The 51,027-nt window shown below is 41.0% G+C and overlaps 1 protein-coding gene across 1 annotated transcript; it reads left to right on the forward strand.

Annotated features, from left to right (window-relative positions):
- Positions 1-5,634: 5,634 nt before the first annotated feature.
- On the forward strand, positions 5,635-49,872 carry LOC132816740 (transmembrane protein 182-like). Its single transcript, XM_060826649.1, has 5 exons — positions 5,635-6,089; positions 21,347-21,467; positions 35,123-35,221; positions 40,552-40,689; positions 48,969-49,872. Exons 1-5 carry the CDS (start codon positions 5,940-5,942, stop codon positions 49,193-49,195), a joined length of 735 nt encoding a protein of 244 aa, XP_060682632.1. The 5' UTR covers positions 5,635-5,939; the 3' UTR covers positions 49,196-49,872.
- The last annotated feature ends 1,155 nt before the right edge of the window (positions 49,873-51,027 follow it).

Consider the following 51,027-nt stretch of genomic DNA (forward strand, 5'->3'; position numbering starts at 1 on the left):
ATCTAATAGTGTACATTTTATTTATGCCCAATTTTTTTTTAACTTACTAATACTAATACCATCATTTTTTGTCAAGTATAACTGGAATTTAAGAACTCAAACTAGTAATGTTAAATTCCTATCTCAATGCTAGAAGGAATAAAACATAATTTTTTTGGATGAAGATACTAAGTTGATATAATTGTAAAAGCTGGATTTTTAAAAATAAAGTACACATGTTAAGCTGTTGCTATTGTCAGTTCACCTTCATCATTGAGACATCTCATAATTCACTGTAAGGACTGTCAGTTTCACAATGGAGCTGGACATATTGATATTCATATGAACGAGAGAGTCCACAAGTTCACATGGGCTGGTTACTGAAGGAGATGAAAACATGTTCCTGCTAATTGCAATATCACTGTTAGTTTATTAAGATATTCAGTGACTGTCTTGTGTAAAATGTGACATACTTGTGAGAAATGAATCCAAATATCTTGGAATTCAGATGTCTTCAATCATGAATTTTATTCCACATTTTTGACTTTGAAATAAAATACTTCATTATTTGTGTGTCATAATAGGGTGTGGGGTTCAATTGAAAGTGAACAAGTATTTATTTATTGCCTTTGTAAACTGACAGCATACATAAATATGCCTGAGTAATATGGAAGAAATGAAATGGCTGTTACTCAAAGGAATTGCTGGTAAAGTGACAAGCAAAATAGTTATACAGCATGGAAATAGATACTTCGGTCCAAACGCATCCATGCTGACCAGATTCCTAAATTATTCCAAACCCAATTGCCAGCATTTGGCCCATAACCCCCTTAGCCCTTCCTATTCATATACCCATCCAGATGCCTTTTAAATGTTAACATTGTACCTGCCTTCACCCGAAACGTCGATCTTCTCCACCTCCTAATGCTGCCTGGCCTGCTGTATTCTTCCAGTCTCCTGCCGATCTATTTTGGATTCCAGCATCTACAGTTTCTTTTTGTCTCTTCACCACTTCTTTTGGCAGCTCATTCTATACGTGCACCACTCTCTCCATTAAAAAAGTTACCACTTAGGTCCTTTTTAAATCTTTCCCCACTCTTTTTAAACCTATGCCTTCCAGTTTTGGACTGCCCCATCCTAGGAAAAAGACCTTGGTTCGTAACCCTATCCAGATTATTGCAAGAGAGAAATAATGTAATGAATTACACCATATCATGGCAGTGTCAATTTAAGAAAAAGGCATATATTGCAATTAAGACAGAATATATTCAAAACTCATTAGTTCAAGCAGCATTCAATAAGGAAACATGAGTCAGAACCCAAAGATATTGCAATGATCAACATTTAAGAAGAAGGAAGGAAAGAAGAAAGACATGAAGTACAGGAGATGACACGGTGATCTGTGAAAATGTGAATCAAGAAATGGCAAAAGGGCAGAAGTGATAAACGCATAATGAGAGGATTCAAATGAATAATAAAAAAAAACAACCGAAGGAGTTTTAGCTTCTATGTGGGATGCTGTGGCCCCTTTTCATGGCCAGCTACCTACCTGAAACAGGCATGCCTATATGGATAGTCAGTTTTGGGCTATAAAGGTTGAGCAGCCTAAAAGCCAACAGGCTGTCAGTCACTTCATTCATTTCCTACAGTAACCCCATTTCAAAACTTGAGTACTGCCTTGCACTCAGACAGAATTGAGGTAGGGGTGGGGGTATGGTTGAGCAGCTATGATGCTGAAAGGGTGTGTGTGTGTTAGAACGAGAGGAGCATGGTGGCACTGTGAGACCTAAGGTGGAGACAAAGTATTTAATCATGCTAAACATTTCAAAATCAATCTTTACATTGGCTTTTTTTGGAGCCGGAATCAGGCATCAAGGATTGGTCAGTTAGGCAATACCCATTGGTCAGTTCATAAAACATGGGGACTTAAAGGAGCTTGTAGCATATAATAACTGCAGCCTTGTTAGATCAGAGGTCATGACCCAGAAATTATCTGGTGACCCATAGTTTGGGAAGCCCTGTTCATGGAGATGAGGTTTCACATATTTCAAATCTGAGGAAAGAGGAGCTGCACTGCATGTGTTTTAAGGGGTGGGGCATATACACAGCTAGTAGTAAAAAGTGAGGTCTGCAGATGCTGGAGATCAGAGCTGAAAATGTGTTGCTGGTTAAAGCACAGCAGGTCAGGCAGCATCCAAGGAACAGGAAATTCGACGTTTCGGGCCAGAGCCCTTCATCAGGAATGAGGAGAGTGTGCCAGGCAGGCTAAGATAAAAGGTAGGGAGGAGGGACTTGGGGGAGGGGCGATGGAGATGTGATAGGTGGAAGGAGGTCAAGGTGAGGGTGATAGGCTGGAGTGGGGTGGGGGCGGAGAGGTCAGGAAGAAGATTGCAGGTTAGGAGGGCAGTGCTAAGTTCGAGGGAATCGACTGAGACAAGGTGGGGGGAGGGGAAATGAGGAAACTGGAGAAATCTGAGTTCATCCCTTGTGGTTGGAGGGTTCCCAGGCAGAAGATGAGGCGCTCTTCCTCCAACCGTCATGTTGTTATGTTCTGGCGATGGAGGAGTCCAAGGACCTGCATGTCCTCGGTGGAGTGGGAGGGAGAGTTAAAGTGTTGAGCCACGGGGTGGTTGGGTTGGTTGGTCCGGGTGTCCCAGAGGTGTTCCCTGAAGCCTTCCGCAAGTAGGCAGCCCGTCTCCCCAATATAGAGGAGGCCACATCGGGTGCAGCGGATGCAATAGATGATGTGTGTGGAGGTGCAGGTGAATTTGTGGCGGATATGGAAGGATCCCTTGGAGCCTTGGAGAGAAGTAAGGGAGGAGGTGTGGGCGCAAGTTTTGCATTTCCTGCGGTTGCAGGGGAAGGTGCCGGGAGTGGAGGTTGGGTTGGTGGGGGGTGTGGACCTGACGAGGGAGTCACGAAGGGAGTGGTCTTTGCAGAACGCTGATAGGGGAGGGGAGGGAAATATATCCCTGGTGGTGGGGTCCGCTTGGAGGTGGCGGAAATGAAATATACGCAGCTAGGCGACCCCACTATCAAAGGTAACTTAATCCACCCAACGGACTGCCAATTGAAAGGACTATCCGACAATGATAACATGCTTAGGGGAAGCTCCAAAACTAACTAAAGGTAAGATCCCTGCTTGTCAGCGAACAGTATAGTTCCACAGCTGAGAGCTTTTTTGTTCATTCATTCACAGGGTGAGGGTGTCACTGGCTAGGCCAGAATTCATTGCCCATCTCTAATTACCCAGAGGGCAGTTTAAGAGTCAACCACATTGCTGTGGGTCTGGAGTCACGTGAAGGCCAGACCAGGTAAGGATGGCAGTTTCCTTCCCTAAAAGGACATTAGTGAACCAGATGGGTTTTTCCAACAATTGACAATGGATTCATTGTCATCATTAGACCTTTAATTCCAGATTTCTTTAAAAATCAAATTCTACCATCTGCCATGATAGGATTCAGATCCGGGTCCCTAGGATATTATGTGGGCTTCTGGATTAAGATTGTCAGTTTGCTCGCTGAGTTGGCAGGTTTGTTCTCAGATGTTTTGTCACCATGCTAGGTAACGTCAACAGTGAGCCTCTGGTGAAGCGCTGGTGTTCTGTTCCATTTGCTATTTATGTGTCTTGGTCTGTTGTGATGGGTGATATCACTTCCGGTTCTTTTTCTGTGAGATTGGTAAATGCGGTCCAAATTGATATGTTTGTTAACAGAGTTCTGGTTTGAATGCCAGGCCCATGCATGTCTTTGTTTAGCCTGTCGCAGGATGGATGTAATGTCCCAGTTGAACTGGTGTCCCTCTTCGTCTATGTGTATGGATACCAGTGATAGTTGGTCATGTCTTTTGGTGACTAGTTGGTGCTCATGTATCTTGGCAACTAGTTTCCTGACCAGCTGTCCAATGTAATGTTGTTGCAGTCTTTGCAGTGTATTTTGTATATGGTGTTCATTCTGCTTGTTGTTACGGGGTCATACAGTCATAGAGATGTACAGCATAGAAACAGACCCTTTGGTGCAACCCTTCTATGCCGACCAGATATCCCAACCCAATCTAGTCCCACCTGCCAGCACCCAGCCCATATCCCTCCAAACCCTTCCTATTCATATACCCATCTAACTGCCTCTTAAATGTTGCAATGTCCTTGAAATTCATCAGAAGCTGTTTCAATGTGATGGTAACTTTGTGGGCTACAATGATGCTTAGGGGCCGGAGTAGTCTGGTTGTCATTTCCGAGATGTCTTTAGTATATGGCAGGGTGGTTAGAGTCTCTGGGCGTGTTGTGTCTTCTTGTTTAGGTCTTTGGTGTAGGGGTTGGTGGACTGCACTTATCGGGGACCAAATGTTCCTAATATGTTGTTAGGTGTTTTCCCTTGGCTTCTCATAGTTCCTGGATGCTGCAGTGTGTGGTGGCTTATTTAAATAATGTCCCGATGCAGCTCCATTTGTGGGTATTGGGATGATTGCTCCTGGAGTTGAGTATTTGGTCAGTGTATGTTGCTTTCCTGCAGATGCTGGTCTGCAGCTCTCCATTGGCTTTTCGTTCTACTGTGACATCTAGGAAAGGAAGATGTTGTTCTCTTCCTCTTGGGTGAACTTTACACCGGTAAGAATGTTATTTATGTGTTTGTGGGTTTCTTCTAATTTGTTGCATTTCATGATGACGAATGTGCCTATTTTAATAGTCTAGCGATAATACCCTCAGCCATCGCCTCCCTAATCCTGAATACAGGAATAAAGCTTTCTTTACTGCAATTGTCTAGAACAATGGTGAGAATGCACCTGGAATATTGTGTGCCATTTTGGTTCCCTTACCAAAGGAGGTTTATACTTGACACACTGGGAATGCTACAGAGATTCACCAGATTGATTCCTGGGGTGTTAGGGCTATCTTGGGAAGAGAGATTCAGCAGACTGTGCCCAAAATTCTTCAGAGTTTCAAACAATGTGAGGCAGCTCATCGAAACACAAAAAATGTAGAGGTTGGAAGCAGAAAGGATGCCTTCCTCTCTGGGGGCTTTTTCAACCCAGGATCACAGTCTCAAAATAAAGGGCAAGTCAGACAGAACTAAGATGAGGAGGAAATCCTTCCATTGGAAATTAGTGAATTTTCCAAATTCTCTATCCAACAGGGCTGTGCAAGCTCAGTCATTGCAGCTCAATTATTTAATACAGAGATTTGGAAACATGAATGACATCTGGGAATATGAGTTTGGAGCAGGAAAATGGGAAAAGCTAAACGATCAGCCAATCATCTAGAATGACAGAGCAGGGCTTGAATGACTTAGTCCTGCTCCATGTCCCTCGTCAATTCAAATCTCTCCATTAGATAATTAAGATGTATTTAGATCACCTAAAGCTTTCGCCATCCGAGCTATTATCACCTTCTGTGGTCATTCCTTGCTTTATCATGCTCCTGTGAAGTTGCTTTGGGATTTTTCATTGTTTTCAGGCGCTGTACGAATATAAGTTAGTGCTGCCTTTCCTCCTTTCCCCTCGCCAGAAACATTAACAATCGGCTGGGGAGACAAGTGGGCCAGGTGTGAGGAAATGCGGAATGCCTGTGCTGCCTTTCTGCACAGAGCGACGAGGAGCCAGCACCTCGGGCTGGTTTGGACAAGCTGCAGCTATTTGCAGCGCGGCGATGTCATTTCTTCAGTTGAATTCCATTCTCCAGGATTCCAGTACTTCTGCGATCCACACGAAAAGGGAGAGGCCAGTGAGGCCTTCTTCAACCGCTGTGCACATGGGAATTACAATATGTCCCACTCATGGTTACAAGAAGGTCGGTTATTTTTGAAACGCCGCACCCGTGTGCAAAGAGGAGGGAAGGAGAGATCAGATTCCTAAAACAGGGCAGACAGACAGACACACACACACAACAGAGGGATCTTGCTGGAGAACGTCCTTCGGGCAATTACACAACGGTGAAGAATATAGAAGAAAGCAGTTAGATCATTATGAAACTCAGCGTGGTGCTCTTCATCGCCGGGCTGTTTGGAGCTCTTGGAGTTCTCCTCTTTCTAGTTGCTTTCGGCACAGATTACTGGCTGCTGGCCACTGAAACATGTCCCTCTCTCCGAAATAGCACGGATTCAATCCCCGCAGAGGTTAGTGTCAATCTCCATTACTTTGCAGACCCCTGCAATCAGAACTAGTGAAGGAGCACAGAATAAAATCGTTCGTACTGTACAGCTAAGTGCAACCCAGAAACTGAAAACGCCTTTTATTTGTCAAAAATTGAAAACGCTTTACTTTCTTTCAATTGTGCACTATCTTGTTCACAAAGCTGGGGGACACGCATTGATTTTTGTTCAGTAAAAAGCCAAAGCGCTTCTGACCGCTTGAAAAGAAAGATCAGAGTGTAACATGCCGTAACGCTTGAAACTTCACAATATCAGTTCTGAGGAAGAGTCACTGGACCCGAAACGTTAACTCTGATTGCTCTCCAGTGTAGCTGCCAGATTTGCTGAGCTTTTCCAGCAATTTCTGGTTTTCTGTCTGAATTCCAGCATCGCAGTTCTTTCGTGTTTTCCCATCCACAATATGCCGTTCAGTTTCTTATAGATTCTGACAGCTGCCGTATTAAAGCTATGCACAAACGATAATGCAGGCTCATAGAGATTTTAGCAAGTCTACACTTTTAAAAATCCTTATATAAAATGCATGACGTTACCAACTGTAAATTGCACTTCTTACCGCGTGTATTATTATGTTGGACAGAACAACAGCAAATGTTGCACTATAGTTATGCAATACACTTTAATTATATATTGGAAAAGCAAACTCGTTTCCTCAGGCACATCTATTGAGAAGGTGGAGTTATTTATCATTACAAGTGCAGGATTTTTACCTCTTCCGTCAATAGCAATCAAAATTCCATGATCTTCTTTCCTGAAGTGTGTGAATGCTTTTTATTTTGAATTACGTTAAAACGGATGAAGTGAAAAGTAAATGAAGACAGGTACGAATTACCGACGTCGTAATGAAATAATTCAAGGTCTAAAAGCTTGAAATTGTCAAAAAAAAACGGCATTGTAGGTGGTCTTCGGAGCGAATGTGAATTTGGAAGTTCTGTTGAGGTTCAGCAGTGCTTTCGTCAGAGGCAAATGTAAGGAAACGGGGCCGGATGAGTTACTCTTTGAAGGGTTGGTGTGCTCTTGTTGGGCCGAAGGGTCTGTTTCCACACTGTAGGGAATCTAATCTTAAAAAAAACAGAAATCACTGGAGAAATTCAGCAGGTCTGGCAGGGTGTGTGGAGAGAGAGAGAGCTGAGTTGGCTTTTTGGAATCCAGTGACCCTTCTAGGGGCCTATCAGATCTGCTGAGTTTCTCCAGCAATTTCTGATTTTTGTTTCAGATTTCCAGCGTGCAGACTCTATTGTGACTGCTATTGGTAATAACCTGGTTGAGACTGAGATAATGGCTGTGCAGGGTGTGAAGTTTGCGAAAGACCACAAAGTGTGGAAAGACTGAAAGATGGGTCTTCCTAATAATCAACTGCAGGGGAGTGTAGTTCATTCAAATTTGTATGTTGGACCAGAAATGATGGGGGTGGATGTTGGCAGAATTCGTGTGGAATCTCACCCCATGTTGGTGGACAATGTTGTAAGCGACCATGTAGATGAGGAAGGGGACAAAAATAAATTCATGTTGACTCTAAGTGACACAGTGTTAGGAAGAGAAACAATTGTTCGAGGTGACACAGCAGTGAATCTGTGCAGATATTGTCTTTGCTGTTTGAATTCATGTACCTCTGCACATTGGAGTACATCTGGGAAAACTTTTAACAGTGAAATTCACAGTTGATCTTGGAGGAGCCTGGGTGGGAGAGCACAGGAACCGACAAGTGAATCGTTCTTTAGTGTAGCTTTGCTGTAAATCTACAATAATGAGTAGAGGTGGATTCTTTGTTTTATTGACATCTGTCTCTTGGTGTCAGGATCAAGGATGTACTAACTATACCTCCTATGTTCACATCTAAGTCATTTATATAAATGACGAAAAGTAGTGGACACAGCACCAATCGTTGCGCACTCCACTGGTCACAGGCCTCCAGTCTGAAAAGCAGCCCTCCACCACCACCCTCTGTCTTCTACCTTGAGTCAGTTTTGTATCAAAATGGCTAGATCTCCTTCTATTTCATACAATATAACCTTGCTAACCGGTCTCCCATGGGGAACCTTGTCAAATGCCTTACTGAATTCCATATAGATCATGCTCTGCCTTCATCAATCTTCTTTGTTACTTCTTCAAAAAACTCAATCAAGTTCTTGAGACATGATTTCCCATGCAATAAGCCATGCTGACTATCTCTAATCAGTCCTTGCCTTTCCAAATACATGTGATTCCTGTCCTTCAGGATTTTATAAACCTCTGTAATGTCACACCTCAGTCTCCAGGGAAAAAAGTCCCAGTCTATCCAGCCTTGCCTGATAACTCAAACCCTCCAGTCCAGGTAGCATCCTAGTAAATTTTTTCTGCACTCTTTTTCAATTAGTAATATTCCTTTTACATTAAGGACGCTACTGTGGTAAATGCTTTTTAACAAACTGTTGTCTTCTAGTGTTTTGTTCCTTAACGCAGAATTACCACTCTCATACGAGATTGGTCAGTAGCATAGAGTCAATTTATTTGAAAATCTCAAACATGTTTACTGAACAGACAAACTAATAGCTTGCAGTTACAGACCAAATTATTTTCACATCCTTCAGCTAGCATGCTGCTGCTTGGACACTTCATGACTGTTAGTCATGAGGTGTCTTCCTGGCACTTGGCATATTAACAAACATAGCACGTAAAACATTATCACTGTCCCCCTTTCCAAGACAAAATTAAATGCACTGAGTGAAAACACATTTACTTTAGATAGGTGCAAAACCATTTATACAGAAACAAGAACTGAAATATATGCAAGTTTAAAAGTCTAAGAGTTAATATAACCTATAGGTGATTTGTCAATCATTTTTGCATTCTTGTGATGATGTTACCTTCTGGAGATCTAGACTTTGCACTTAGTATTTCTTGACCAGTATGGTGTTGGTCTTTTGTTTGCTTTTAGAATGTTGGTTGTTGTCATGTTGACCTTCTGCATCTTCATTATCTGACTGTGTTCTGCGCATACTTTGAGTTCTGAGCAGTTCCCAGAGTTGTCTACTGTTTCTCCTCATCGTTGCTCCATTTGGCGTTGTGACTTTGTAGAAACTATGCACACAGTATACTTTGCATACCTCTGTGAATATTGATATTCCTTAGGGAGGATATATGACCCTGACTTTCTGTACTATCCACAGATCCAGCAGTTCTACATCATCTTCATTCACCCTTGGTTTTTTTGAGAAGTTTATGCTTCATTTATTAGAAATTGGAGAGGGGATAGATGTCTGGATTGACTTAACTTGCCTTCCAAGGTGATCTCAGCTGCCAATAAGAAACCCATATCCAGAGTTGCAGCTGCTGTATATAGCATAGTGATGCAAACATTCTGTTTTGTTGTCCGCACTTTGTAATAAATGTACTTCATAATAAAATGATTTATGGAGCAAATCATTCATTCAGTAACACTTTTGGATCTGGGGTAATATGCTGAGGCTTAAAAGTGATTTATGCCCCATTTGGCACAAATGTCCCAAAAAGGTCTGCCTGTATATTACGGCCCATTGTCAGGTGTTATTTCTTCAGATACACTGAATAGACTGAGTAATACACTCATTGTGTTGGCCAGAAAGACCCCTGAATAGTCCTTTAGCCGTCTGACAGTTGGAAGTTTGAAAACGTTGTTGGTGACCAAGAGAATAAATCAGCTGTGCGAACTACAACTGTTAAATAAATAAGTTGTGATTTTGGATGAAGCGACTGATGGAGCTTTGTGAGGGTATAGAGGTTCTTTGTTTCAATGTGGTTGATAACCCTGGCACTCCGCAAATATCCTTAAAGTCTTCTCAATGTTATTGTTGATCTGTGCTCAATCCTCAGTATCCCATGCTCAGTGTCTTGCTCGCTCTATGCCTGTATGCTCTGAGTGACAATATGCCTTGGTGAAAAACCTTGGGTGCAAGTATTTGTTTCTGCTTAAAAATTAGACTTCTGAGACACCTAGTTCATCTCTGTATGGCCAAAAACACCTGAGAGTTTGGCACATTTTGTATCATGTCAGGCTATTCTTCTATGATAACTTTCCATTATGCCTTCAGTCATGGTTCATTAATTATTTCCTCTTGAAATTGGTTTAATTTGTGTTGACCAAACTTCGTCAAATTGACCTTAAGCTCACCTTATACCTTGATAGCTATACAGTGTATTTATAAGTCTTGTAGAATTTCTATATTCCAATTTAAATTCAGTAATCTCTCCGGAATATCAAACTATTTTGAAAACAGGTTTGCAGTAGATATCGAAGTCATATTCCTATACTTTGACTAGAAGTTGTTTTAGTGTTGGTGGTGCACTTGTTTTTGATATTAACAAGGTGGTATTTTACTGAAACATAAGTACACAATACTGCAGAGTTTGCTTTAAGAATAAAACAAGGTTTGTAGAGGAATAAGACGGTGTTATTTTCTGGGTCTGTAGATTGTGAAGGAGCAAAAATGGCCTTTAGTAGAATGATACGCGCTTCTTGTCAGATGTGGGAGTTTAAGGAGAGTTTGCGTGTTACTGTAGATTATATTTGCAATAAATGCTGTTGGTTGTGAATCCTATCAGATCGAATGGATCGGTTGGATCGGTTTGTGGGCGGCACGGTGGCACAGTGGTTAGCACTGCAGCCTCACAGCGCCTGAGACCCGGGTTCAATTCCCGACTCAGGCGACTGACTGTGTGGAGTTTGCACATTCTCCCCGTGTCTGCCCGGGTTTCCTCCGGGTGCTCCGGTTTCCTCCCACAGTCCAAAGATGTGCGGGTCAGGTGAATTGGCCATGCTAAATTGCCCGTAGTGTTAGGTAAGGGGTAAATGTAGGGGTATGGGTGGGTTGCGCTTCGGCGGGTCGGTGTGGACTTGTTGGGCCGAAGGGCCTGTTTACACACTGTAAGTAATCTAATCTAATCTAATCTAAGACAGTTAGAGACAATGAGGAATTTGCAACAGCAACAGTATGTGATGTTTAGCAATTATAGGAAGGGGGGAAGTCTCAGATACAGTCACATAGATGAGTTAACTCCAGGAAAGGTAAGAGAGGTAGGCAGTTAGTGCAAGTGTCTGCTGTGGCTATCCCCTTTTCAAACAAGTATGCTGTTTTGGAAAATGTATGGGGTGATCGAATCACAGGGAAATGTAATACGAACAGCCAAGTTTCTGGTATTGAGATTAGCTCTAATGCAATAAGGGGTACATCGGGTTCCAAGAGATTGATTGTGTTAGGGAACTCTCTAGTTTGAGGTACAGACAGACGTTTCTGTGGCCAGCAGTGAAAAATCAGAATAGTGTGTTGCTTTCCTGGTGACAGGATCAAGGATGTCTCAGAGAGGGTGCAGAATGTTCTCAAGGGGGAGAGGGGTCAGCAGGAGGTCATTGTCCACAATGGAACCAATGACATTGGAAGGGAAACGGCTGAGATTCTGAAGGGAGATGACAGAGAGTTAGGCAGGAATTCGAAAAGGAGATCCTTGAGAGTAGTAATATCTGGATTACTCCCAGTGCTACGAGCTAGTGAGGGCAGGAATAGGAGGATAGAGCAGATGGATGCATGGCTGAGGAGCTGGTGTATGGGAAAAAGATTCACATTTTTGGATCATTGGAATCTCTTTTGGGGTAGAAGTGACCTGGACAAGAAGGACAGATTGCACTTAAATTGGAAGGGGATTAATATACAGCCAGGGAAATTTGGTAGAGCTGCTTGGGTACATTTAAACTGGTAAGGTGGGGGTGTGGGACCCTGGGAGATAGTGAAGAAAGAGATCAATTTGAGACTGGTACAGTTGAGAACAGAAGCGAGTCAGTCAGGGTGGGAAGGGACAAGGTAGGTAAAACAAGCTGTATTCCTGATGAAGGGCTTTTGCGCGAAATGTCGATTTTACTCCTCCTCGGATTCTGCCTCAACTGCTGTGCTTTTCTAGGACCACTCTAATCTAGAACAAGGGACAAGGTAGGACTAATAAATTAAATTGCATTTATTTCAACGCAAGGGGCCTAACAGAGAAGGCAGATGAACTCAGGGCATGGTTTGTAACATGGGACTGAGATATCATAGCAATTACAGAAACATGATCAGGGATGGACAGGACTGGCAGCTTAATGTTCCAGGATACAAATGCTACAGGAAGGACAGAAAAGGAGGCAAAAGAGGAGGGGGAGTGGTGTTTTTGATAAGGGATAGCATTACAGCTGTACTGAGGGAGGATATTCCTGGAAATTCACCCAGGGAAGTTATTTGGGTGGAACTGAGAAATAAGAAAGGGATGATCACCTTGTTAGGATTGCATGATAGACCCCCCTAATAGCCAGAGGGAAATTAACAAACAAATTTGTAAGGAGATCTCAGCTATCTAAGAATAATAGGGTGGTTGTGGTAAGGCATTTTAACTTTCCAAACATCGACTGGGACTGCCATAGTGTTAAGGGTTTAGATGGAGAGGAATTTGTGTGTACAAGAAAATTTTCTGATTCAGTATGTGGATGTACCTACTGGAGAAGGTGCAAAACTTGACATATGCATGGGAAATAAGGCAGGGCAGGTGACTGAGGTGTTAGTGGGGGAGCATTTTGGCGCCAGCGACCATAATTCTATTAGATTTAAAATAGTGATGGAAAAGGATAGACCAGAACTAAAAGTTGAAGTTCTAAATTGGAGAATGGCCAATTTTGTTGGTATTAGGCAAGAATTTTCAAAAGCTGATTGGGGGCAGATGTTTGCAGGTAAAGGGATGGCTGGAAAATGGGAAGCCTTCAGAAATGAGATAATTTGAATCCAGAGAAAGTATATTCCTGTTAGGGTGAAAGGAAAGGCTGGTAGGGATAGGGAATGCTGGATGACTAAAGAAATTGAAGGTTTGGTTAAAAAGAAGAAAGCGTATAAAGGCAATAGGAGTATAGTTAAGAGGGAAATGAGGAGGGCAAAAAGGGGACATGAGATAGCTTTGGCAAATAGAATTAAGGTGAATCCAAAGGGGTTTTACAAATACATTTAAGGACAAAGAGTTACTAGAGAGAGACTAGGGCCCCTCAAAGATCAGCAAGGCGGCCTTTGTGTGGAGTCACAGAAAATGGGGGCGATACTAAATGAGAAAAATCTGCATTAATATTTACTGTGGAAAAGGACATGGAAGCTATGGAATGTAGGGAAATAGATGAGTGATATCTTGAAAAATGTTCATATTACAGAGGAGGAAGTGCTGGATGTCCTGAACTGGATAAAGATGGATAAATCCCCAGAACGTGATCAGATGTATACTAGAACTCTTTGGGAAGCTGGGGACGTGATTGCTGGGCCTCTTGCTGAGATATTTGTATCATTGATAGTCACAGGTGAGGTGCCGGAAGACTGGAGGTTGGCTACCATGATGCCACTGTTTAAGAAAGGTGGTAAGGATAAGCCAGGGAACTATAGACCAGTGAGCCTTATGTTGGTGAAGGACAGGATGTACATCTATTTGGAGAGGAAATGACTGATTAGGGATAGTCAACATGGCTTTGTGCATAGGAAATCATGTGTCACAAACTTAATTGAGCTTTTTGAAAAAGTAACAAAGAGGATTGATGAGGGCAGAGTGGTAGATGTGATCTATATGGACTTCAGTAAGGCGTTCAACAAGATTCCCCATGGGAGACTGGTTACCAAAGTTAGATCTCATGGAATACAGGGAGTACTAGCCATTTGGATACACAACTGGGTCAGAGGTAGCAGACAGAGGGTGGTGGTGGAGGGTTGTTTTGCAGACTGGAGGCCTGTGACCAGTAGAGTGCCACAACGATTGGTGCTGGGTGCAGCGCTTTTCATCATTTATATAAATGATTTTGGATGTGAGCATAAGGGGTGTAGGTAGTAAGTTTGCTGATGACACCAAAATTGGAGGTGGAATGAACAGCGAAGAAGGTGACCTCAGATTACAACAGGATCTTGATCAGATAGGCCAATGAGCTGAGAAGTGGCAAATGGCATTTAATTCAGATAAATGTGAGGTGCTGCATTTTGGGAAAGCAAATCTTAGCAGGACTTATACATTTAATGATAAGATCCTCGGGAGTGTTGTTGAACAAAGAGACCTTGGAGTTCAGGTTCATAGTTCCTTGAAAGTGGAGTTACAGGTAGATAGGATAGTAAAGAAGGTGTTTGGTATGCTTTCCTTTACTAGTCAGGGTATTGAGTACAGGAGTTGGGAGGTCATGTTGTGGCTGTACAGGACATTGGTTGGACCATTGTCGGAATATTGTGCACAATTCTGCTCTCCTTCCTATCAGAAAGAGGTTGTGAAACTTAAAAGGGTTCAGAAAAGATTTACAAGGATATTGCTAGGGTTGGAGGATTTGAGTTATAGGGAGAGGCTGAACAGGCTGGGGCTGTTTTCCCTGGAGTGTCGGAGGCTGAGGGGTGACCTTATAGAGGTTTACAAAATTATGAGGGGCATCGATAGGATAAATAGACAAAGTCTTTTCCCTGGGGTGGGGGAGTCCAGGACTAGAGGGCATAGGTTTAGGGTGAGAGGGGAAAGATATAAAAGAGTCCTAATGGGCAACCTTTTCAGCAGAGGGTGGTATGTGTATGGAATGAACTGGCAGAAGGAGTGATGGACTCTGGGACAATGTGACAATAGAAGGCATTTGGATGGGTATATGAATAGGAAGGGTTTAGAGGGATATGGGCCTGGTGCTGGCAGGTGGGACTAGATTGGGTTGGGATATCTGGTTGGCATAGACAGTTTGGACCGAAGGATCTGTTTCCATGCTGTACATCTCTATGACTCTAAAAGGAATTAAGATAAAATGCAATAACCCAAGCTTTCTTCTTAAACTACAAATTGAAAGAATTTTAAACACAGAAAAACGTATAATTCCATTAATCCCAAAACACACCTTGCTAAATTGGGAAGAATAAAATACCTTTTGTATTGTAACCAAAACACACCCTTCATTCAGTTCCCAGAAACAAAATTTATACTGTATCCAGAAATGTCTTTTGTGGTGTTTACACCAGAGACGCTGACTCTAATGCTTCAGTAGTTTTAAGTCAACTTGTGATTTTAACTTATAGACTGGAACTACAGATAGCTTCTTCCTAGAGCTATGAATCATTTGAGCTTAAACATACTCAACTTTAAGTAATCTTTTTTAGGGTTTTATCTCAAAACTTATGACTGTTTTACTGTATCCTTCCTTTCTCAGGAACACAGCTCTAGGCAGCCATCTTCATCCAAAGACTTCACAGAATTGCTCAAAATTCAAAGTGAATCAAAATAGAACCTCTCTAAATCGTCAGTGTTTCCCTTAAGTTTGAAAAACTCACTCCTGAGCTTCTGACTGGAACATTTTTTTATCTTGTTCATTCTTAAAATGCTACCAATGTACATAAAAATATAAATTCCAGAGCTACATCTCAAAAACTGCTTTAAAAGACATCCACATGGCTACAGAAATATTCACAAGTTAATTATTAACTTCAATCACATAGAAAAAGCCATCGAGTCATCAAGTCCTATAGCATGGAGACAGGCCCTTTGTCCCAAAGTAATCATGCTGACCAAAATGTTCATCTATGCTGACCCCATTTCCCTGCACTTTGGCCCATATCCTTCTAAACCTTTCTTATCCATGTATTTATCCAAATTCCTTTTAAATGTTTTAAATGTTTTTTATGCACCCACCTCAACAACTTTTGCTGGCAGCTCATTCCACATGCATTACCACCCTCTGTGTAAAAGAATATTGCCCCTCAGGTTCCCTTTTATTTTTCCCCTCTAATCTTAAACTGATGCCCTCTAGTCTTCAATTCCCCAATCCGGGGAAAAAGATTCTTTCCTGTTTAATAACATCCTTCCTATAGCAAGGTGACCAGAATTGAACACAATACTCCAAGTGTGACTTTATCAACATCCTATACAACTGCAACATAACTTCCCAACTTTTATCCTTATGTCCTAACTGATGAAGGCCAGTGTGCCAAAAACCTTCTTTAATGCTGTCTACCTGTGACTCTACTTTCAGAGAACCTTGCACCTGAACTCCAAGTCCCTCTGTTCCACTACACTCCTTAAGGTCCTTCCATTCACCATGAAACCCCTACCTTGATTTGACTTTCCAAAACTGCAAGACCTCATACTTATCCATATTCACTTCATTTGCCATTTCTAGGCCCCCTTTCCCAGCTGATCAAGTACCTTGCTAACCCAGAATCCAAGAACCCAAAAATGCAATAAGTTATCTTAGAAATATATGTACATCACATCATTTGAATCACACCATATGTTGCTGAATCAGATTCTGATTGACATTTTAACCAAAACATTATGCAGTATCTGAAAGCAATATCTTCCAAATGGTGTTTGAATGCAGTGATTTCTTAAGATTTCTTTGCCAAGTGAACTGACCAATTTGTCATCAGCTTGAAAAATAATTTAGCTCCAATAAATTTGGGATTCTGTTTGTCTAATTTTGGAATTTTGTGTGGGCATATCTTTAATGAAAGATTTAGATGTCTGTCAACCAAGCATATTCTGATGTGCCACCTTTCTTTCACATGGTCATGGCAGTATTGCACCAGTCTGTGTGCTGGTTTCCATCACCTGTAATACCATTACATGCTATTTTGTCTAGCTTGCTTTTAAACTTCTCCTCTATGTGAATATCCCACTTTTGGGAAGTTCAATTTATGGAATTGCATCTTCTCTGTGTGCAATACAATGTCATCTGTGAAGTTTCATATTGCAACAAGTCTGTCTGGATACATTCGTTCTAAATTCAGGATGTATTCTTGACCTTTTTATTGTGATCGATATCTTGGCGATTTTTTTTTGAATGGTCAAATTGTTGTGTAAGATGCGAATAGTCCCGTTTTGCTGGTCCATTTGTATCTACCAGGTGGAATGCTTATGGTTTCCATAAATAATTGCCATAGCTATATTTCATTACCAAATCACCAACTGAACAACTGGGTGAATGGTTCTTGTGGGACCATGGTCGTGCCCCTACCTCTGAGCTAGGAGGCATGAGTTCAAGTCACACTTTCTCCAGAGGTATCGTGTCATAGAGTCATAGAGATGTATAGCATGGAAACAGACCCTTCAGTCCAACATGTCCATGCCAGCTAGCTATCTCAACCCAATCTAGTCCCACCTGCCAGCCCCTGGCCCGTTTGAAAAGGCTGATTTGGAAAAATATCCGGAAGGAATGAGTGAACCATAATGTCAATTGCACTCAATCAGTCAATATCACTATTGCAGGTTGTATTATTAACTTCCAATGAGATACAGTCTTCATAAATCTAGATGGTAGGATATCTGACTGGTATTGGGCTTGTCTTTACCAATTTTCTTCAGGCATATGATGTTAAAAGTGGCAAATGCTTTTAATTGTTTGACTTCACACACACGAAGTGTGACATTCACAATGTGGAATGGATGTTTAATGTCTTGAAGGCTTATCCATTCTGAATTTTCACCCTGGTCTGTCTTGCTGTAAACCTTGTAGAAGTCAGAGATCTGCCTGTTGAGAACAGGTTTGAGGGAGCTTTTAGATAAGAAAGGGAGCAGGGGTGTGGATCTCAGCCAGCATCTCTTTCTGATTCATTGTCCCTTCATTAGGCACTGAGTGTCTTTGATTGAGAGATTCCTTCTTCTCCCACCACTACCCATCTCGTTGGAAATCGGCAAGCAAAGCTAGCAAGGTTTTGGATTTAGGTCCCCAATTCTTGCCATGGAGGAATGAAACCTATAAGTGGGTACAGTTATCACAAGAGTGCCTTCCTGCCCTGGACTCGATTGCTCATTTGGCTGGAGTGGAAAGGTGGGTGGGCTCCTCATCCCACACCCTCTTGTTTGGTGAAATTAATCCTACCTGCCTTAAATCATGCCACCATGTACGATTAATACAGTTGTTTTTTTTAACTTTCATGTTTAAAATATCAGTAAACTTCAACTGCTTTGTTATGTTTAGAAAACATTAACATTTCAGCTCTATGGCAGGCACACACCACGCTTTAATTTATAAACATATCTTAGATGAGATGGGAATTTGCATATACGAGCTCCTGCTCACTGACTAATAGGTGCCAGACAAAGAGTGATCCAAAACGTCCTCAGTGGCAGAACAGGTAAACAAAGATTTTGCGTCTCCCAGGCTGAGATGGCAGAAGAAAAGCAGTAGCAAAAACTTGATCCCTGTCACCATGGCTGCCAAAATCTAACCATCAACCTGCCAAAATCAAGGACAATGAAGACATAAAGGTCCGCAAATTAAACAAGATCATATGCATGCTTCTACAGGGTCCATCAGCCAAAGCCTGTGGTGAAAGGCCAGGGCTGTGAATCTGGGAGTCTCTCCGCAAGACTGCGCACACAAGTGAGAGATATATGTAGGTCTTTGGACGTTCGTGATGGGACAGAGATATCTTTAGGTAGTGGCATCCGTCACTCGCTTTGGGATCTGACATCACCAAATCCTCCCTGGCCATTATAGTGATTAACAGTCTTCCAACAGCAAGAAAGTTATTCTTTCCAGCCTTTCTAATGAAATTCATACCTCAGTGTGTGATTTTTGGCAATTCAGCAGCCATTAATAAAGCTGGACAGGATTTATTTTAATTGGTGTTAAAGATGTGAGAAAAAATAATTATTTTGGAAATGTTTTATTTTCTGGTTTTGTGCCGGTCCCACTCTAAAACTGAAAGTTCAACAAATATTTCAGCTCTTTTGTTCATGTTTGGACCAAGGTTGAAATGGTGTTGTGCTGACAGTGCCCAATCTGAGCATCAGTGAGCAGACTTCCTCGTTGATTTACAGTAGACTGATGGGATGTTGTTTGGATTGAATTTTCCTAGACAGGATAAGCTTCAGCCATGATTTAACTGCGACGAGGATTTTTGTGAAATCTGTCTTAATTGCTTAATTGTCCAACGCAATGAATAAAACCTTTGCATTGTATCTTTTAATGTCAGAAATACATTTCTTAGCCACAAAACTAACTTTTTTATTATGTGTATCAAAACAGACTGCTGTGAACTATGTTCTAGCGAAAACCCAAAAATCTCATGATCAACACTCAGGCAACTTGCTCTATTTTAGATGTAATGCAAATCGATGGGAAGCTGGGTTAAACTTTTAACGCTGCTTAATATAGATCAATGAAGTCCAAAAGATTTGTGAAATCATTGGACTTTATCCAAGGAATTCAAACAGTTAGCTGTTTTCATTAGCCAATAGCAGAGCAGAACTGTCAAATATCTTTTGCAAGGATATTGCTGGTATTGGATGGTTTGAGTAATAGGGAGAGGCTGGATAGGCTGGGGCTTTTTTCCTTGCTGGGGGGGGGGGGGGGGCGGGGTGGGTGCGTGAACCTTATAGAAGTTTATAAAATCAAGGGTAGCAGGGATAGGGTGAATAGCTATTCCTAGGGTGGGAAATCCAAAATTTAAGGTGAGAAGAAAAACATTTTAAAAAGACTTGAGGGGTAACTTCTTCACTCAGAGAATGGTGAGTGTATGGAATGAGCTGCTAGAGGAAGCGCTGGAGGCTAGTACAATTACAACTATTAAAAGCCACGGTATTTGAATAGGAAGGAGTTAGAGGGATATGCGCCACATTCTGGCAAATTGGAAGAGATCAGATTGGGATGTCTGGTCAGTGAAGGTGAGTTGGACCAAGGGATCTGTTTCCATGCTGTATAACTCTATGACTACATAACACCATTCACAATTGAATGTAATGGGACCGCAGAGCTCAGATCTGATCTTTTGGATACGGCATTGGTTATCTCTGTCCATAGCATGCCATCTCCATTGATTAGCGTGCATGTTGTCCTGTGTTGCAGATTACCAACTTGACACCTTGTTGTTAACAATGCCTGGCAATGCTCCTCTTTCACACTCCTTATGGAACTGGTTAAGTTCCCTAGCATGATTATAAGGTCAGAGTGAGAAGTAGACCAGGCCATAGAGTTATATATTGTGGTAGAAAACAGTTCTGTAATTGGTGGCTTATAGCAACGTAATTATGAGCTATTGGATCTGTTTTGAATCCATCCCATTCAACATGGCAGGCCACACAACATGATGGTGGTGTGTTCATGAAGAAGGAGGGGCTTTGTCTGTGTAAGTACTACACAGTGGCGGCTTTGCTCAACCCTGTCGTGGAATGATGCATTTACAATGGGTAATTTGATATGTATGGAGTTTAGATAGTTTTTACTGCTCACATTGATGCTCTCACCACCTACTATAGGTCTAGCCTTTGAGGCTTTGTCTTGCAGAACATAGTCAGCTTGGTTACTGGAGATACAACTGAACCACTTTTGGTAACATGCCTTTGCTACCCTCACTGTTTGTTCTAAATGATCTTCACAATGGAAGAATATTGTTTCATCAGCAGAAGCCCAATGGTAGGTGGTAATCAGCCACATATATGCTTGCCATTATTTGACCTGTTGCCAATGTTAAGGACTGTCATGATAACTCCCTAAAATGTGTTGTCAACTCTGTTGAGTCCTCCAGTTGAATAGAGTCTATTCAGGGAAAGTAAAGGAGTGGCCAAGGATGAGTCTGGGCTCAGTTTTAAATGCTTGTCTGTTCACCATTCCTGGAAGTGCTTTAAGATGCTTCACTGCATTAAAGATCCCACAAGCAAATAAAATGAAGTTGTTAATATTTTTTGATTTGATAAGTAGATGCCATTCACATGAACAGATTGTAAACAAACTAGTATGAAAATTACTTGCATCTGTCTCCCTCAAATCTTTATAGTTGAACTAGTAATGATTTCTGTGGGTTTGTTCCTGAAATATGGCATAATGGTAATCTTTGAAAGATTAACAAAGCTCATGGGAAAATCCATGATAATCCCACAATTTGCATGCATCATATGTAAATGTTTTCATAGCTACTGGAAGAGTTTACAAAACATTTTAAATTGCAATGTTTTGATCACCAGTTAATATATAATAGCTAACTTCATATAAATTCATCAATTCAAACATAATTTGATTTAAAAATGTACATGAAAGGTTTCATTCCAAAAGAAAGTGGTACAGATGTGTATTTGAGAAAAGCTTGTAATGATAAAAGTGATTTTGTCAGTTTTTTTGTGATCAGTAAACTTAATTAGAACATCAACAGAAATTCAAGAATGTAAAATTTAAAACAATAGTAATGACATTGCAAGTTTTATAGCTTTCTTGTATTATGGTACTGCAAGTGATGGAATGATGAAATGTTTCCTTTCATGTTTAGAAGGGAGATATCATTGTGCCTCCCCATAAAGCTGGAGCCACTTTTCATCATGAGGGCTTCTTCTGGAGATGCTGGTTCAATGAAGCTGTGGTCGATGACAACATCTGGAAATTCTGGTTCAGTAAGTAAGATTATCTTCTCATTTAGAAATTAAGATAAAGTAAAGATAGTTCCATCACGAAAATTTTCAAATGTTTTGAATAACTGGGGCTATGGGATGTGCTTCAAACTAAATTGAGGAAGGGAGGGTTTGGGAGAGGGGAAGTATTGATTTACAAAGGAAATAGATATGGCAGTGTTACATGGCAGCTATTTGGATAATGACACTTACAGTAGGACAAAGGTACAATGTATACAAACCTGAAAATAAAGCACAAAGTAAAATCAAAAACAGAAAAAATGATTAAAAGGCAAATTTAATAGTTCTTTATTTGAATATGTGTAGCAGTAGAACAAAATAAACCAATTAATGGCTGAAAGACAGGTTAATGGTTACGATCTTACAGCCATTACACAGACATCAAGACAAAGAGATCAAAGCTGGAAACTAATTATTCAGAGATATGAGACCTTTCCACAGGACAATCAGGAAGGAAAGGGTTCTTTGGTAGCAAAGTTGGTATGAAAGAAATATGATAGCAAGAAATTATCACGCCTTGATAATTTCGTATGTGTGGAGGTAAGCAATACAAAAGAAAAGAAATCCCTAGTAAGGGAAGTCTTCGGCCCACTGACAGCAGTAAAATGGAGGACAGAGAATGAATCAGGACAAAATGTGGACATGTAACAAAGGCCATATATTAATCATGAATTAATTATTTAAATTACTTAGAGTCATAGAGTCACAGAGATGTACAGCACGGAAACAGACCCTTCAGTCCAACTCGTCCATGCCAACCTGATATCCCAGCCCAATCAAGGCCCACCTGCCAACACCTGGCCCATATCTCTCCAAACACTTCTTATTCATCTACCCATCCAGATGCCTTTCAAATGTTGCAGTTGTACCAGCCTCCACCACTTCCTCTGACAGCTCATTCCTCTGCGTGAAAAAGTTGCTCCTTAGGTCTCTTTTACATCTTTCCCCCCTCACCCTAAACCTATGTCCTCTAGTTCTGGGCTTCCCCACCCCAGGGAATAGCTCAAATCCTCCAACCCTGGTAACATCCTTGCAAATCTTTTTTGAACCCTTCCAAGTTTCACAACATCTTTCCAATAGGAAGGAGGCCAGAATTGCATGTAATATTCCAACAGTGGCCTAGCCAATGTCCTGTACAGCAGAAACATGATCTCCCAACTCCTGTACTCAATATTCTGACCAATGAAGGAAAGCATACCAAATGCCTTCTTCATTATCCTATCTACGTCTGACTCCACTTTCAAGGAGCTATGAACCTGCACTCCGAGGTCTCTTTGTTCAGCAATACTCTCTAGGACCTTACTATTAAGTGTATAAGTCCTGCTAAGATTTGTTTTCCCAAAATGCAGCACCTCGCATTTATCTAAATTAAACTCCATCTGCCACTTCTCAGCCCATTGGCCCATCTTGTCAAGATCCCGTTGTAATCTGTGGTAACCTTCTGCTCTGTCCACTACACCTCCAATTTTGGTGTCATCTGCAAACTTACTAACTATACCTCTTATGCTCACATCTGACTCATTTATATAAATGATGAAAAGAAGTGGACCCAGCATCGATCCCTGTGGCACTCCACTGGTCACAGACCTCCAGTCTGAAAACAACCTTCCACCACTACCCTCTGTCTTCTCCCTGCAAGCTAGTTCTGAATCCAAATAGCTAGTTCTCTCTGTATTCCGTGAGATCTAACCTTGCTAATCAGTCTCCCATGGGGAACCTTGTTGACTGCCTTACTGAAGTCTATATACATCACGTCCACTGTTCTGCCCTCATCAAACCTCTTTGTTACTTCTTCAAAAACTCAATCAAATTTGTGAGACATGATTTTCCACGCCCAAAGCCATGTTGACTAATCAGTCCTTGCCTTTCCAAATACATGTACATCCTGTCCCTCAAGATTCCCTCCAACAACTTGCCCACCACTGACATCAGGCTCACTGGTCTATAGTTCCCTGGCTTGTCCTTACCACCCTTGTTAAACAGTGGCACCGCGTTAGTCAACCTCCACTCTTCTGGCACCTCACCTGTGAATGTCGATGATCCAAATATCTCAGGAGGAGGCCCAGCAATCACTTCCCTAGCTTTTCACAGAGTTCTGTGGTACACCTGATCAGGTCCTGGGAATTTATCCACTTTTATGCGTTTCAAGACATCCAGCACTTCCTCCTCTGCAATATGGACATTTTTCAAGATGTCACCATCTATTTTCCTACATTCTATATCTTCCGTGTCCTTTTCCACAGTAAATACTGATGCAAAATACTTGTTTAGTATCTCCCTCATCTCCTGCAGCTCCACACAAAGGCCGCTTGCTGATCTTTGAGGGGTCCTATTCTCTCCCTAGTTACCCTTTTGTCCTTGATGAATTTGTAAAAACCCTTTGGATTCTCCTTACTTCTATTTGCCAAAGCTATCTCATGCTCCCTTTTTGCCCTCCTGATTTCCCTCCTAAATATCCTCCTACTGCCTTTATACTCTTCTAAGGATTCACTCGATCTATCCTGTCTATACCTGACCTATGCTTCCAACTTTTTCTTAACCAAAACCTTAGTTTCATTAGTCATCCAGCATTCCCTATACCTACCAGCCTTTCCTTTCACCCTAGCAGGAATATACTTTCTCTGGACTCTCATTACCTCATTTCTAAAGGCTTCCCATTTTTCCAGCCGTCCCTTTACCGGCGAAACATCTTCCCCCAATCAGCTTTTGAAACTTCTTGCCTAAACTGTCAAAATGAGCCTTTCTCCAATTTAGTACTTCAACTTTTAGATCTGGTCTATCCTTTTCCATCACTATTTTAAATCTAATACTAATAGAATTATGATCGCTGGCCCCAAAGTGCTCCCCCACTGACACCTCAGTCACCTGCCCTGCCTGATTTCCCAAGTTTTGCACCTTCTCTAGTAGGTACATCCTCATCCTGAATCAGAAAGTTTTCTTGTACACACTTAACAAATTCCTCTCAATCTAAACTCTTTACACTATGGCAGTCCCAGGCATCCCACTCAGACCCATAGTATCACTCCCAGGAACACCAATACAAAACTGGCTAAAGAGCTACAACAGAAACTGAAACGCCTGATCAGCGGATCCAGACACTCGATACAGTCAACACAAGAATTTTTGGACATCATTAGAAATATACACATAGGCAAGGAAGAAACCATGGTCTCATTTGATGTAACGGCACTGTTCACTTCTATTGACAAAGCCCTAGCCAGAGAAACAATATCCGACCTGCTGGACATACATAACAGACACCAGGAATCTGAACCTATTAACAAAGACGGCATACTTAAACTACTGGATCTGTGCCTCACAACACACTTCACATTCAACAACCAGATATATGAACAAATCAACGGAACACCCATGGACTCACCGATCTCCGGACTCATAGCAGAAGCAGTAATGCAAAGGTTAGAAAAAACAGTTTTAAAGCAATTACAACCCAAACTCTGGGTCAGATACGTGGACGACACCTTTGTAATCATTAAAAACACAGAAATAGAGAACACACACCGGATCATCAACGCCACACTCACAGGAATCCGATTCACGAGAGAGGAAGAAAAGGACAACCAGCTCCCATTCCTGGACGTGATGGTACAAAGAACACCAAACAGAGAATTCACCACGAAGGTATACAGAAAAGTCACACACACAGATCAAGTCCTGAACTACAAAAGCAACCACCCCAACACACGCAAACAAAGTTGCATCAGGACATTATTCAAAAGGGCCACAACACACTGCAGCACACCTGAACTACAAAAAGAGGAAGAAGAACACCTATACAAGGTATTCAACAAAAACGGATACCCGCGCAATTTCATCAACAGATGCCTCAGGGAAAGACAAAGAAATGAGGACATGCCACAACCCAAAGGACTGGCCACACTCCCATACATCAGGAACATTTCTGAACTGACAGCCAGACTGCTGCGAGCACTAGGACTCACAACAGCACACAAACCAACAGCCACTCTCAGACAACAACTCACCAGGACAAAGGGCCCGATACCCAGCATGAGCAAAACCAACGTAGTGTACAAAATCCCATGCAAGGACTGCACAAAACACTACATAGGTCAAACAAGAAGATAGCTAACAACCCGCATCCACGAACATCAACTAGCCACGAAACGACAAGACCAGCTATCCCTAGTAGCCATACACTCAGATGACAAACAACATGAATTCGATTGGGACAACACCACTATTATAGGGCAGGCCAAACAGAGAACAGCCAGGGAATTCCTAGAAGCATGGCACTCATCCAAGAATTCTATTAACAGACACATCGACCTTGACCCTATATACCGGCCACTGCAATGGACAGCAACTGACAACCGGAAGCGACAGATTCAAACCAGTATAAATGCTGGAAGAATCAGCACAGAAGCGCTTCACAGGAGGCTCCCAAGCACTGAAGATGTCACCTAGAAAGGGGACGAAACGTTTGCAAGAAAAACTCCCAGCTCAGCAAACAGAACCACAACAACGAGCACCCGAGCTACAAATCTTCTCACAAACTTTGAGTTTAAATCCTCCCAAGCAGATCTAGCAAATTTTCCTGTCGGTATATCAATCCACTTCCAATTTATGTGTAATCCGTCCTTCTTGTACAGGTCACTTCTACCCCAAAACAGCTAACAATGATCCAAAAACATGAATCCTTTTCCCATCCACCAACTCCTCAACCATGCATTCATCTGCTCTATCCTCCTCTTCCTGCCCTCACTAGCTCATAGCAATGAGAGTAATCCAATATTACTACCTTCGAGGACCACCTTTTAAAATTCCTGCCTAACTCTCTGTAATCACCATTTAGAATCTCAACCTTTTCTCTTCCAATGTCGTTGGTTCCAATGTGTACAATGATCTCCTGCTGGCCCCTCTCCCCTTGAAAACATTCTACACCCTCTCTGAGACATCCTTGATCCTGGCGCCAGGGAAGCAACATACCATTTTGATTTTTCACTGCTGGCCACAGAAATGTCTGTCCAAACCTCGGACTAGAGAGTCCCCTAAGACAATCGATCGCTTGGAACCTGACGTACCTCTCATTACATTAGAGCCAGTCTCAATACCCGAAACTTGGCTGTTTGTGCTACATTCCCCTGAGAATCCATCCCCCCTACATTTTCCAAAACATCATACTTATTTGAAATGGGGATAGCCACAGAAGACTCCTGCACTAATTGCCTAACTCTTACCTTTCCTGGAGTTAACCCATCTATGTGACTGTATCTGAGACCTTCCCCCCTTCCTATAACTGCCATCCATCACACCCTTGCTCTTGTAAATTCCTCATTCCCTAACTCTCTATCCAACCGATCCTTTCAATCTCATAGGATTCGCAATCAATGACATTTATTGCACATGTAATCCTCAGTAACCCGTAAACTCTCCCTAAACTCCCGCATCCAACAAGAAAAGCATACCACTCTACTAAGGACGATTTTTGCTTCTTTCTCTGACTCCTCCCTTGACTTCCTCAACATCTCTGTTTCCATTTCTGGGAAATGTGGTAGCTGCCGGTATTCACTAAAAACCTACTGACTTCCACAGTTAGCTTGACTATCCATCCTCACACCCTGCTTCTTGTAAAGACTCTATTCCATTTTCCCAGTTTCGCCATCTCCATCACATTTGTTCTGATGATACTACATACTGCAAGGGGCCTCAGAAAGGTTCACCTTTTACCTCATTCAATGTTCCCTAATAATATAGTTGACAAGGCTCTTTGTTCCATCTTACACACTTCTACCCTTATCTCTTCGCTTCCCTTTCACAACACTGATAAAGTTTCCTGGTCCTCACTTTCCACTTACCCAGAATCCACGTCCACAGGACCTTTAGCTGCTTTTTTTTTTACCATTTTTTGCTTAATGCTTCCAACAGACACATAATCCCCTTCACTCTCTTGTCAGCATTTCACAGGGGCCATTCCCTCTGGGGCACCCTGGTCCACTCCTCCTTCACTCCCAACATGTCCCCACACCCCTATGGCACCATCCCCTGCAATCACAGAGGGTGTAACACTTGGCCATTTACTTCCTCCATTCTCACTATCCAATGGTCCAGAGACAGCTTCCAGGTGAAACAGCGATTTGCTTGCACTTCGTTCAATCAATTCTATTGTATTCACTGCTCACAATGTGATCTCCTCCACACTGGGGAGACGAAACACAGACTGAACAACTGCTTTGCTGAACACTTATGTTCTGCCCAGCAAAAATGAACCCAAGTTTCCAGTTACCTGCCATTTCAATACACCACTGTGTTCCCTAGCCAACATCATTGCCCTGTACCTGTGGGAGTACTCCAGTGAGACTCAGCGCAAACTGGAAGAACAGCATCTCATTTCCTCTTGGGGACCCTGCAGCCTTCAAGACTCAATATGGAGTTCAATAATTTTAGAAACTGATCACCTCCTTCCATGTCCTTTACCCACCCCCATGCCACAGGCCCCTTCATATGGCAACTTTAGTTTAGAATTGAAGGAGACAAAAGCAGGTAACTATAGAGCAGTCATATTAACAAGTTATTGGCAAAATGCTACAGTCTATTATATAGGGTGTAATAGCAGAGCATTTAGAAATACTTACTGTGGCTTTAAGTGCTGGTCCTTTGTGGGAGAAGTAATTACTGATTTAATGAATCATATCGATTTTGGAACGTTATAAAAAAAGATCAATAACAATAACAATACTTTAAATGGGAGGAAAGAGAGGGGACAGGAAACAAAGTTTTGGGAGAACAACAATATGGGGAGGTCAGAGGAACAAGTACCTTCACAGCTGACTGTCTATGAAATTACAAATACGTCTGGAGATCTTTTTCTTTGACCAAGTAGTGCAGTTTCACAGCTGACCTTGGGAGACTTGTTTATAGGAACTCGGGACAAGTGAGGACTGCAGATGCTGGAAATCAGAGTCTAGATTAGAGTGGTGCTGGAAAAGCACAGCAGGTCAGGCAGCATCCGAGGAGCAGGAAAATCAACATTTCAGGCAAAAGCCCTTCATCAGGACCTAAGGCAGGGAGCCTCCAGGGTGAAGAGATAGGAACTGCACACTGCAGCTGGGAGTGATCTGTAACAATCTCAGAGCCTGATCAGCTAAGTGGTTGATTTTAAAATTTATAAACTTATAAATTTCAATCTGTGTTTTTTTGTAAATCTATACTAGTTAGTAGAGTGAGTTTTTTTTAGGTTTTACTGAGATATGTCTCGTGATTAATTTTTTAATATAAAAGATAGATATTAAGTTATTCAAGGGCAGTGTTTTTGAGTAGTAAGACTGTGCTAATGTTGAATTTTTGAGAAAGAGTATTTTTTTTGGGTATATTCTGGGTCTATAGACTGTTTATGGTGCAGACATGGCTTTTAGTAGAGTGACGTGCTCTTCTTGTCGGATGTGGGAGATTCGGGAGAACTTCTATGTTGCTGATGATTATGTAATCAGAAAGTGTATTTAGTTGCGAATCCTGTCTTCTTGCATGGATTAGGTGAAGCAGCAGTTGGCGGCAATAAGGGGGTGTGATGGATGGCAGTTGTAGAAGATAGAAAATCGTAGATACAATTAAGTACATGGGTGACCTCTAGGAAAGATAGGAGAGGGAGGCAGGTCATGCAGGAGTCTCCTGTGGCAATCCCAATCTCAAACAACCATGCTTTTTTTATATTGTAGGGAGTGACAGACTCCAGGGAAATGTAGCACTGACAGCCAGGTTACTGGTAGAGAGACTGGTTTTAATGTTAAGAAGAGTACATCAGGTTCCAAATGATCGACTGTGAAAGGGGACTCTCTAGTCAGGGACATAGACAGACGTTTCTGCAGCTGACAACGAGCCATCAGAATGGTATGTTGCCTCCCTATTCCAGGTTCAAGGATGTCTTGGAGAGGGTGCAGAATGTTCTCAGAGGGGAGAGCGACCAGCAGAAGGTCATTGCATACATTGATACCAATAACAGGAAGTGAAAGTGATGAGGTTTTGCAAAGAGAATATAGAAAATTAGGCAGGAGGCTAAAACAGAGGTCCTTGGGGGTAGTAATCTCTGGATTACTCCTGTGCCATGTGCTAGTGAGCACAGGAACAGGAGGATAAGGCAGTTGAATGTGTGGCTGAGGAGCTGGTGCAGGGGGCTGAGATTCAAAATTTTGGATCATTGTAATCTCTTCAAGAGTAGAAGTGACCTGTATAAGAAAGACACATTGCACCTGAACTGGAAGGGGCCCAATATCCTGGTGGTAAGGTTTGCTTGTGCTACTTGGGAGGCTTTAAATTGGGAAGGGGGTGAGCCTGAATAGATAATGAGAAAAGAGATGAGTCTGATGCTGATATCGTTGACAAGAGGAGCAAGTTAAATAGTCAAGGCAGGCAACAGCAAGGCAGAGAACAAGGCAGGACTGATTAATTAAACTGCATTTATTTCAATGCAAGAGGGCTAATAGGTAAGGCAGATGAACTCAGGGCATGATTGTGACCATGGGACTGGAATATCATAGCTATTACAGAGACATAGCTCGGGGAGAGGCAGGACTGGCAACTTGATGTTCCGGGTTATAAATGCTACAAGAAGGATAGAAAAAGGGGTAAGAGAGGAGGGGTCTGGCGTGTTTAGTTAAAGATAATATTACGGCTGTACATCCAGTGAAGTTCCATGGGTGGAACTGAGAAATAAGAAAGGAATGATCACCTTATCTGGATTGTATTACAGGTCCCCGCAATAGTCAGCGTGAAATTCAGAAGCAAATATGTTAAAAAAAACTCCAAAATCTGTAAGAATAATAGGGCTGTAATGGTAGGGGTTTTTAACTTTTCAAGCATCAACTGGGACTGCCACCATGTTAAAGGCCTGGATGGAGTGGAATTTGTTAAATGTGTACAGGAAAATTTTCTTATTCAATATCCAAGATGGAGGACAAGAAAAACTTCCAGCTGTAATAGTTGCTCCTTTCTTTGAGATATTTTAGGTGTTGGAGGTGGTTTCCTCGAATTCCAGGAGCAGCAATTACTGTTTTATATGCTGTTGCATTGTTTTGGAACTTTGGAAAAAAAAGTCAAAAACAACAGCAGTTTTAAAAGGGAGAAGAACAGACAAAGGAAACACATGGTGAGGTCAGTTCACGAAAGAGAGAGAGAAAGAAACTCACATTGCTAACTGACACAGTTAGCAGTTACAGCTTTTGCTGTTGAATTCATGTATTGCTGGACATCAGAGTGCGTCTAGGAAAATTAACAAACAGTGAAATTCAGAACTGATCTTGGAGGAATTTTTTGGGAGAGATCGGAGCACAGAAATAGATCAGTGGATGTTTTAAGTGTGGTCTTAAAATAAGTCTGCACTTGTGAGTAGAGTGGGTTATTTCTTGATATTATGTCTTACTGAGCTATGTCTCTTGATTAAACTTAAAATATAAGCCATAAGTATTAATTTAACCTGGAGCAGTGTTTTGTAGAGGAATAAGACAGTGGAATACATCCATGGAAGTTATTTGGGTGGAACTGAGATATAAGAAAGGGATGATCACCTTATTGGGATTGTATTATAGACCTCCTAATAGTCAGAGGGAAATTAAGAAACAAACTTGTAAGGAGATCTCAGTTATCTGTAAGAAAAATAGGTTGGTTATGGTAGGGGATTTTAACTTTCCAAACATCGACTGGGACTGCCATAGTGTTAAGGGTTTAGATGGAGAGGAATTTGTTAAGTGTGTACAAGAAAATATTCTGATACAGTATGTGGATGTACCTACTAGAGAAGGTGCAAAACTTGACCTACTCTTGGGAAAAAAGGCAGGGGAGGTGACTGAGGTGTCAGTAGGGCAGCACTTTGGGGCCAGCGATCATAATTCTATTTAAAATAGTGATAGAAAAGAGTAGACCATATCTAAAAGTTGAAGTTTAAATTGGAGAAAGGCCAATTTTGACGGTATTAGGCAAGAACTTTCAAAATCTGCTTGGGCGCAGATGTTCCCAGGTAAAGGGATGCCTGGAAAATAGGAAGCCTTCAGAAATGAAATAATGAGAATCCAGAGAAGGTATAATCTGTTAGGGTGAAAGGAAACGCTGGTAGGTCTAGGAAATGCTGGATGACTGATGAAATTGAGAGTTTGGTGAAAAAGAAGGAAGCATATGTCAGGTATAGGCAGGATAGATCGAGTGAATCATTAGACGAGTATAAAGGTAGTAGGAGTATACTTAAGAGCGAAATCAGGAGGGCAAAAAGGGGACATGAGATAGCTTTGGCAAATACAGTTTAGGTAAATCCAAAGGGTTTTTACAAATATTTTAAGGACAAAAATGTAGCTCAGGAGAGAATAGGGCCCCTCAAAGATCAGCAAGGCGGCCTTTGTGTGGAACCGCAGAAGATGAGGGAGATACTAAATGAGCATTTTGCATCAGTATTTACTGTGGAAAAGGACATGGAAGATAAAGAATGTAGGGGAATAGACGGCGACATCTTGCAAAATGTCCATATTACAGAGGAGGAAGTGCTGGATGTCTTGAAAAGCATAAAAGTGGATAAATCCCCAAGACGTGATCAGGTGTACCCTAGACCTCTGTGGGAGTCTAGGGAAGTGATCACTGGGCCTTTTACTGAGATATTTATATCATCGATAGTCACAGGTGAAATGCTGGAAGACTGGAGGTTGGCTAACGTGGTGCCACTGTTTAAGAAAGGTGTTAAGGACAAGCCAGGGAACTGTAGACCAAGTTGTTGGAGGGAATCCTGAAGGACAGGATATACATGTAATTGGAAATGCAAGGGCTAATTAGGGATAGTCAACATGGCTTTATACGTGGGAAATCATGTTCACAAACTTGGTTGGGCACTTTGAAGAAATAACAAAGAGGATTGATGAGGGCAGAGCGGTAGATGTGATCTATTTGGACTTCAGTAAGGTATTTGACAAGGTTCCCCATGGGAGTCTGATTAGCAAGTTTAAATCTCATGGAATGCAGGGAGAACTAACCATTTGGATACAGAACTGGCTCAAAGGTAGAAGACAGAGAGTGGTGGTGGAGGGCTGTTTTTCAGATTGGAGGCCTGTGACCAATGGAGTTCCACAAGGATTGGTGCTCTACTTTTCGTCATTTATATAAATGATTTGGATGTGAGCATAAGAGGCATAGTTAGTAAGTTTGCAGATGACACCAAACTTGGAGGTGTAGTGGACAGCAAAGAAAATGATCTCCGATCACAACGGGATCTTATTCAGATGTGCCAATGGGCTGAGAAGTGGCTGATGGTGTTTAATTTAGATAAATGCAAGGTGTATTTTGGGAAAGCAAATCTTAGCAGGACTTATACTCTTAATGGTAAAGTCCTAGGGAGTGTTGCTGAACAAAGAGACTTTGGAGTGCAGGTTCATAGCTCCTTGAAAATTGAGTCGCAGGTAGATAGGATAGTGAAGAAGGGGTTTGGTATGCTTTCCTTTATGGGTCAGAGTATTGAGTACAGCAGTTGAGAGGTCATGTTGTGGCTGTACAGAACGTTGTTTAGGCCACTGTTGGAATATTGCATGCAATTCTGGTGTCCTTCCTATTGGAAATATGTTGTGAAACTTGAAAAGGTTCAGAAAAGATTTACAAGGATGTTGCCAGGGCTGGAGGATTTGAGTTATAGGAGAGGTTGAATAGGCTGGGGCTGTTTTTCCTAGAGTGTTGGATGCTGAGATGAGACCTTATGGAGGTTTACAAAATCATGAGGTGCATGGATAGAATAAATGGACAAAGACTTTTCTCTGGGATGGGGGAGTCAAGAACTAGAGGGCATAGGTTTAGGGTGAGAGGGGAAAGATATAAAATAGACCTAAGGGACAACTTTTTCACTCAGAGGGTGGTACGTGTATGGAGTGAGCTGCTAGAAGACATGGTGGAGGCTGGTACAATTGCAACCTTTAAAAGGCATCGGGGTAGGTATATGAATAGGAAGGATTTGGAGGGATATGGGCCAGGTGCTGGCAGATGGGACTAGATTGGGTTGGGATATCTGGTTGGCATGGACATGTTGGACCAAAGGGTCTGTTTCTGTGCTGTACATCACTATGACTGTATGTGTATGTACCAACAGGAGAAATAGTGCAGGAACACTTCGGGTTCAGTGATCATTGTTCTGTTATTTTTAATATACTTATGGAAAAGGATAAACTTGCTGTAAAATTTGAAGTTCTAATTTGGAGTAAGGCTAATTTTGACATTATTAGGCAGGAACTTTCAATAATTGACTGGGGGAGAGTGTTCACAGGTAAAGGCACAGTTGGAAAGTGAGAGGTCTTCAAAAATGAGACAGCAGGACTTCAGAGACAGTATGTTCCTGTTAATCCATTTAACTCTACTTTAGAATTCAGTTCCCAAGTATTGATATAACATTGAATTGCACATGGAATTTACAAAATTAACTGCATATCGATATCAACAATGATGCTTTAACCGAAGCTAACATCCCACTTTTGGCGTCTTCTGTGGTCCAAACCCATGGTTTAACAGAAGAGAATGAATATGACTGGGACTTCTGGAAAAACAAGTTCCACTGCTCAGCATTTCCTTCCACTCATTGATGCTCTGTGTATCAACTAGAACACTTCCTTCCATCTCAATCCTGAAATGTCATGGCATAGTGGTACCTCAATTTACATTGTTTGTTAAGTAGGGCGCTGCTTTGCTCCCTGTCATTAGATACTTACTCATCCTATTCTGGCACAAAACAAGAGGAAGAGGGAGAAGTATGCTATAATTAGGTTCTTCTGACAAGTCTTCAGTTTGGCTTTCTGAAGAATAGCTACCTGGGCTTTTGTGGTCTTCAGTGCCAATGAAAGAGTGAAGAGGTAATAAAGAAAGCAACCATCTGATAAAGGAGCAGTGCTCTGAAAGCTAGTGCTTCCAAATAAACCTGTTGGACTATAACCTGGTGTTGTTGATTTTTAACTTTGTACACCCCAGTCCAACACCGGCACTTCCAAATTGTAATGGGTATAGTGACATGTATAATAATCATTTGCCACATTACAAGGGAACGCTTATATCGGGAAATGTGGTTACAATTGTCAATCAAGGAGTGTCCACATAGGAAAATTGTTGCTGTGAAATGTGGCTTGCTGCATAATTGACATTCATACTTATCATTTAAAATACTGTGACAGTTTTTAGGGGGAAATCAGTTCTTAACATTATTAGAAATAGTATTAATATAAGATTATAATATTGATCTACTATTTGCTGAATCTGGGAAAATAGTTTGACTTTTATGACTCGAGATATATTACTTATTTTGCAAGCAAGTGTGCAAACCTCTGAATATATTTCATGTATGCTAAGTATAATTAAATCAACATATTAAATCAATATAATTTAATGAAGAAAGCTTTTTGTTTATCAGCTGTATGGTATATAATTTTACAAATGTTTAACCTGTTCATATGAGGCAGGTTTTAAATAATTATAGCCTCTGTTAAAGTAACACTGTGGAAATTTGATAAACGTGTTGAGTTCATATATTATTATGTGATAGCATAATTTGATAGCTATCAATCGTAACCTGTTTATCGACAGCAGTTGCTGAGCGTTTTGGAGGATTTTTATAATTAACAAATGCTTTTCACACTATTTACTTTTTTATTACATAGCTAACCAACCTCCTTTGAAATACTGTATGCACGCCTATCTCCTTCCGTTCCCTCTGACAACAGAGACATACAACTCCACTGCCTATGAGACTGCTATCAGTAAGTAAATAGATCACCTTACATGGAATCATAGGAATTTCTTGATTAATTGGCAGGTATTAGCAATGATGATATGTGAATCGGGTTTTCGGCAGTTATGAACCATAAGAATAACGCACTTGTTTGCTTCTGTCACCAAAAGTACAATGAGATTACAAGCTTCATATCACTCTAGAATGTTATTACATTTATCATGAATTTGTCATTGATTTGTCAACAGGAGCCCTCAGATCTTTGATGTGTTTTGGTTTCACATTTCAAGTTATTCACAAATAACTAGCAAGTGTATATTAGAAACTGTGATAATCAAAATAAGTTTTATAGCATTATCAGTTAAGATTGTAAATAAATATTTTCTGACAAATATTTACATATTTGATGAAAACTTTGTATTTGGCTGTTTGCATTTGTTAACATAAATTATTAGAAAAATGCCACAGACCTGTTAGTTATTTAATTCAAATGCTAAGAATAATCTAAGTTGAAAATATTTTTACAAAAATGTAGAAGTACAGGCATTCATTTTACTTTGCAAGATTAGATTCTGCATATTTCAATATACCTTTACCAGCCACAGTTCAAGTTGGTTGTTTTAAACACTCATTGTTGCCAAAGTAATCATACCTATTTAAGCTGTAGCCACCTTTGTAACTGCTTATAATTTCATCCATTAAGTATAAAAAAAAGTCATCTGAATTATAAATCAGATAAAAGTCAGTAATATATTCACAACTTGTGAATTACTTCTTTTGCTTAATAGAAAAACATGCCTCTCTTTTGGGTAATGGTCCCTTTTGACATGTTCCTGAATTGTGGTATTGTTTGGTGTTGTAAGTCCATAGCATTTCTAGCTGAGAAAATGACTGACGTGCTCAGATTCTTTTTTCAACACCACTGTAACAGGTATGCATAAATGAAAAACAGCCTGGAGTGACTGTAAATATCCCCCTTCCTTTCTTTCAGGAAATCATAGAATCCCTACAGTGTGGAGCAGCCATTTGACTCATCGAGTCCACATGAGCCTCCAAAGAGCATCCCACCCAGACCCACCCTATCACAGTAACTCTGCATTCCCCATGGTTAATCCACCTAGCCTGCACATCCCTGGATACCATGGTAAATTTAGCATGGCCAATCCACCTAATCTGCACATCTTTGGGCTGTGGAAGACAACAGGAGCACCTGGAGGAAACCCACGCAGACATAGGGAGAATATGCAAACTCCACACATAGTTGCCTGAGGCTGGAATCAAACCCAGGTCCCAGGCGCTGTGAGGCAGCAGCACTAACCATTGAAACACTGCCACCAATGATATTTTAGTTTCTACACTTGGTGAATTCAGCATGTCAAGGATCATCAGCAAGAATCTATGCAGCACGCCTTGACACTGCAAGGCTGCATTATAGCAGCTCATAATTCTATACACTTTCTGATCACAGACACTCTTTCTAAAAATGCACAGTTACTTTATTCAATCAAAGAATGTGGGCATCACTGACATGACTATCATTTATTGCCCATTGCTACTTGCTCAGAGGTTAAGAGTTAACCACATTGGAGTCACATATGGGTCAGACCAGGTTAAGATAGCAGATTTCCTTCTCGAAAAGGTATTAGTGGACCAGATGAGTTCTTATGAAAACCAACAAGTGTTATACCAATGCCATTAGGATAAGCTTTTAAATTTTGATTTTTTTTAACTGAATTCAAATTTCAATGTGCCCTAGTTCAAGATAACAGGGTTACAGGGATAGAGCTGAAAATGTGTTGCTGGAAAAACGCAGCAGGTCAGGCAGCATCCAAGGAGCAGGAGAATCGACGTTTCGGGCATAAGCCCTTCCTAAAGAAGGGCTCATGCCCAAAACGTCAGCTCTCCTGCTCCTTGGATGCTGCCTGACCTGCTGCGCTTTTCCAGTAACACATTTTCAGCTCTGATCTCCAGCATCTGCAGTCCTCACTTTCTCCTTACAGGGATAGAGTAAGGGTCTGGGTGGGATGCTGTTTGGAGGATTGGTGCAGACTTGGTGGACAGAATGATCTCTTTCTGTGCTGTAGAGATTCTATGATTCCATAAGGATTTCTCCACTGGAGGAAATATCTTAATATCTCCCCTGGCAAGCTCTCTTAGAACATTGTATGTTTCAATAAAATCATCCCCTATACTTTTAAACTCTAAGGAATAAAAACCTAATTTGTTTTGCTGCTTATATTAAATCAACACCTTCATCTTAGTAATCAACCTAGTGAACCTCTTTTGAACTGTCTGCAATGCCAGTACATCCTTTCTTCAATACAAGCACCAAAGTTGTGCACAGTACTCCAGGTACAGTCTCACCAACTCTCTATACAATTGTAATAAGATTTCCTTACTTTTAAACTCCAGTCCCCCAGCAATAAAGACAAAAACTCCATTTGCTTTCTTAATTACTTGCGGCACCTGAATGCTAACATTTTGAGTTTTACGCTCTGTGTTGTCCTTTATTGATGTCTCTCTGCATTTAAATAATAGTCTGCCTTTTGATTTTTCTTACTAGAGTCCAAGACGTCACACTTTCCTACATTAAATTCCATTTGCCAAATTTTTGCCCATTCACTCAACCTAAGTACAACCCCTTGGAGATTCCTTATGTCCTCATTGCAATATACTCTCCCACCTATGTTTGTATTACCAACAGATTTGAATACTTTATACTCTGAACCCTTCTCCAATCATTAATACAGTAAATATTTGAGATCACAGAACTGATCACTGTAGCACTCCAATACTAACATGTTTCCAACCTGAAAAAGACCAATCCTGAATCTCTATCCTCTGTGTGTAAACTAATTCTTGATCCATGCGAAAACATTATCCCCAATACAAGAGCATCCTCACAAGCACTGAGGAACATTGCTATAACAGAATGCAGCTTTGCAGTGTCAAGAGGCAGCGCATACATGTCCACTGGTCCACTTGGTAACAGAACAGATAGATAAAGTGCTTAGGAAGGCATATGGGATATATTTGTAAAGCTCTGCAGGTCTGGCAGCATCTGGGGAGAGAAATCAGAGGTACTATTTCAGGTTTAAAGAGAGAAGACCAGTTGGCCTTTCAAAGGAGTGAATAATTATTAACCTAGGTGAATGAATAGCTGCTAATGGGGATACAACAATGGGTTGTGTGTAATAGCAGACCATGTGAGAACAAGGACTGGTGTGTGTGGGGGTTGGGGTAAGGAGGTTGGAGAAGGTGCCTCCAGCCCTAAAGTTGTTGAAACTGATATTACGTCAAGAAGGCTGTAGTGTTCCCAAAATGAGGTGCTCTTCCATTTTGCACTAAGCTTCACTGGAGCAGTGCAGAAAGCCTGAGACAGAGATATTGGCCAGGGAACACAGTGGTGTGTTGAAGTGAAGTGAAATTCTGCCATGTTTTGATGGCTACCCCTATAGGATCCTTAACTGTTGAAATCTCTTAGTAATCCTACCTCATTATTGATTACTAGATCTAAAATAACATATTCCTAGGTAGTTTCTGAACGTACTGCTATAAAAAGCCCTAATTTTCTCTACCAATTCATCTTCATGTCACTCTTGTCCATATGATTTATTTTGTCAATAAGCAAATAAAATCAACCATGACAATCGCAGTGCCCTTTTTACACACTTCCATTATTTCCTGATTTATATATTGTCCTGCAGTTTGGCATCTCTTCAGGATCATGAGATGACTCCTACCATGACTTTGTTTCCTTGCTATTTCTTATTTCCAACAAACATCACTTCAATATCACTTCACTTCATGATTACTCCTTTATTAACAAAGCTACACAACCTTATTTCCTTTTTTTTTGCCTATACTTCAATAACATTGCATACTGTTGAATATTGAATTCCAGTCTTGGTCACCTTGTATTCATGTCTCTGTAAAAGCTATAAAGTCATTTTCATTTATTTCTGTTATTGCCATCAATTGATCCATCTCATTACAAATACTGTAAGCATTCAAATGAAGAATTTTAAGATTTGACTTGTTCCCATAATTACTTTGGTTTGAATTTCTATTGAACACCTCTGCATGTATGTTCTGCACCTTGCTGTCACACTTTGATTATTATTTGCCTCTTCATTACTTTGCACCACTGATAATTTTGTTTTGATTTTTTTAACCTTCCCTTCAATTTAACTTTTCGCTCCCAATTAATTCATTTTAAACCCTATCTACAATCTTATTTATGTGACTTGCCATCGAATTCCACTAAATATATAATATGTATTTCAGATTATAACATTTATGACAAAATAGTGTTGTGTATAAATTATCACAACTACTTTTCATTTAGTTACTTATAAACTCAAAGGCAATCAAATATTGAAACAAATTAAACTTTATTATATGTAGCAATTAATATAAAACCACTCAAGTAATGCAACTTAAGCCTCATAATCCAACTTGGCTATTCTTCACTTAATAGTGGAATTTAGCTATAATTCCAACAAACAGGTCTGTCTCGAATGTTTAGGGTTCAATTCTTGTACAGTGTGGTTCTTCAAAGTTCTGCTACTGAAGAATCCTAGAGTTGAATTCTGATCATATTTTCTGTCCTTCAAGTTTATGGTGTGACATTGTTGATGGTCCTTTAGATTTTTTTATCCACAATATTGACTCCACCTCTGGAAACATCAAGTTTGCAGCTTGCCTTCTTATGGGAAGTGGCTTCCTGTTCCTTGTTACATTTGACATTGATTGCCTGTCTGATGACACAACATTCCTGCAGTTAATTTCTTAAATTCTTCTGCAGGATAATAAAGTATCCTTGTGGCATAAGGCAGCCAGCTGTCAAGCAGTTGTTCAAACAGTTTTATTTACGTAGCTTCGATTCCTTCTTATTGCAGAGGTGACTAATTGCTTCCAAATGCTGTACAACAGCTTGTCCTTGTCCCTTAAATTTATTTCACAGAGAGTTCTTTCAATTCATGAAGTTATTAAAGTTATGAATTTTACAGTACCACAGTTCCTCCTATTTGTTCATCATTGTCAATGTGATTAACAAACACTTTATAATTGGTCTTTTCCCACCACATCATTTCATATCCAATTTGAGTTGGTACGCCACACAGTGCATCATTACACAATACAGATAAACACAAAACAATAGTCAATAAAGAATTACAGAATAATAATCAGTAAATAAATTACAAAACAAAAGCAGAGAAATAAATATGCACAAAACAAAAATGGATTAATAAACATTCCTAGATAGACAATAGACTATTACTGTGATATAACCCTATACTATATTTGTTTTTACAATCTGATCCTAAACTTAATTTTTGTTGTTTGTATTTTCAGTTTACCGTGGTTTCTGGTCAGTATTCATGATGTTGGGTATCATTGCTGTCATAGTAGGAGGCTTTGTCATCATCTGTGCAGTCCCATTTCCTAATCATAAGCTCTACAAAGCAGGAGGTGGACTGTTTCTATCTGCTGGTAAGTGGAATATTCTTTGTGAATGCTTTGCAATACATAACTCCTTAACATTTGGAACAGAATGAATTATGAGCCAATGACATGAATGTCTATTTAGTTGATTGCTTCAAAATTAGCTGGTTCACTAGTTAATTTAACAGTAAGTTGAACTATATGGGTTTTTAAAATTTTAATGACCAATAATTAAATCAGGCTGCAGATAGAAAAATGTTCTATAATCATTTTACATTCATATAATCTTATTTACTAATAATATGCACACTTTGAATAATGGGTACTTTCATTGTGGTACGTTTAGAATGGCGAATGGTGTGGCATGGTGGCTCAGTGGTTAGTATTGGTGCCTCACGGCGCCAGGGACCTGGGTTTGATTCCAGCCTCAGGTGTCTGTCTGTGTGGAGTTTGCACATTCTGCCTGATTCTGTGTGGGCTTCGCTGGGTGCTCTGGTTTCCTCCCACAGTCCAAAGATGTGCAGGCTATGTGGATTGGCTGTGCTAAGTTTTCCATAGTATCCACAATCCCACATTGCACCTGATGATTTTTAAATATTCAATATGAAACTAGCAGGTTCATGTGTGATGTAATGGTAGTGTCCCTACCTCAGAACCAGGAATCTCAGGTTCAAGTCTCATCTGCTCTAGGGGTATCTGATAACTTCTCAGAGTAGGTGATTCAAAAAAAATCTACAATGTAAAACTTGTCCCTGAACAGCAACAACCAAATTTAATTATTTGTTGTATAGAATCCCATCTGATTTACCAAAGTTCTTTAGGAACATGATGATGGTATGCCAGGGAGAATGAGCTATTAATAGGCACCATAAATGAGTGAAAATGGGTTGGCTATACTGAAAACAGCCCATGCCATAATGGAGTCTGAGGTGTGGGGGTGGATAAAGGACACTGAGGAAAGTGTTCAGGTTTTTAAATTATTGAATGTGATATTAAGTCCTGAAGGCTGCAAGATCCCCAAATGGAAAATGAGATGCCATTTTTCTAGCCGGAGCACTGTAGCAGGCTGGAGTCAGAACTGGAGGTCAGGGAGCATGGTGGTCTATTGAAGTGAAAGGCAAAAGGAAGCCCCAACATCAGTAGGATCCCCAATCCTCACTATCCACCCCACCAGAATCTGCATCCAAAGGATTATTCGCCACTATTTTCAGCACCTCCAGTGTTTTGCAGATACATGTTCCCTCCTCTCCTTTCTCAGCTTTTAGCAGGGACTGTATCATCTGGGGATACACTAGCTCATTCCTCCTCCTCTATTCCCAACACATCCCCATGCTCCCACAGCAGCTTTCCATGCAAGCATAGAAAGTGTGCTATTTACCCATTTATCTGCCCCCTCCTCATCATTCAAGGCTCCAGCCACACCTTTCAGATGAAGCCGCAATTTCCTTGCGCTTCACTTAAGCTAGGCCACTGGATTCCAACTCTCCTCTACACTGGGGAGACAAAACGCAGACTGAACGACTGCTTTACAGATCACCTACGTTCTGTCCACAGTCGCCTGCCACTTCAGTAGTGGAGTTTCCTGGCCAACATTTCCATCTGAAGCCGACTGCAGCACCTCAGTGAGGCTATCCTGCAACAGGGAGATGTTTCCATGGGTCAGAGACTAACAAGCAGGAGGACCCACCATCCTCACTGAACCTGCAGGGAGCAGAGCTGCTTTTACAAAATGATCTTTCCACATGGCAGAGTGCTGGTATGCTACTGACAGAGTGGTAGTGGGCAAAGGAACTTAAATGGCACTTAATCGATCACTTAAGGGCCTCAAAGACCCATTTTCCCTGTTCCTCACTTGTGTTAACTGCATAGCACCAAAAGGCAGTGTGCACTTGCCCTGCTTTCCCTTATAATTCTGTACTCAATTCTACAGACCATTCCCGGGAGCAAGATCAAATTACATCCTCGGTGTGGGAATGAGTTTTTAATCGAGCAAACAAGATTCCATTCCTTCAAGAACATTAGTGAGCTAATTTGATACAATAACATTCCAGCAGCTTTTATAGTTGATATTTCTACCAGAGCTGTAAATGTATATGCATGATTGTCATGGTGAGATTTGAACTCATTACTATTAGATTTATATGCCAGCTCTATAAGCTCAATACCAAGATAAAATATGTTTGGAGGGCAAGAGTGAACAACTACTGAGTGACGACTACACAAGAATAATTGAGAGTGACAGAACTAAATGTTAATATCTCTGAGGGGGCAATTAAACATCACTCACATCATCCTTACTAAGATTGGAAACTTGCCATAACTCACATCTTTTTACTATTTGAGATCTCTAAGAATGAACTTGTCAAAGCTTGAGTAGGCAAGAGAAAATTGTTCCAAACCTTTCCAACAGTTGAGATAGTTTATTGTTTGACAGGAGGCTTGGACTTTCTGGCTGAGAGGGGTGGGCAGTCAGGAAAATGTAGGGTAGTGGTCTTGGCATTTCAGGCTGAGTTGTTGTGGCATTGACAATTGAGCGGGTGTGCAAGAAAACCTCTACTGGCATGACACTGAGGGAACCCTGGAATTCCATGCTTCCTAAGTCAGGAAGTGAAAACAAAGGAAGTGCAAAGTGTAATCAAATCAAAACATTTTCCTTCCGCAACTAGCTGCTCCTGACTCTATTTAATTATGAGCCTTTCTGAGCATTGAAAAACGTAGCCAGTAATTGTTAAACTTAAATTAGGTTCCTAAGTGGATTGTGAGAGTCTAATATCATTATCATAATAAACCGTCCCACTTCTCAAAGCACAGAATATCGCGCAACCTTCAACTGTAAAAATGGTGTGAGAATCATATGTGCTTGTGTTTTGTAATTTTACATTTTTACTGTTCCCTGTGGCCAGGATAGTGGTTAACATAGTTGAATGTGGTGCTGGAAAAGCACAGCAGTTCAGACAGCATCTGAGGAGCAGGAGAATCGACGTTTCATGCATTAGCCCTTCACCAGGATATTAGTGGTTGACATGTACCCCCTAGTGGCCACTGATTCACATCTTTGACAAAGAACTGATTGAATGTGATTTTTTTAAGGGTTTAATATTACCCTTTACAGGTCATAATACTTCACTGCTTGTACAAATAATATTGCAAAGAATTTCTCCATTGATAGTTAAAGGGCAAAATTCTACCTGATATCTTCCTTTTATCAAACATGGTTGAACTAAACTGATTGAAAGACATTACAGATAATTGTAAATAAGATCAGTTATTGTTAAATGGTTCTTAATTTCATGTCCCTAATTCTCCCTTGGCCACCTACTCTCCTTCATAAATTTGAGCTCACTATATTACTGCTAATGAAATCCTAACTTACTTAGCATGCTGGTGTGGCAATACCTCAATTTCAAAATTTTCTTCCTTGCTTTCAAATCTCTCCTTTGCCTCACTCCTTTTGACATCTGTCACTACCCTCCAGTCCTAAAACTCTCCAAACTACCTCTGCTCCTCCAGTTCTAACCCCATGCCGATTCTTGAATACTATCAGATACCGGATGTATGTTTGCTCGCTGAGCTGGAAAGGCTCATTTCCAGACGTTTCGTCACCCTACTAGGTAACATCTTCGGTGGGCTTCAGGTGAAGCACTGCTGATAGTTCCTGCTTTCTATTTATATGTTTGGGTTTCTTTGGGTTGGTGATGTCATTTGCTGTGGTGATGTCATTTCCCATGGTGAAGTCACTTCCTGTTCTTTTTCTCGGGGGGTGGTAGATGGGGTCTAACTTGATGTGTTTGTTGATAGAGTTCCAGTTGGAATGCCTTGCTTCTAGGAATTCTCGTGCATGTCTTTGTTTGGCTTGTCCTAGGATGGATGTGTTGTCCCATTCGAAGTGGTGTCCTTCATCCGTATGTGAGGATACTAGTGAGAGGAGGTCATGACTTTTTGTGGCTAGTTTGATGTTCATGTATCCTGGTGGCTAGTTTTCTGCCTGTTTGTCCAATATAGTGTTTGTTACAGTCCTTGCACAATATTTGGTAAATGACATTAGTTTTGGGTGTTGTCTGTATAGGGTCTTTCAAGTTCATTAGCTGCAGTTTTAGTGTGTTGGTGGGTTTGTGGACTACCATGATGTCAAGGGGTCTGAATAGTCTGGCAGTCATTTCTGAGATGTCTTTGATGTAGGGGAGAGTGGCTAGGGTTTCTGGACGTGTTTTGTCTGCTTGTTTGGGTTAGTTGCTGAGAAATTAGCAGATTGTGTTCATTGGGTACCTATTCTTTTTGAATACACGGTACAAGTGATTTTCCTCTGCTCTGTGTAGTTCCTCTGTGCTGCAGTGTGTGTTAGCTCATTGAAATAATGTTCTGATGCAGCTTCATTTGTGGGTGTTGGGATGATTGCTTCTACAGCTGTGCTTCGCCTGAGGCCCTCTGAAGATGTTACCTAGTAGGGTGATGAAATGGCTGGAAATGAGCCTTCCAGCTCAGCGAACAAACCTACATCCAGTGCCTCAACCTGAGCTACAAATCTTCTCAAAACTCGCTATCATCAGATACCCATTGGTGGTCATGCTCCTGGAAGTCCTCCATGTAAACATCCTCACTGCTCCATCTTCCTTCCCTTCTTTGAGGTGCTCATTAACAACAATTGTATGATAAAGCTTTTAGTCATCTGTTTATCAGATTTTTATATGGTCCATGGGTAGACAAGCTAAAGAAGGGTTACATCCAAAACATGTAGTCATAGAGTCATAGAAATGTACAACACAGAAACAGACCCTTCGGTCTAACCTGTCCATACTGACCAGATATCCTAAATTAATCTAGTACCATTTGCCAGCATTTGGCTCATATCCCTCTAAACTCTTCTTATTCATATACCCATCTAGATGCCATTAACATGTTGTAATTGTATCAGCCTCCACCACTTCCTCTGGCAGGTCATTCCAGACACACACTACCCTCTGCATGAAAAAGTTGTCCCTTAGGTCGCTTTAAATCATTCCCCTCTCATCTTAAACTATGCCCTCTATTTTTGATGCTGCCATATACAGCATCAACTGCTTTACCCTCATCCACCTGTTTGGTCATCTTCTCAAATAACTCAATAAGGTTTGTGAGGCATGACCTACCCTTCACAAAACTGAGTTGACTATCCCCAATCAACTTATTCCTTTCTAGATGATTATAAATCTTCTCTCTTATAACCTTTTCCAACACTTTACCCATAACTGAAGTAAGGCTCACAGGCCTGTAATTCCAAGGGTTGTCTCTACTCCCCTTCTTGAACGAGAGAACATTTGCTATTCTCCAGTCTTCTGGCACTATTCCTGTAGACAATGATGATGTAAAGATCAAAGCCAAAGACTCTGCAAATTCCTCCTTGGCTTCCCAGAGAATCCTAGGATAAATCTTATCCAGCCCAGGGGATTTATCTATTTTTACACTTTCCAGAATTGCTAACACCTCCTCCTTATGCACATCTAGTCTAGTAGCATATATCTCAATTTTCGCCTCAACCACATTGTCTTTTTCTAGTGTGAATACTGATGAAAAGTATTCATTTAGCACTTCCCCATCTCCTCTGACTCCACGCACAACTTCCCACTACTATGCTTAATTTGTCCTAATCTTACTCTAGTCATTTTTTTATTCCTGATATACCTATATTCCTTGATCCAATCCGCCAAAGACTTCTCATGTCCCCTCCTGGCTCTTCTAGCTCTTCTTAGCTCTCTCTTTAGGCCTTTCCTGGCTAATGTGTAACTCTCAAGTGCTCTAAGTGAGCCTTCACATCTCATCCTAACATAAGCCGCCTTCTTCCTCTTGACAAGAGATTGAACTTCCTTAGTAAACCACAGCTCCTGCGCTCGACAGCTTTCTCCCTGCCTGATGGGTGCATACTTATCAAGGACCCACAGTAGCTAGACTCCACCACTTCCTCTGGCAACTCATTCCATACACGTACTACCCTCTGTGTGAAAAAGTTGCCACTTACATCCCTTTTATATCTTTCCCCGCTCACCCTAAACATATGCCATTCTAGCCCTGGACTCCCCAAAGGGAAAAGACTTTGTCTATTTATCCTATCCATGCCCCTCATAATTTTGTAAACCTCTATAAGGTCACCGCCCAGCCTCCAATGCTCCAGGGAAAACAGCCCCAGCCTGTTCAGCCTCTCCCTATAGCTCAAATCCTCTAACCCTGGCAACATCCTTGCAAATCTTTTCTGAACCCTTTCAAATTTCACAACATCTTTCCTATTGGAAGGACACCAGAATTGCACGCAATATTCCAACAGTGGCCTAACCAATGTCCTGTACAACCGCAAGATGACCTCCCAACTCCTCTACTCAATACTCTGACCAATAAAGGAAAGCATACCAAATGCTTTCTTCACTGTCCTATCTACCTGCGACTCCACTTTCAAGGAGCTATGAACCTGCACTCCAAGGCCTCTTTGTTCAGCAACACTCCCTAGGACCTTACCATTAAGTGTGTAAGTCCTCCCATTGTCCAAAGGTGTGCAGGCCAGGGGAATTGCCCATGCTAAATTTCCCATCGTGTTAGTTGCACTAGAGGGGAAAATAGGTCTGAGTGGGTTTCTCATCGGAGGATTGGTGTGGACTGTTTCCACGCTGTAGGGAATCTAATCTCACACAAAGGCCGCGTTGCTGATCTTTGAGGGGCCCTATTCTCTCCCTAGTTACCCTTTTGTCCTTAATGTATTTGTAAAAACCCTTTGGATTCTCCTTAACACTATTTGCCAAAGCTATCTCATGTCCCCTTTTTGCCCTCCTGATTTCCCTCTTAAGTATACTCTTATTGCCTTTATACTCTTCTAAGGATTCACCTGCTGAAAGATGTGTTGCTGGAAAAGCTCAGCAGGTCAGGCAGCATCCAAGGAGCAGGAGAATCGACGTTTCGAGCATAAGCCCTTCTTCAGCAATGAGGAGGGTGTGCTAAGCAGGCTAAGATAAAAGGCAGGGAGGTAGAAGGGCTTATGCCCGAAACGTCGATTCTCCTGAGAAGGGCTTATGCCTGAAGTGTCGATTCTACTGCCTCCCTACTTTTTATCTTAGCCTGCTTGGCACACCCTCCTCATTCCTGTAGAAGGGCTTATGCCTGAAATGTCGGTTCTCCTGCTCCTTGGATGCTGCCTGACCTGCTGTGCTTTTCCAGCAACACATTTTTCAGCTCTGATCTCCAGCATCTGCAGTCCTCACTTTCTCCTAAGGATTCACTTGATCTATCCTGTCTATACCTGACATATGCTTCCCACTTTTTCCCTCAAGCCCTCAATTTCTTTAGACATCCAGCATTCCCTATACCTTCCAGCCTTTCCTTTCACCGTGACAGGAATATACTTTCTCTGGATTTTTGTTATCTCATTTCTGAAGGCTTCCCATTTTCCAGCTGACCCTTTACCTGCGAACATCTGCCCCCAATCAGCTTGACAACTTTCTGACCTAATACCGTCAAAATTAGCCTTCCTCTAATTTAGAACTTCAACTTTTAAATCTTTCAATTTTTCCACCACTATTTTAAATCTAATAGAATTATGGTCGCTAGCCCCAAAGTGCCCCACCCACTGACACCTCAGTCACCTGCCCTGCCTTATTTCCCAAGAGCAGGTCAAGCTTTGCACCTTCTCTTGTAGGTACATCCACATACTGAATCAGAAAATGTTTTTATACACACTTAACAAATTCCTCTCCATCTAAACCCTTAACAGTATGGCAGTCCCAGTCCATGTTTGGAAAGTTAAAATCTCCTACCATAACTACCCTATTATTCTTACAGATAGTTGAGATCTCCTTACAAACGTTTTTGTAATTATTCTAATAATTGCTGGTTGGACCTTCTATTAATGGTATTCCCAACTGGTAGCTTGGCTGGTCACTGTGCAGGAACTGAGTTTAGAAATACTAATGAGGTCTTGCCATTTGATTCACACCTCTGAGATTTCACAGATAACCCCTCTCCCACTACTACTACATTCCTCCACTCCCTCTCAGTCTGTCCCATAAATATTAGGTATTTTTGCAATATGTTAGAATGATAATGCCACATTATCCATTTTTTACAATTACGCTACATTCACTGTCTACTTCCACAAGAAAGTAGTCTGGACTAGAGTGTAACATTCACAACTAATTTTAATTAAAAGCATCAGCTGTTCTGCATGGAGAGGAAGATAGATCAATCAACTGGTTTGATCTAGTGCTGTTAAGATGAACACATTGCAAAAAGCACTTAAAAATAAAATATTTGAAAATAAAGGTGTTTTAAAATGTTGTTTTAATTCGTTTTTTTCTTTTTTACCTTTCCAGGAATTTTATTTACAGTACTCATTATTATGTATGTCATCTGGATTGAAACTGTTATTGATATTCAAGAATACATTCAGAAGCAAAGAATTCAGCTCTGTCATGATATTATACTAAACATTCAATATGGATGGTCCTTCATAGTTGCAGCCATTGGGATATTTTTCTCATTGTTCTCAGGCTTGCTGTTCCTCCTTGCAGGCCACACCATTCACATTCATTATGATTAAGAGACAGCATTTGGTTTGCTTTGAGTAATTGGAAACCAATTATTTTAATACAAACAGTTTGCTAAATGTGCACATTGGCAATGAAAGTTTACTTCTCTGTATTTCCAAACAGCATGTTTGGTTATTCTGTTCATATACTGTATAGCTTTTGTCTTGCTAACTATTTGGAAGTATGCTGGAAAGTAAAATTTATAATAGCCTCAAACCAAAAGTTTTAAAGCCTTGCAATTAATTTGTACTAAATATCCCATCCCATCTAATGCTTAAAAAGACAGTATTGTTATGCTTAACGATTTACAATGCATTTACACTACTCTAAGGAATTAAAATTTTCTTGATTTCTTCTAAGACAATATTAAAGAGTAGCATAATATAATAAATACAATGTTTTAAAGAATTCATGAATTTTAGGAGTGGAGTTCAGATCATTTAAGTGGGTTTCAAGGTCTAATGATTCCAGGAATATTGTTGATAAGCATGTTGAACCAGTTACCCATTGGAAATAGTAAATACATGTTGCCAGTAATTATACATGCATCAGCTATGAAAGCACCAATTAAACTCATTGACTGATGTCAGGTTAATCTAAATGGGCTGGATTTCTTATTTTGATCATGTAATCCTTTTGTACAGGTGTTACCTACAAGTACGTGGAATCTGTGGAATAAACCATTTGCTAAACTCAGCTAGATGACTGAGTAGTGGACTTTTTATCTTATTGGTGGACAAAGTTAAAATATTTTGTCCACCCAAGTCCAACACTGGCACCTCCACATCATGTTTTATTGGTGTAACAGGAAGAACAAATTTAAGTCTGAATAAGCAATGGTCACATTTTTAAGCTAAGAATTTCCTACACCAAGCAGGAAAAGAAAATCAAAGAGCAAATCGTACATTTAACTTTATCATACAAACATGTGCATCATTAGGCAGCACTAAACAATTTTGACAATAATGATTGGTTTGCACGATAAATGTTGTTGCATGACAAGTTATCCTTACCCTTTAAGTATATTGGTAAGTATTTTGATTGCTAGAACTTAGGGCAGCACGGTGGCTCAGTGGCTAGCACTAATGCCTCACAGCACCAACATTGGGTGACTGTGTGGAGTTTGCACTTTCTCCCTGTGTTTGTGTGGGTTTCCTCTGGGTGCTCTGGTTTCTCCCACAATCCAGAGATGTGCAGGTTAGGTGAATTGGCCATGCTAAATTGCCCATAGCGTTCAGGGATGTGTAAGTTAAGTACTTTAGTCAGGGGTAAATATAGAGTAATAGGATAGGGGGATGGATTACTCTTTGGAGTGGACTTGGGCTGAAGGGCCACACTCTGCTGTGATTCTGTGAACTGGTTGTTTTCCAGTAGGAGGGTCATATCAAAGATGGAGCAAATAAGAGGTAAGGAGTAACAATCTGCATATAAACCGACATTTTCCTAGCTACCATTATTTCTGAGGAAGGGTCAGTGGACCCGAAATGTTAACTGATTTCTCGTCACAGATGGTGCGAGACCTGCTGAGCTTTTCCAGTAACTTCTGTTTTTGTTCAACATTCTACAGTGGTTAGCTCTGTTGCCTCATTGCTCCAGGGACCCAGGCTTGATTCCAGCCTTGGTTGACTGAGTGGAGTCTGTGTGGGTTTCTACTCTGGTTTCCTTCCACAGTCCAAAATATGTGGGTTAGGTGGATTGACCATGCTAAATTGCCGCATATTGTCCAGGATCGTACAAGTAATGTGGATGAGCCATGATAAATGCGGGATTACAGAGATAGGATGGGGGGATGTGGGTCTGGGTGGGATGCTCTTCTGAATATGAGTGGCCTATTTCTTCACTG

This window comes from Hemiscyllium ocellatum, chromosome 6 (assembly GCF_020745735.1).
Source record: "Hemiscyllium ocellatum isolate sHemOce1 chromosome 6, sHemOce1.pat.X.cur, whole genome shotgun sequence".
Lineage (NCBI taxonomy): Eukaryota > Metazoa > Chordata > Chondrichthyes > Orectolobiformes > Hemiscylliidae > Hemiscyllium > Hemiscyllium ocellatum.

Coding starts and splice junctions, on each gene's coding strand:
- LOC132816740 (XM_060826649.1), top strand. CDS start 5,940: ATGAAACTCAGCGTGGTGCTCTTCATCGCCGGGCTGTTTGGAGCTCTT. Junction 35,222..40,551: donor TGCCTATGAGACTGCTATCA/GTAAGTAAATAG, acceptor TTGTATTTTCAG/TTTACCGTGGTTTCTGGTCA. Junction 40,690..48,968: donor TGGACTGTTTCTATCTGCTG/GTAAGTGGAATA, acceptor TTACCTTTCCAG/GAATTTTATTTACAGTACTC.